The sequence below is a fragment of the Fistularia commersonii genome, chromosome 34, assembly GCF_037954325.1.
Source record: "Fistularia commersonii isolate RoL2024-O1a breed Wild chromosome 34, RoL_Fcom_v1.0, whole genome shotgun sequence".
Lineage (NCBI taxonomy): Eukaryota > Metazoa > Chordata > Actinopteri > Syngnathiformes > Fistulariidae > Fistularia > Fistularia commersonii.
Window position 1 is genome coordinate 3,033,875 of NC_141317.1, and position 56,824 is coordinate 3,090,698.

The 56,824-nt window shown below is 43.7% G+C and overlaps 2 protein-coding genes and 1 long non-coding RNA gene across 4 annotated transcripts; 2 read left to right on the forward strand and 1 right to left on the reverse strand.

Annotated features, from left to right (window-relative positions):
- Window positions 1-15,536: 15,536 nt before the first annotated feature.
- LOC147214212 (uncharacterized) lies at window positions 15,537-26,773 on the forward strand. The gene is made up of 7 exons (XR_015104382.1): window positions 15,537-15,674; window positions 17,661-17,716; window positions 18,544-19,199; window positions 21,652-21,737; window positions 24,066-24,208; window positions 24,283-24,351; window positions 26,738-26,773. It is a non-coding gene; the product is annotated as an uncharacterized LOC147214212 (long non-coding RNA).
- Window positions 26,774-33,931: 7,158 nt separating this feature from the next.
- Window positions 33,932-41,450, forward strand: perm1a (PPARGC1 and ESRR induced regulator, muscle 1a). Of its 2 annotated transcripts, none has more exons than XM_086141968.1 (4): window positions 33,932-34,016; window positions 34,305-37,746; window positions 40,016-40,132; window positions 40,377-41,450. In XM_086141968.1, the coding sequence occupies exons 2-4, from the start codon at window positions 34,329-34,331 to the stop codon at window positions 40,496-40,498; spliced, it is 3,657 nt and encodes a 1,218-aa protein (XP_085998094.1). In that variant the 5' UTR covers window positions 33,932-34,016; window positions 34,305-34,328; the 3' UTR covers window positions 40,499-41,450. The 2 variants fall into 2 exon arrangements, with proteins under 2 accessions (XP_085998094.1, XP_085998095.1); XM_086141969.1 differs by lacking the exon at window positions 33,932-34,016 and having other exon boundaries at window positions 34,341-34,414; window positions 34,650-37,746.
- An 877-nt stretch (window positions 41,451-42,327) lies between these two features.
- Window positions 42,328-55,806, reverse strand: plekhn1 (pleckstrin homology domain containing N1). The gene is made up of 16 exons (XM_086141726.1): window positions 55,618-55,806; window positions 53,802-53,892; window positions 53,546-53,707; window positions 52,512-52,592; window positions 51,989-52,079; window positions 49,826-49,959; window positions 49,264-49,413; window positions 48,152-48,232; window positions 47,984-48,059; window positions 47,577-47,722; window positions 47,207-47,359; window positions 46,401-46,637; window positions 45,754-45,909; window positions 45,248-45,490; window positions 44,975-45,032; window positions 42,328-43,159 (listed from the first exon to the last, which is right to left on the reverse strand). The coding sequence occupies exons 1-16, from the start codon at window positions 55,689-55,691 to the stop codon at window positions 42,975-42,977; spliced, it is 2,118 nt and encodes a 705-aa protein (XP_085997852.1). The 5' UTR covers window positions 55,692-55,806; the 3' UTR covers window positions 42,328-42,974.
- Window positions 55,807-56,824: the final 1,018 nt, after the last annotated feature.

Here is a 56,824-nt window from a genome sequence, read left to right on the forward strand (position 1 = left end):
GCGTACGAAACCGCTCTTGGTTTTCCTTTTTCTTTTTTTTTTTCTTCCAATGAGCTGAAATAGTTCTTTTCAATAAAGTCGACAAGTAAAACCGGGCAGGATCACTGTTTAATTACATGAGAATTAACTGCTGCCGTATTAATCCTTTCTCATGGAGCCCAATGACAGAGGCCATTAAAAAGAGTGAAAGGGAGGCTGGATGGCGTACTGTCTGGCGGTCTGGTGTCTACACACACTGCGTCTTGTCCACTGGTGGCTGTGGAAGATTCATTAAGCTCCACATTCAGCACCCTGCGTGTGACTGACAGGTCCCTACAGCCAGTGTCAGCCCTCTATCTAAAGACCCGCGGATCATCCCGCTCCTCTAATGCCCATCTGGCTGCCTGAATCTAACAAGGGGTGTCCTCCATGTATATGAGAGAGTATAAAGAGAGGAGGAGATGGAGGAAAAAGTTAAAGACTTGAAGATCCCCTCAGATTCTCCGTGGTCTGCGGGCTCCAATTATTCAGAGCTTATCTTTTCAGGTTGGCTGATCTCCAAATGAATAAAGTGCGGGCCATATTACTGACGGCCGGGTGCACCTCTAAAGAGGCTGGAGGAGGATCAGGGCTGTGGGTTATGGTGTCAATCCGGTCCTGACCCCCGGGGTTAGGGAGGTGACGTTATGTAGTGACAGCACCTAAGCGTCTCCTTGTAGCACCTCCATTTAGGTCTGGCCGGGATAAATGGAAAAGGGCAATCGCATTAGAGGAGTTGTCTTTTCTTTTTAAATAAAATAGAATGAGAGGAATAAACCCACAATGAGTGACTCTTAACTCTAACGTCTGCTACTAAATGATGGCTGGAAAAGGTACGAGTCAGAGGTTGGGGCGACGGGCACCCCGTCACCTGCCGCCATCTATCACTTCAACCAGCAGACAACGTGGTTTACTGCAGCGACAACTGAACATTTTGAAACGCCCATGTTTACAGATCTGCAATGCCATCGGACATTTTTCAGTTCGCGATATCGATTTGCGGCTCTTCGCGCCAAGTAAATAATATGGAATATATAGCGGTGCTTCATTTATGTCTGTAAAGCGTACTGCCATCAAGTTTAGCTTCACAGCAAAGTCAGCATTTTCAAATCTTAGGCTTCTGAGATCCTGACGGCAATGTATTTCTATTTTTTTTCTACCCCTCTCGTGTTTTCAAAAAAATCTGGCAAAATTTGACAAACCTCTCGGTGAAATAAACTCCACTTCAACGCCACTGCAAAATACAACCTGCACCCCCCCCCCGCGATACAAAAAGTATATTTCGGGGTTCCCGAGTTTAAACCAGCCATTCATTCAGCGAGATGGGTCCCACTCTGCACTTGGCACCGAGTCGGGGGCACAATGGGAGACTGGTGGTCCTTCACTTCACGGGGTCCCTTCCATCCCTGAGGATCCACATCTCTCAGATCTTCCGACAAGTGTTGCCGATGCGTCTCTTTTCTTCTGTCTTCATGGTGATGGCCGGGAGATTCTCATGCCACCGCACAATGCCTAAACAAGCGGGTATGTCTAATTCAATTAAGTGCACAAGCCTGTGCCAAGTGGGCCCTGGTCCCGCGTGACAGGGATAATGATCGGGCAGAGAGGAGGAGGAGGACGCCCCTTATTCTGAAGTTTATACAATTCTTTGCATATTGTATTCCGGGCTAAAACGTCTTCACTATTACCCCTTTCATTTCGTGGCGAATGAATCATTTTACATTCCCACACGAGGGTGCGAATTGCCTTAATGAGGGCCGCTGAGAATTATGAGTAGCCCGACCTTTAAATTCCCGACAATTCAGTGCCTCTTGAGGTTACAAAATCTGAATTCTTTCCCACTGCCGGGGGGGACAATGAGGGATACAGGCGACATACCGGAGCGGGGGAACCCGAAAAACCGATTGTCCTTACACCTGATGTATTTTTTTTCTCTTTTGAATAACTCTCACTTGAGAACACGTGCGTAAATAATCCCCAATTTAATGCGCGATGTTTTGTCGTTACTGCGTTTGCAGATCCGGGTTTTGAAATCGTCAGACGGCATCGTTCCGTTGGAGAGGACGTCGAATCGAGTTTCCGTCATTCTAGATGATCGGATGACGGACGCCATGTTTTTGTATTTATAACTGTGCGAAACAAATGATAAAACGCGACGTATGTTATATTGGGATATTTCCTGAAAAATGATCAGATGGAGTTCTTGTGTGACTGGAGTCGTGGACAGCTTTGTGACACGTACTTATCCCGTGTCAGAGTAAAAAGCTGCTAAATAGCACCGCGGTCACGGTTGACAAGACGTCCGACATTGTTCGAGAAAACCTGCTTTACTGCGTTTTCAACACTTCTGACTTCAGCTGTGAAGCATCTGAAACGCAAGAGCCTTTAGTTTCACTGAAGTTTCCAAAGCTCTCCTGCTGTTCCTCTGGGGACCCTCATCCCTAACCGGCACAAAAAAGCCCCTCAAACATTTGACTTTCTCACAGAAACAGCTTGCTAAATGGTATTTCTGTAATGGACTCCTGCTAGGGTTCATATGTGTTGTATAGCCACATTGCACAAAGTTGAGTCAACACAATTACCATGAGAATGCTCCCGTAGAAAGGCCCGAAAAGGCTTTTTTGGAATCCAAAATCTGAAACTATAGAATTCTTTGTTTTCCCGAGAAAAAAAGATGAAAATCAAAGACATCGATGGCCATTTTTTTCTATCGGAAAAGTGCTGCCGTGTGAATGTCTTATTTACATGCCAAAGGGAAGGGCCGTGGTTTTAAAAGGATGGGAAAGCAGGGGCCTCCTTATGGAGGTGCTGGTCGCAGAGGCCGCGGCCACTCCGGCAGCCTCCCTGCCAGGCAGCGGTTAACAAGGCCTCGGCTGAATTAAAGAATGGCAATGAGTTTTTAATTGGTGACACATTATATTTATCAAGCTGACAGCAGAGTGACTGCTCAGCGGCCTCTCTTGTTTTGTCCTTGTGTTCGCATTACTTCCCCCTAGGCGCCCCTGCATGATACCCCCTGTCGGCTGAGGTCCCTCACGTGTGAAGAAAGAAGAAAAACATAATAATCGAGCATCAAGTTGAATGATAACACTGAATTATTCATTAGGGTCCCTTAAAGTGTTGGATAAATCACCCCCTCCTCTTTTTTTTTTTTTTTTTTTTCCCCCAACAAAAGCCCGTCTTTTGTCACTCAGCCCAATCGCCGCGATTTAAAGCTTAGCATAAAGACAAATATTTTTCAGCCCCTCTATCCAGTCGTGAAAGAAGGTGCGCAGCCGGCGCGGAAAACTTATTAACAAGTGTTTAATATTTGTATGGGAGGGTTCGGTCGCCACTTCAATGCACGCTGTTTATGTGTGGCCCTCCCATACACATGGAGACACTTCATAATGGCACTCGATGTCGCTAATGTGACCATATCTTATGAATAAATTAAGCGTGTCCGTAAATATCGGTTGCTCTACTGCTGAATGATACATTTTAAATACCGGTTACTCCATGGGTGGATGAAAATTGTGTTTTTGGTGCGATATATTCTTTTAAAAAACAGAATTGCATAACGCTTACCGAGGGCCGAGTTTGACTGAAGCACGAGGACGAGAATAAGCAACATGAATTTGTCCCGTCTTGAAACGTAGACACCCAGTTAACTTGCAATTAAAGATGCCAGAAGTAGCGACAAGGTGTCGCGGATTTAAACTTTTGTCGCCGCTTCTTCTGAAATAACATTTTGTTCCAACCGGTTTTGGAAGCAGGTCTTTGTTGTCCTCGGGGGCGTCGCTGAAGCGAAGGGGGGGGGGTGGGTTAAGAGCAACGCTCTTCAAACCGCTCATGAAAGAAAGGGGAGCGGGCAAAGGAGGTCTAATGAAATATTTAAGATTTAGGCTAAAAAGGAACCCTGAAAAAGTTTGCCACAAAGGAGTCTGCCGATAGTCTCCATTGTCTCAGGATGAAGCGGAAGCGGAGGCCAAGCGGCTACAGATGTGAGGAGGGACCATATTGAGCTGGGATGTGTAGGCTCTGCTCACAGCTGTGTGGCTGCCGTCCCACCCCGGCCACCAGCCCCCAGCCTTTGTGAGCCTTTTGTGTGGCCCACAGAGCCGCGATTTTACACCGAGCTGATTGCACAGCGACCGCTTTGTGTCGCCAACAAGAAGGCCCCGCCTCTTCTTGACCGTCGACGCTCATTCCCCTTCGCGGTCACCCAGACGCACACGCACAGACTCCCGCATTCAAGCCGTGGGCCTCGTCTTAAATTCTGTTTCGAGCGTTTTATTAACCGAGAAGGTGACGAGTCCTCTTCCCGCGAGCCGATGCGAAATACGTCGGTCGTTCGGCGGCGGCGGGGGGGAGGGGAGGGTTCCCCGGCTCCTCGTCCGGGATCTGCCATCCCGGCCTTAACCGCTTTTGATTAATGGAGGGCCCATTCTAGGTAACATATGCCATTTTCAGGGCTCAATAAGGGGACCGCATTTGCTGATGTTTTTTGAATAATGATGTCACAAGGTCAGTGGGCAGTTCAGACACAGAATGAGTGAAACAAAGGAGGAAATGGGGCTTTTCTATTTGTAAAAGAGCAGTGAATGCTACTCCTGGTGGGAACGTGTTTAAGTCACTGGTTATGTGTTTGGAAGCGCTAAGAGATGAGTAAAGTGCATTTTGAGGCAAATTTCACTTTGAAATTTTCAGAAAGATGTAAACTAGAAAGTATCCAAACTTGCTTTGTTTCCCCCGTTTCTTTTATCTTAAGGACTTTGCATGACATGAATCCAAGCCATGAACTTCGAATGAATTCTGATCCCTAAAATTTGAGAAAACCTTCCTAAATGTACAACTATTCCCCCCAAATTCTCCTCATATATGTCAGCACTCCCAGGCGAGTTCAGGCTTGAGCTCAGCAAACACCGACCTAAACACGCGGCTCAGCCCGTCCGAGCCCGTAAACTAGCGATAATCTAGTTAATGCGACCTCAATGTCCTCCTGTTTGTCCAAATTAGCAAATTTTTTTTTTTTTTTGGTCATAACAGCAGTAGGTATACGGCTTTACATGATTTATTTATTCATGTTTACATTCGCACAGCATGTTCACACTGTACGTCTAGGTGACACAAGGTCCAAATCGAGGAATGTAAAGATGAATACGGCTCGTTCCAGAGATTTAATATCTTGAACCATGGAGATTCTTAAAAAAAATCTATTCATTTTTAACGTTACTTTTTTTCATGCATCATTTCTTATTTATCAATTAATTGATTAATTACTTAATTCATGGGCTTACTCATCTAATTATGTATGCATGTAGTCTTTTATTTTTGCCTTGTCCAGTGCTCTTGAACATTTGTGAGTAAAATAGTGCAGTAATGATGAAACTGACTTTGGCTCAAATGAGTATGTTGTTTTGCATATCCCGGAATTATGGCAAGGACCGACTCCAACGGGACCCCTAATAAGCTCTAATAGGTCCGAGGCCGTCGGATCAAGTGGGGCAACACCGAGCGCTCGATCCAAACCAGACGCATGGCAAGCTAACCCGCTAGTTTCTAATTTCCTAACCGAGGTTTTGCTCGCTGCGCTTTCCAGGGACTTGTGTCTCTGCTCTTTACAAAGACCTGTCACGTTTAATGGCCCGTTGGGTGAGTGGGCTGCTGCAGCGCTCTCGGGAAGAGAGCCCCCTGAAGAAAGGCTCATGGTCAGCTAATGCAGCTTAATATTCTTTAAAAAGGTTCGGGGGACAATTAAGAGAGTGTTTCCCATGGTTCTCCCCCCAGCGGTGCGTGGCTGCCTGTGCAGCAGCTCATCTGTTTGATGGACTCTGAATGCATCTTATTGATGGGGGTCAGAGATTAGAGGGAGCCGTGTGAGGAGAAGAGAGTGAAAAGAGGGTCTCGCTCTGTGGCCTCAATGCTCAGCGTACCACACCCACGTACATGAACACACACACACACACACACACAAAATCTCAACACCGAAACAGCGCTTCTTCAATTTGTGTGAATGGAATTCATGTGGTTCAGTGAATGACTGGGTGCTGGACGGCGTGCAAACGTAACGCACAGACAGAAGTCACGGTTTTGCGTCGTCGTTCGTTCGCTTTTAAAACAGTTGGCGAGATTTCCCGATTTCCTCGAGGACCCCGACTCCGTACAGAATTCCAAAACTTCCCGAGCTGACGCGCAGATGAGGCGCCGCCTCTTGGCCCGTGTCCATCGGCACATGTGACTTTGGTCGTCCTGCCGGTGAAGGAGTGTTTCGGAACGCGTCCGCCGTGCAGATGGCTCATGTGTGAATGTGACGGGTCGCGACCCCGACAACAGACGCGAGAGCCGAAGCGACGCTTGGCCGTGTTCTGCAGAGAAAGCCGCGACTCTAGAAAAACCGCGGGGGCAAAATAAGGGCGAGGCCATGACGTGCCGCGCCATTGCAGTACAAAGTGTATTTCCGCAAGCATTTCATCCGATTTGTTGCGGAAGTGCTCAAAAATAGCACATTTAAAATATCTTGGAGTATTGCGGCAGGAAAGCGGTCAGACAGGAAAACACAACAACCTCTTTCATGTCGTCCGAAACTTTTTTCGCGTTGCGTAGCTCACTTCCTCAATTTGTGCGAAGAGGGAATGATTTGGCAAAGCCACAAAAATGGATCGGAACCCTATAACGTGACCGGTAGTTTCTCGAAGGGCTGAAATAATTCAATTTTTAGTTTTCTTTGCTTCTGTACCATTATATAAGTATCTTAAAGAGCGCCCCGGAACCCGGGGGATTCTTCGCTTTTGGGTAGTCCACCAACTGTTGCAGTGACATTGCTGTGGCAATTAGAGGAGTGTTTTGGGTCAAGAAGAGAGCAAGGGGTTTTGTTTGCCTCCATCTCATGATTGAATGGCCATGTATGCGAGCAAGAAAGAAAAGAAGCCAATTAAGTGTAGGGTGGTTTGATTTTTTTGTGCCGTGTTGCAATTAGGCCCAGACTCAAACAATGCGCTCAAGTACCTTTTGAGTTGTTTTGTTGTCGGGCCATATCATTAGGGCCAAAACGATCCACCTTAGATATGTTGAGAGATGATGTGAAGAAAAACTAGCGTGGGCAAGCTTTGGGGCCCCGTAACACACTCTCAGGTTCACACACAACCACATTAGGGGACTTCTTCAGTCCTGCCAATCAAACGATCGAACAATGACGAACGTGTTTCACATTTGGACGATCAGAGAAGATTAATGGCCTCTTCCGTTGCGGACGCTCACCCGGGACTTTTTATACCTAAACAAATGAGAGTAATTATTTTGGCTCCCTGTACATTTCAAAGACACTTCAGTATTTCAGTTCCTTTTGATGATGTCGATGATGAATCTTACCCAGCGCTGTTTCATTCACAACCAAATCTTGTCTGTTTAAGCATTCTTCAACACGAAAATGAAAGTCTGCAGTTTCCCTACCAAAATCAAAATATCTGTAATGAAAATATGTAATTATTGTTTTTGTCTCTTTGTTTGTTTACATCAGGGGTGGGCAAACTACGGCCCGCGGGCCACATCCGGCCCGTTGGTCTTTTTAATACGGCCCGCCAAAGATTGGTACAGAATTCATACTTGATGTGAATGATTGAATGATTGGGTCAATGAATGTGGGAGCACAAACAGGAGATTATTTCATTTCTAGAGCTACTTCGGAACACTTGAGAATTTTCCTGAGCTGAATGACACAGATTGGCTTTGTGATTCAGCCTTTACTGTGGACATACTGGCACATGAATGAGCTGGATGTGAAGCTACGAGGGAAATAACGCTTTGTGCATGAAATGCAAGCAAACGTTAGAGCCTTCAAAACCAAGCTGGTTTTATTTTCAAAGCAAATGTTAGACAAACGTCAGACGAGTCCAATATGTGCTGTTAACGAATGCATTTTTTTTTATATGTATCGTATCTCGTGCTGACCCGGCCCATTTGTGTCAAACTTTAAAAGTCAATGTGGCCCCTGAGCCAAAAAGTTTGCCCACCCCTGGTTTACATTTTCATATCTTTAATTATTTCATCGCTTTTTCGACAGCCTGCAGACTTGTAGTGCCCCAAATTGCCGATCATACTTTCGCCTCGACTGCAGTTTCAAGCAAAGCATTAAACCAAGTGGCCTGAACCATCACAGACAAAACAGGAACTGTTGGAATGCATATCTGACAATTAATCAGATACCATGACCTCCATAAACTCCCCCACCCTCACACACTCGATCACACCCACGCACACATGCTGACACACTCCCTGAGTCTGGGAAATCTAGAGTCTGGCAGCTGCCGTCAGAGAGCGGCAGTCGGGAAGGGCGAGCGCAGGGGGCATGAGAAGGACGTGAGTGTGCCGTGTTAATAACTCACAAGTGTCCGGGACCGGTGGCCGCTCCGTTATTAATGTGCCATCGCAAGGATGCATTCCTGGTGTAATGGGCGGCAGCTGGACCCAGATTTCCGGGAGGACAGCTGAGAACAAGCAGACAGGGGCACGCGTGGGGAACACCCACCGTTATCACCCCCCTGTGAGCCCAACCTGCTGCCTCACTCCCTGCTGCTCCCTCCCGATGAGGAAATAATTTTAGATCGTCTGCTTATAGGAGCCGGGGAAAACGAAGCGCACAGTTGATCACTTGGAGACAAAATTGGTTGTTTGAGATAATGCAGCTTGCACATGCAATTGGTTAAATTAGTATTCCAAAAGTCAATTCCATAAGTGTTCTGACAGCTGGAGCTAAATGCAGCCAAATACGTCGCTAACAAAAGCAAAACAAAACGAGACACTCAAAATTCAACCTTTTGCATATATTTGCATTCCATAATTTAACATTCTGCACTTTAAGTGCCAAAACATTTTTATTGTTGTTTTACGGTTGTAAAAAATGTAAATGTAAATTAAATCAAAAAAATGTAAATTACCCCCCATGAAATAAAACCCCCCACGAAAAAAACAAACAAAAAACAACAACAACAAAAAAAAAAAAACGAAGAAATGAATGTATGTATGTATATGGTTTTGAGATGGCTAGAGTGGTATTTTTGGTAGAGTGGTCACTTCTGACTTCTGGTACTTTGGATCTTTGGTGACTGAATTGCACCTTTTTAAGTCGCTTTGGATAAAAGCGTCTGCCATATGACTGCAATGTAATGTAACGTAAATGTTCACGCACCATAGCTTTTTATACAACACCATCGGATCTCCTTGGCACCAAAGCAGCCTCTCTGACCTGTGACAGAGGTTATTGTATTGTATTGCAATGCATCATACTGTGACACAAGTTTATTGCACATAGCTATAATTCAGTTCTCAGAAGAAATTTGTGAAGACCCTGAGTCTAACACTGCATTAACAATAGGTTGGCTTAAAACACAAACAAAAAACAACAACAATATTGCAGAGAAATATAAAGTAATCTGCAGATGAAGTCAAATAACACATGAAGACCCACAACAATGCACAGGGCTACTCCATAACAAAACTAATGAACCATAATAAAACAAACACCCTTTATTGTCTGTCTTCCTGAAGACAGTTGTCTTGTGTTTTTAGGGTGAGTTTGGAAATGCCCACCGCGGTTAAAGTGACTGCAAGGATTTTTTTTTTTTTTTTTTTTTTTTTTTTTTTTTTTCAAAAGCACCTTCATTCAGTGCGAATGTGTACACGGGGAGAGAGGGCTGACACAGAGACCTCAGCCTTGGCCGACGACCAGCGGCGGCGGCAGCACCAGCGTTGGCAGAACACTGTGAGAAACAGGGGGGCGACACCCAAATGTCATCACAGCTGCAAAACTGCTGAGCATAAAAGCCAAATTATAGAAAAATGTGCCCCGAGGCGTCCCGACAATGAAAACAGACTCGTGTTAGAGAGGCTGCTGCCGGAGGAGTGCGGTGGAAGTTTGGGGATTTACTTTGAGCGAGGCAGCTCAGCTGCTGGCAGATATCAGGGTGCACGTGTGGGTGGCTTTGTGGGAAGCCATACTGGGTTGGCCTTATTATTATTATCATATTATGTGCCATAATATTGCTCATCAAGCCGATGCCCAATAAATGGCCTTGTCTCACCGTACGAGGGGTGGGGCCGGAAGACATGGACTACTTTATGTTGACACTTATCCCAATTATAAGAATGCTTAAGTCAGAGAGCTTCCATAGCATTTTTCATGAAAAGTTTTAATGAAAGCAGTTTCTTATTTCTCAATTTCTTCTGTGTATTTGGATTAATTAATTGTACTTTTCTCATGGATATGATGGTGGTCTTCCATGTAAAAGGTAACGTGCTGAGATGAAATCACATTCTAATTGTCTGTACTCGCTAATGTGAAACAATTCTGTCCTAAATTAAATGATAACATTACAATTCTATCCGTTTAAAAAAAATTTAAAGTGCTGATAATTTTTTTTTCCAAATACTCTTAATACACAAGTAGTTATACATCATGTTTAAGTATAAAGTCTTCTGTCAGACAACAATCATGGCTTTGGCGTTTACTTTATCATGCATTTTGCAAATAAAATCCTCTGAAGGGTTACTGACATTATATTCATTCAGTTCCCTGGAAATTTGTCGGTGCAGTCAGTGATGCAATCTCACTTGACGCATGACCTTACTCTAAGAGGATGTTTACTTTCCAGGCGGGAAAACTATTGTATCCCCTGCTTCAGAAGCCTCAGACCATGACGGAATGTAGATTAAATGAGATGAAGTGTTTTACTCCTTGGAAAGCGTATTGATGTGGTGTTTAGCTAGGACACATTTACAGTTATCATCTTGAGTTGGTGCTAATTTGGTGCTTGTATATCTATCGGAAATACATCAACTTATTTAGCAGTAACGCAGGCAACTCCGTCAACAAGTCATTAATAACTTTATCGATATGGATGCTGTGTTTGAAAACAATGAATGAAAAAAAGCTTTGTTTTAAACTGAAAATTTGGTCCAGAACGAGGTGATTGTTCATAGAGATTTATAAGAGGGGAAATAGCCAATAACCCAAGACAATCCTTTCAGGCTTCAAATTAGAGTGAGGCAAAAAAGGTGTATACTCTGTCTGCGATTATGACTCGAGGACCTGCATGCATATTCAAAGTCTCATGATAAAAAACACAGTTGTAGTTGAAATACGTCGGTTCACTCAGTGATTTTTCGCACGCAATATTCACGTTATATATTGAGAAGTGATTATCTCAATATCACCAGATGCACATTATAATTTGGAAGACGAAAAAGTGGAGGAAAATAATGATGGATGCTTGAGTACCATGATGAGAAGCATCATATATAAGTGCATGGGCAGTTTTATTTTCCTTTAACTGTAATTCTAATTGGAATTCCTATTTAGATTGCATTCATGCTTCAATATGAAACTGAACCAGGTTGCCGGCAGGTATTGTTTTGATATTTTACACAATATACGACCACTAAAACGGTTCACTGTATCTCTTTCAGGTCTACCAACATATAATTCGCCAGGAAGAATCCCAGACAAATCCATCTGCTTGAACTCAAACTGCATTTACTGCATGTTCTCAAGAAGTGGATCGCACGAATGGCAAAACTCCTCATTCGCTTCATCGTCCTCTGAACTACTTCTGGTTCAGTCAAAGTTACCGGAGAATGATTCAAGGTTATGCCAGCTCCCGCTGGTTGTGTTTAAAAAGAGAGCAGTGAGCATGAGGTGAGGACACTGATCCCTGAACGGGGTTCGCGGATTCCCAAAAATTCAAATTTCCCTCATCCGATCGGTTGATTCATCAATTATCTATACCACTCGTCCTGCACTTGGACGTGAGGCGAGGCTCTCCCTGGACCGGTCTCCAGTTGATAATGGTGCCACATATAGAGACGTACGACCATTCACTCTCTCATTCACATGCGTGGGGGATTTTGGGTCTCCAATGCATCTCCTGCATGTTTTTGGATGGTGGGAGGAAAGCGGAGAAGCCTGAGGAATAACATGCAGACAGATAGAGAGCATACAAACTCAACACAGAAATACCTCCAGTCAGAATCAAACCAAGGATGAGCTCAATTCTGAATATGGACGTCCTCAAGAAACAAGCTGTTCTCCATAATTTGCGTATAGTAGTGCGAAATAGGATTGTTGAATTCTGATGCATCTGCAACAAGAAAATGATCCCTTCAACGCCATCATTTTGCAATCATTATGCAATGAACCAAAGTTATCTACAAGAACAGACTCAAGCACAGCTGTCACAATCATACCGTCTGCCTCCTGACGTAGAAGGTCAAATGATTTCCACTGTAGGAACTGACTGTAAGTAATGACTGGAATCTTCCACCGCAGAGGAAATGACAAGGATACTGGACCTGATCCCTCACAGGATTCCCAACCACAATCGCTGCTTAATGTCTCACATCAGATGAGCTTTCACCCCTCTACTCACACACACACACACACACACACACACACACACACACACATGCGCACATTACTGACAATAGCAAATCTGGATTTAGTTCATTGTGCATTGCTACAGCAGCTTAAAACCTTTATATTGGGGTTTCAAACTCAGTTCTTCACCGGTTAAATACAGCATTGCGGTTGCCCTTAAAGGAGCTCTAATAAATATAAGACTTGTATCTCATTGTTATCATGTTACATAATTGCCCCTGTATTAGTTTAATTATTAATAGTATTCACGATAACACTATGGGCCAAACTTTGAAAGCAAAATTGTGGAAAAATGAAAAACAGTCAAGTGCAAAACCTGTGTATCATGATAGTATATCATTATACAGTATGGGAAGCATTTAAGGATGGGTCATGTGCAGCCACTTCATTAATAAAGCATTAAAGTGTACTGTGCAAACAATATTCTTGGCAGTCTATGACGGGCTGCATTAAATGAGGCGCCACGCAGGATTCGACCCTCGGGGCGTTCAGTTTAAAACATTTGCATTAAATGTTGGATCTGTTGTCGATGACGAAAACAAAGAGTATCTGAAAGAAAGGAATGCGCTGCAAAAACAAGTTTCAAATCAAGCCGGTTGTCGGTTGTTTTTTTATTTTCTATTTTTGAATAGAGGTATCGTGCACGCATAATCCTGTAGAGCAAAAATAATAACAGTCCGTATGTATTTTCATACACACAGGTGTGTGTCTGTTGGTGAATGCGAGTGTATAATAGTAACACAGCGCAGGTTGGTGTTTATTTGTGCACGCCAGGGAACCTGGGAAAGATTGCGAGTGGCAGTAGCCATCCGGGGGCTACGAAGGAGGTAGATTTTGGTGGGTTGGGGGGTGTTAGCGATGTGAGCTTAAGAAGGCGGATGAAGAGAAGGGGTGTGCAGAGAGTGAGAGAGGGCCTATGCTTGTGCCTTTCAAGGTGTGTTATTTGTTCAAGGCTGTCCAAACATTTACAGAGTGCTGGCAGCCCAGGAATGCAGAGGCAGGGCTGAGGTGGAGAGCAGCAGCCGTGGGAAACCGCTGCTCTCCTCAACCTCTGCAGACTCGTTCCCCCTCGGGCAGAGTGTCAACACAGACAGTGCCAGAGATGTGTGGGCCTGATAGTGACAGGTTCCGTCAGCAGGCACGCGCACACACCCAAAACCCAGCACACACACACCCATGTGCGCACACACGCGCACACACACGGCTCTGGCTATCAGGCACACAGCCGGGCTCATTGCCTCGCTTGCATACCGACACACATTAACAGAAAGAGGTAGAAGTTGGAGGCACCCGCCTATCGAGCAAACACACACACCGACTTACACACAAGCGCATGGCGAGTCGCGGATGAATAAAATATCATTAATATTTTAGGGTAGCGGCAGTATATACAAAGGAACTCTCAACCTCTCAGCCTCTGTCTCCAGAATTACAATAGCATGGTGTTTTTTCACTGTTACCTTTCATAAAACTCTCATTTAATACTTGAAGCCCATCCATCGATGATTGCGCAACAGAGAGAAAGATATCTTTTTTTTAATTTCACAGTCGAAAAAGTGTCATCTTTTTCAAATTCTTTTTTTTTTTTTTCATTTTTTGCTGTTGATTTCTTGCATTGATTTATGCAAACTATTGCTGAATTGTCCTTATTATCTATATATATATTTATTTATATATTATTTATGATATTATAATTAGTTGATTCAGTTCGGGAAATTCTTGCAATTATCTTATTATTTATTACAAATTCATCAATTATTTCTTCTACTGGGATCACTCATTTAGATATCTAATCATGTCATGAATTGTAAATAGGGGCAAGTGACAATTCAGTAAAAGAGAAATGAGACAATACGTGGTAAAACACTCATATGTTTTGTTTTTTTTTTTCTGTCTGTCTGTCTTAGCAATGTGACAGTAAGTACTCCAGGTGTGGATCTGCCCTCGCCACGCATGAGAACGTTCCCTCATCGACAGCCGCACCAGGAAGTCAGTTGTCACCGTGCTCTGTTGTCCTGTGATAAGCACGAACTTCAGGAAGCAGCCCAAAAGTTCATGACAATCCCAGGTGCAGAGCAAGTTCATGCTTTTCTTGGTATACCTGTTCTCCGCTCTAAAACAAACACCGGCCCGAAATGAGATAATGCATGACTGACTTGTTGAACCTCCCGGTGACCTGACGTAGGTTTGTAAAAGGGTGAAATGAACAAATATAACTTTTTGCATCGATACCGCAAATCCATTTGATACAGATGCAAGCAGAATGAAGGCTTCCTCTGTCTGAGCCAGATGCTTTCGATGATCCAGATATTTCGAAATGAAATTCAATTGAAACACTGAAGCCTTTTTTTTTTTTCCGGTGAAAAAGATAAACAAAGTGCTTTTCTTTGGTGTTCCTGTCATTGAATGTAGCATTGTGTGCAGAATGATGGATGGACGAGTAACACCTGGAGCTTATTCATGGTCAAGTTGATAAATGAATGTCAAAAATGATTATCCAAGGTTAGCAGAGGTTTATAGATGTATTACCTTAATAATTTTGGGGAATAAAATACGGAGCAAAAATTTTAATGTGTAATTTCAGTTAAAGCTGAAATAATAAAATATGGCTTTTGATCAGCAAATACAGGACGGAATGCCAAGTGAAAAAAGGCATCATTTCTCCCTGAAATTATAAAAAAAAAAAAAAGGAAAAGGAAAAGTGTGAGAACCAACATCATTTGAATGAAGTGTCTCATTTGACTATGTTTGGCAAAATATTGGTGTTTGTGTACACCCCTATTCAGGTCGCCGGAGCGGCCGCGAAACAAAGGGATGAAGGTGAGGCGAACACACACACACACACACACACATAAACACAGGGTGCTCAACGATGCAAACGCATTTGCAATACTTCGAGAGTGGGAAGTTTTGACAAAGCTGAGTGAAACCTGTTCATCACCCTCCTCTGTGAGCGTGTCTTTGTCTTCAGATCTGGCACACACACACACACACACACACACACACACACGCTTACAAGCTCCCTCTGCCCTGCAGCCTCATACACCTGCCCGGGCCGCCGCAGGAGTGTCGCGTTTCAGCGATGAGGCAATATTTGACCAATGGAGTGTGGTGAGAACGGTTAGGGAGCGTGGTGGGAACTCTCCTCCCCTCTTTCCTCTCCCTACCTGGGAACCGGCACGGCCTCAGGGAGGGGCTTGTCAGCCGCCGTCTGAATGAACACCAAACAAAAAACTCTCTCCGACAGGTGAGTTACACGAGTCAATGTTGGTTTTTCTGTAGTCTACCTCCCCTTCCCCGCCCTCGGGTCCCCCGTCATCATTTTTTTTTCATTCATGGCTGGCACGCCGCTTTGCATTTTGGCAGGATTTGAAAAAAAAAAGGGGGACACACAGAGAGAAACAAAACAGTCAAAGTGTGGGAACTTTTCCTTGTTCCTTTTTTCTTCATCCAAGAGCTTTTATCAGTCTTAACTCTGCTTACACAGGTATTTGTGCACCTGTGGTGCCGGATTAGTGGATCAGCCTCTTGATTGTGCGCGCTGCGAGTTATTTTTCAAACAAAGTTTCTGCCTGAAACCTTATTTAATCCTGCCGAAAAACGGTTTAAGAACTTTTCAATGGCCGATTGAATCCATCCGTGTTTTTTTTTTTTTTCGCTGTTTTGTTTGACAGAAAAAATACACGCTGAATTCTTTTCCCTGACCGATAGCGATTTGAAGGCCCGCTGCCGATCGTGTTTAGTGTCAGTCCAGGTTTTAGAAATGCCTCTTGGTAATTAACAGTGAATAGTGAATAAATCCAACAGTGCCTCCCACAGTACAGAGAGGAGTAATGCCCTAATATTGCATAATATTGCTTCGTGAATATGAACTACATTTGGAGAAGTGGTTTATTCCATGACTTTTTGCTGTAATCCAAGTAGAAGCGATTGTCTTGACCGATCGGATCTTCGCCGTTGCCCTTTTAAAATCCTCTGAGAAATTAATGAACGCGCACCGTGACCTCGTACATGTTAATTTTTAATTCGAATGAATATTCCATGACCCAATGTTTTCCATCATAGCTGTTAGAACTCAGCGGCACAATCAATACTATAACTTCAATAGAAGATATAATCGATATCGTTGACCTCGGTCGGCGCCGAATCGGATGATCGGGGGATTAAAACTTCATATTTTCTTCTCTCAGAGGTTCAACCCGGCCTTGTCAACCAAGACGGATAATAACAAAAGTGTGGGCATAAATCGAGTCGTGGCCCCCTGAATTTGGTGAATTTCAGACTCGACCTGCAAAATCCCAAGGCCTCAAAACGCAACCTGAACTGTAGATTTTCGGACTTCTTTTGAGAGCCACTCACTCTGCTCTTTATGGGGCTGAGACTTTTAAAAAAAAGTTAATATATGGTACTCAGCTGTTCTTTGGGACAAAACTGATGAATAAAGAGCAGCATTCATTGACAAAATCTAAAAGACTGAAAAAGGTCTTGGAAATACGGGCCGACGACCGTGACCCCGAAACTCTTCCGGATCTGTCAGACCAACGAGCAGAGAAATAGCAAAACATAACTTTGCAACTGTTCAACATGATGCCGTTAATAGAAAGACCTCAAAATCAAAATTAGTCTTAGTATCTTCCAGTATTTCTGCTCGCCAAATTGATGCGGTTTGAACACAACGCTACTTTTGATCTCCCGTCGAAGCTGCGCTTGCGTCAGCCGATTACGTGTCATTTGTGTCGGCTTATTGACAACAACTTGATGATGTCACAAGTCGATCAATTGACCGGTAAAATCCGAGAAATATGTCTCTTAATCCCCCCCACAATCTCTTAAGATTGGAGCCGATCGTTGTCGCTGGACCCTCGGAGCTCGCCATCCCGATAGACAACTGAGCGCGTCGGTCTTATTCATGCAACGGCGAGCAACCGCTGATGGCGGCACAGACACCTCGCGATGAAAGAATCTTCCCTCCTTTTTTTTTTTTTAACTGCGGCCCCCGGAGAGTCGCCCCATCAGCCAGACTGCCCAATAAAACACAAGCAAAAAGGCTGACATTGCACTTGGTTTAACTCTGCGTGCCCCTCGCTCTGCCTCCTACTTAGGCCATTGTGATCCATGGGGACTTGGCTTTGTTGGGCGGTCCATGTTGTCCATAAACCAAAAACTCCAGACAACAATACGCGGGCAGCTGTTTCCTGGGCATACATTGTTTTTTTTTGTGTCTTACAAGCAGGTGCTTTCTCATGATCTCATGTTTTTGGGCGGGTGAGAAACAGTATGAATTTCCAGGTGAGTAAAATCAATCTCCTCTCCTTCGCCTTTGTTTTCCACTAAATACAGTCAATGTCTGGAGGTGGCTTCATGTTCTCAAAACGTCATGGAGACTCGATGGGATGGATAATTAACGGAGCCCAAAAAAATAAGCAAGATCCATGTTACAATTATAAGCATAAGTGTATGTTTCCTGACTCTGGTGTTGACCTACTTATCCTGGCAGTAAAAATGACTCAAGATAAATTCATCATTAGTATTACTAATTACTTAATATTACTATTTACCAAGCAAACAAGAATTGAATAATTCTCGAAGGTCTTTGGAGAGAAATAAATATCATTAAAACCCATTTAAAAACAGTTTTAATTACACGTTTATGTATACATATATTACAGTTGAGCAAGCAAGGATTAACCTCTTCACGAGCTCTGCAAAATATACATTTTGTGCAACCTTTAGAGGATCATTTGAGGTGACGCGTCGGGTTTTATTGTAGCTTGTTCAATTCCCGGAGGCAGCGATCACAGTGGGCCACGACTTCATCACGCACAATTTTTTGGCTTTTGCCAAAAAAAAGGAAAAAAAAACTCCTGATCACCTGATCATCATTATATGAAAACAACTGAGTTGTTCTTTCTCATAAAGACAAGGGTTTTCATGAAGGCATTGCAGTTCATTTGTCCTCTTGTAACTCCCTTTAACTGTAGATCCATAAATATAATACCCCTGGTTTGGTCTTGGGTTCAAATATGGTCAATATATTCTCTCAAAGTCTGATGGCTATTTTTCTTGACCTGTGCAACACTTCTTTTTCTTTTGTTTTATGTTTTTTTTTTCCGCAGGGAGAAGGATGTGTTTGTTTGCTGTCCTGCCGGAGGAGGCTGGCAGCAGTTGGTGATCACAATGTGCAAATATGTTCATGAAAAATGCTACACAGAAGACATGTTTGTTTTGTTTTGTCACATATAGTGAACACATTTGACCCTTTTTAACGCTACTGGCACAAGCCTCCTCTGTTTTTTTTTTCATGGAGGGTTTGGGGGGGCCTCATAACTGCCTATCCATTGAATTTAAAATTTGATTCATCACTTAAGTTTAGCTATGTTGGATTGACCGACTACACCTTACATAAAGTTCATGACCGTTTCTTTTTTTGTCAGTATAGATCGCCGATATCAGCCCCACATCAACAGCTGGTAAAAATGGAGTCAAAACCTGCTTCAGTTTGAGTCAGCGTCTGCAGCAAAAAAGCTGTTACTCCCTTCATTCACATACGCAAATGAGCGTCAGGCCATGCCAGCAAATAAAATGATCATGCATTGAATGTCTAGATTCAAAACATCCAGTGCATAATTCCTTCATCGCCCGTTATTTCTTATTCATTCTAGATTCGAAAAGAACGGTTGATGAATTCCAGTGATGTTGGGCCGCTTCCAAAACAGCACGGAACCGAAAACAACCGACCGGACAGAAACACCGCCGAGCTTCAACTTGGACCGTAAGGATCTGCCAAGTGAGGTTGCAAAACGAAGCTTCTGGAGTAGCAACAGCAAAAACACCTGCGGCTAATATAAGCAACTCCCATGATAATATTAACAAAAGTAAGAACACGGAGATAGGGATGTCCAGTCACACCTCCAGGATCAGGATTAGGGTTGATCCAAACATATTTTAACCCACCAATAATAAATACCAACCTCGGTATTTTGACCAGGGTCCAGCTTTATGCACGAAAATGTTTCCGCGGACCGGTTAGAAGCACGGGGGTTCAAATAATAAAAAACTTTTGTCACTTCACAGTATTTAATCTGAATACAGCAATTACACTATATTACGCAATTACAATAACAAATGATAAATGAAGTTTTGTGGGTTACGTAGCTTCATTAGCTAGCCATTCACTGCAAATAATGCATAGCAGGCACGGAGCTTGTGTATCACTTAATTTCGGTGAGAATCTTGATATTTTCTTTCAAATGCATTTCTTCCTCCCAAAAAAGCTCTCGGGTAACTTTTGTGTCTGACTCGTTTTTTTCAAGGGCTACCTGGTGGTGGCTGATGTGTGAAATGGCGCGACGGAGTTAAATGCGTCAGCAATGCAAAGGCAGAAATAGTTGTTTTTCAAAATAAGACTCCGAGGGTCTGATGAAAAAAAACTATCATTTGCACCACGAAATATTTTCTTTGTGGCCTGGTACCAAATGATGCACGGACCGGGGGGTTTGGTACCCTTGCTGTAAACAAAGTACACGATCCGGTTGTAATCCTCACATGCACTGCTGAGTAACAGTTTTATCTATCAGTGACTCTTTACATTAAAATACTATTCCAATTACACTCCCGTAACCTGACATACTCCGTGACGGCACCTCCAAGTAACAACGATGTTTAAAACAATGTTTGTAAGTTCCACATCATTGCAAGTGCAACTGCTGCCTACTGTGTCTGAGATAATATCTAAGTATCTGTTTGCTTACTTGCATGATTAGATAACATCTTACTAATACTGTGAGATGAATGTGCTGAATTATGCATTTTTACCAAAGTAATCTGTGTAGTCTAACAGTTAGTTTTGTAACTCACTTACTCACTGGTAATACAACCTTGCCTCGTGAAGACAAAGTTAGGAAATGTGGGATTTAATTCTCCTTTTTTAAAAAAAAATGGATTAAAAGTTTCCTTATTATCCACCCACACAGCAGGGCTGTGTAATTTCACCCGTGCTTGACACAGCCCTGAACCCATCATACATATTTTACAAGTACTTGGATGAGACAGTAGTGAATTTCCTGCACTCCACCCACGCCACTTTGTGTGCTTTTGAGAAAGACTCAACAGCAATTGAGCAGTGGCACATGGACTATTTCCTGGATTTAAATCTGAAAGAGACTACTTGCAATAGAAATCAACAGGGGTTAAAATGGTCAACAAATTTTAAAGAAGTCACAAACTGCAAGGAGCTTAACTTTAGGGAGCGTTTGCTAGATAGTCGAAGGTAGACTGAAACAAATGAATGAAAAAAATAAAGCGGATAAAATGACTTTCACACAGCTAGAAGCCATTAGCAAAACATCCCGTGTTAAAGTCTTCCCTCTCTTAGCTCCAAATTCAGATGTGGTGGTGACCCGATGTTGTCCTGCAGCCATCTCACCGTGATGAATGATTTATGATGTACAATTTATTCAAAATCAATAGGTCTTTAGTCCAAAGAAAGGGTGAAAGTCGATTATTCAACAACAAAGATCTGTGTCAGCATGTACAGCTCGGAGTGAGAAACAGATAAGCCGGGGTGTGGGTGGGGGGTGCTTGGAAGATTTTTTTGCAAAGGTGAAGGAGTTTGATCCGTTTGGAGGAAGAATGGAAATCAAAATATACGCGTATTCAAGGGAATTTCATATTATGAGCTTGATAAGACGTCACTGTTTGCCGTCTGCCATCTCATATAGATTCTGCATCGATGCATGGTGTGATTTGAAGATATGCATGTCTAGCTATGCTGTGAGACTACGTAGGATATAAAAAGTATAAATCAGATTTGAGATAGTTGAGATAGTGACTATATGAGGAATTAAGAATATTTCTGAGTACTTCTACCACGACCGAGAATCATCAGGGTCTGAGTGAACCTTAGACTACACAATGAGGGATATGCGTCAGTCACTTTGCAGCAGTGTGTGATTTGCACACATGCATTGTTTACAGTTTTACATCATTCTAAATAATCCATTAGCACTGACATATAACCAAACACACTAGGGTAATTAAAGTATTGAGTTATCTTGGCTTAATGTTGTCTTGTTGGTGACAAGTGCACAGAGACACAAAGCCATTGTCAAAAAAAAAAAAAAAAAAAGGAAAAACTGGTTCTAGTTAAAATGCAGCCTTTTACAATATTCACAATTGTGTGTAAAAGAGTTGCAACATCAGCCCTTTATGTTTCTTTTCCTCAGTATTTCCATGTTCCCTCCCTGTCTGCCCGTCGAGGAAGTGACTCCGTGCTGCAGTACAAAAGCCCGCCACCTAATAAAGTCTAAGGGTAAGAAAGCCGGGAGGACCGGAGCAGAAAGAGGAAAAGGATGTTAAAAAAAACAGTCGAGGAGAACGGTTTTACAGCTCCGTGTTAATTGAGGTGATTTTAAAAAGAATCCCGTATTCCTGGAGGACTGAAAGAGGCAGGACAGAGCTGAGAGCAAAGAGGAAGAGGGACGTACCACTGTAAAACAGCTGCCGCTCACTGGGAACCAGTGAACAAAGACAGAGGTGAAATTTGCAAACGGAAAGGTCTTTACCTTATAAATCATACCCCAAAGTGCGGGAACCTCTTACAAGATGAAATGAAACATTTTTGCATTTGCTTTTTTGAAAAAAAAAAAAAGGGAAAAACAAAGCATTCCCTCATTGGTGTATTTCTTCGATTTCAGATCTTGTTTTGATCCACTCATCGGAGCGCATCCGAGAAGTTTTTTTTTCTCTTTATCTGTCTTTCTCGGTCTGCGGTCTCTCTTCAGCCCGACGTCTCAATCAATTTTTTTCGTCCGAGCCGAGCTTCTATCCGCGCGCTTTGTCCCGCGAGCCTCCCGCTGGAAGCTGAGTCCGAAGACAAAGCCCTGTTTACACTAATGGCCCGCTAGGCTTTTTTTTTTTTTTTTTTTTTTTTCCCCCTGCAGAAACCAGTAGCAGTTGGTGAAAGTCAATAGAATTTAACATTTTGACATTTTTCCCGGAGCTATCAAAACAAATATTGAACCGGCACCCCTGCGGCGCGGCTGTCTTTAGTGTAAAACCTTGGCGTACAAATCAAGCCGGCGCAGCGATAACCGCAGGCATCCAGCGGAAGGGTGAGGACAACAATAGGCGGCCCAGGATGGGGCTCTCCCACGGGGAAGGCAGAGTGACCACTGTCCCTGGTCTCAAGCTGGCCCGATGTATGAAAGAGCCCATGCTATCCCACACACTTTAATGATTCCATCTGAGAGGGGCAATTGTGTCTGTACTCCAGATCCTGCTGGTGTGTGAGGTGGCCAAGTAGAAGGGACAGTGGGGGCGGTCATATGTGCTGAACAACCCCATAGCGGGCCAGTACTTCTCAAAGGCTGGATTACAATCAATTAGAGCCTAATGAGTGGGAAGCTGGACTTGTAACCTGTTGCAGCAGGGTAGTTGTTTAGAAAGCTCCCAGTTGGCAGACACATCAATAACCTCTGAAATAGCTGCGGACTGAAAGCAAGACGCAGCAGGAAGTGTGTGAGTCTTGCTCCGCGCCCTTCTCTCCAACTTACTGTGTTGTGTTGTGTTGCAAGCGTTACCAAAAATATATGAAAAATTATAGAAATTATTCAAATTGTGCTTTTTGCTCAATTTTTTTTTTTTTTTTTTCTGGTTACGGTTCATAGCAGCTATGGGAAACTTCCAGGCTCATAAGTAGAACATTGACAAACATGGAAATAGACGGATCCTTTTCTTTTTTTTTGCGAACGTGTGTGTGAGGTAGCGCACGTGTGTGTGTGTGTGTGCTTTGACTGTTAAAGAAGGAAGCGATCTCGACCCCGAGGAAGGGCAGCGTGTGAGCATGTGTCGCGGCCCGGCGGGAGGCCGTGTCCTCGGGCGGCCCGTACCTGGGTTGCCTTTCTCCGCGTGCACAAAGTTGCACGGCGTCGCACGGCAGGGGGAAAAAGGGGAGGGTCATATAAGAGAAGGTGAAACAGCAGGAGCAAAAGCAACAATCTGGCCCGAGGTGAGGTCAGGAAGGAGGTTAGTGGTGGGGCAAGTGAAAGCAGAGACCTTCTGAGCAGCTCTGACAGGCTTCAGCCTGTTTTTAATTACTGAAGGATTCAAGTAGACAAACTGCAGTAACTCCGCCACCTGTGCTGCGACGATTTCTCTCAGGGCGTGGCTGAAACGGGGTTTAAAAAGAAAAAAAAAAAAAAAAAAAATCCAGCGGATTATTCCAAGCACCAATTACCCCTTGCTTTACGTAGATCGTGCGTCTGTATTGTGTTCACGGTGTCAATTCCTGCAAAACAGTTCAAAAAGCTGAAAAATCAACTGCAGTACAGAAATGTTTTTTCCAGCTATGGATGGATACCAATGTCCTCTGTTCCAATAATCTCCATGCAAACAGAGGACAGTACAGTCTGCTCAGCAGAAGTTAAACCTATTACTGATTGTTTTAATGCGGACCCTCAAAGTAGTGCAACAGATCGGAAACAAAATATCAACCGCTTCGTCGGATAATCGGATATATAGCGCGCTTTCTTTTGAACGAGTTGTACGAAAGCGTAGAAATACCATTTACACGCCCCGCCTTGCAAACGCATCACTGACTGCATTTCTTTTACTCCGTAACACATTTTCTACTTTCCAGTGTCGTCCCGATGACTTCGGCCATCTCGATCTCGCAAGAAACCGTGTCGTCGTCTGGCCTTTTCGCGAGAAGAAAAGGCCTTCTGTGTTACTCGGATCGCGCACCGCCTGCCAGTTTTAAATCGCGATCCTCGTGTCAGGCCGGTGAGTCATTTTTACACCACACATCAAATCGATAAATGTTAGAATACAAGATCTTGCGCTCTCTTATTCTATAGTGTATTCCTGTCTCCTTCTCATGAGGCCGGTCCGTCCAGACATTGTTCCCGCTATCAGCCTTCTATCAGGTAAGTCTTTCAAGCTCGCGCTATAGTTGGGTAACTGTGGGAAGTGCAGAACAAATGTCAAGAACGGACTCTTGACCTTTGGAAAAAGACCTTGCTGCTTTAAATCTACATCTCCACATGCGTGCCTTCTCTGTTTCTGATCATTGTGAGAGCGCTCACAAGCCCGAGAGGATCTCTGGTAATATATGACGCTGTTAGTTTCCACATGGCGAGCTGTCGGGTACCGCCGGTTACCACTGTGCTTAAACACATTTAATCAAGCGGAGCCTACTGTGAGAGCCCGAGCCCCCGCCGGGCTCCCCACCTGCCCGAAACAAGCCGTTCTCCTCAGCAACCTCAAAGCAACGGCGAGTATTTTAGTAATATTACGAGCCAGGCAGCCGCCTCTACTATAATGTACCAACGTGACAGCACCAACCTCCCATTGCACCGATGCCCCCCTTCTAAGGTTATATTACAACACAGCGGGAGCTCTGAGGGGAAAGAGTGATTGTTTTGAGGTTCCTGGCATTTTCCCATGCTGCAGTGGGGGTCGGCTCTCTCACAGCACGCCACGCCATTCGTAGTTTGATTAAAAATGGGGATGCGACGCGCACCGAGCGGCCTCAAGCGTACGACCTTTTGCCGGTCACCTCTCTCGGCGCCGCCGTAGTTCATCTGTGTGAAAAGTGTCAGTGGTATAACACCAAACAGCCTGATAGAATGATGAAATTATTTTCTGTTTTGAAATGAAGCTTGAACGGCAAGAAAAAAAATTGGAAAAATAATCTTTCTGTGGAACTCACGGAGACAATCCTTGCATATAAGATTCCTGAGGAAGCAGGGACGTGGAAACGTTTTTCCACGGTTACAACATCATTACCGACCACCGGGGTTTACAAATATAACAAGATCAGGAGCGCAAATTAAGAACGGGAGAGTGACGACGTCACACTCACCGGCGTGGTAGACTCGTCTTCCGAAAATGAGTCCCGTCTCTCGAACCTTCTTCGGCCTCACGGCAAAAAATCGCCGTTTCCTTCACTGAGAACAGAAGGGACGTACACATAGCTTTTCATGAGCCACATTTAAAGATTTTATTAAGGATTTTCAGTGTGTATATCATAGCCTTCAGGTGTTTCATTCTGGACAGTTTGATTTTTTTACATTTTTTTTTTTTTAATTTTTTGATCCTGCTTTGTCATATTTAATTCTGTTTTTCAGTCAACTCTCCCAACTCGCAGTTATCGCAGCCAGTCCGTTCATTGTTTTCCCCTCGTTGGTGAATTCGTCTAAGCACTTCCTGCTACCGGCGTTCGCAGCGAATCCGCTCACTGCCTGTTCTCATTTTACACACCTGTCTGGTTGAGTGTGTATCGCGGTTCTGTTTTCTGTCACAGTCAGTGTTTGATCTGTGGTTCGGTGAGCTGCGACCGCCTGCTGAGTTTCTGCTTCGAATTTCCGAGTTTGTCAAAGTTTCAATATACAACTTGTAAATTTTCGCTCCTTTTTGAACATACGTGCCGTGTACTGTAACAACAAGGAAATCTGTAACTCTATTGAAACGTGCCGGCGTGTCTCGGCTGCATGAATAGCCTTGACCGCACGTATTGTGCCCATTGAGAGATGGCGGCCGATGGTTTTCCGGGCGTAATAAGTATTTCGCCCTTTGAAGGTTTCGGGGCTCGACGGCATCTGTAATTCCAACCCCTGACCGATCGCTTTTGTCGTGTCTCATTAACCGGCCGGACCATTTGGGCCAATTCTACTTATTACCCTTTCTGTTATGGCAACTAGCAAGTAAATAAGCTTCAACTTGCCTCTTGTTACCTAAGCTCCCTATTTAGCCTCTGGCATCGCACAAGTGAAGAGTCTCTTTCCGTGGAGAGCCGCACTCTCCGAGACCCGGGCGAGCACTTGTCAGGGAGCCGCCGTATTGTTGCATGAATGGCGCGGCCTCGATGCAAATTCTTCCACACTCTGAGGCGGCAAAGGCCAGCATTGACTGGTTGTGTTAATTTAGCTGCCTTTCAGTCCTACTTGATCCACAGTCTCCGGGACCTCAATGGCTAAAGAGTTAAAAACATCTGAAGTGTCAGCGCAAGAATGTGCCATTCAGCCTCGGAGCAACGCGTCATTGACAAACAACCAGCTGTAGTTAAACAAACCCGGGAGGTAGAAGCTGCAGTTCACCTCCCTTTCGAGGCCTCCGTTGTCAGCGATTGATAAACTGGTGCACCGGGCGGCTTCGGGGGCGAGTTGTTTTAACACGGTGGGTGATCTGGAGTAACAGGAAGCAAACAAGCTTACAGAGGGAAGCGGGTGTGTGGCTGTTGAACCACAAACGGGGCATCGAGTGCATTTTTTTTTTCTCTCTTTTTCTCTCAAACGCATCGTACCCTCTCAGTCATTCTGCCCGGTGACGAACGTATGAGACTCACACCGAGGTTACGCAGGGGACATCCCATACCCTTGGCGGCACAACACCCACATTCACCAGCCGGTTGACTCACATCAAGAGGGCAACTCGGGCACGGAACAGGAAGTCGGGCATTTCACCCTGCTCAGCCACTCATATAGGTATGTACTTCAGGGTTGCCCTATTTGGCAGTGATTTACAGACTGGTTTTGACAGTGTTGCAGCACGCCTTTCCTCACTGGGAAAGAAGTGTTTATAGGCCCTTTGCCTTTTACCGACAATACCGGCTCCTCCGCGTGCTCTCGCCGTGGCTATCAAAATGATTGAAGTGTCACCGCAACTCGTGTTGTTTTAATGAAAGGTGAACTATGGACGCCGTCCGACTGGCTCCGGGATTATTCGGGTTAGAGAAGGACAGCGGGTGCATCTGAGGGGATTTTCCCCCGGGGGATAAACGTATGGAGGCGACGTAATCGTCTTCCGAACCGAATATTCCCGGTTTTATTCCCGGCTCCTCCTAGCGTGTTGTTGTCGAGCAAGACACCGAACCCCTGGCTGTTCCCCCGGCGTGCCTCCTGCTCAGGGTTCATCCATGGCAGAGAACAATGATGAATAAAGGATAAATGATGACCATTCAAGACTTTTGTTGTCATCACACAGAGTGCGACGAAATTCAGAGAGAGCGGCTCTCAGGTTCCGACACAAACAACCTTAAAAAGCGGGACAACAGTACAACAATACATGGCTTCAATTAACCATTTTTTAGACTTTTAGGATGCATCAAATCAGTAAAACATTTAAATTTAACGCTAGCTGGCATGTACCGTACCACATCTATCTATGTATGTGTGTGTGTGTGTGTGTTCATGTCTGTGTGTGTCTCATGAGGACAAGAGTGCTGTCGGAAATTGAATCCAGGCCCAGATTCTGTCTCTGGGGGAAGAGAAGGAGACGATGAGTCAGAGAAAGAAACTTGTGATCTGCACCGTGACGTCGCACCAGTGCTTCTCCACAGCTGCCGTCGGTGGCGTTGTCAGTTCAGACACCACTCCCTCCACTAAAACACCCTTTTAAAATGTTTAAAATAAAAACAACTCAAATTGGCCGGATGGTGAAATCATCTCTCAACAAAACTGTGTTATACTGTGTTAATATAAGGGGGTTGTGTATTACAAAACCAAAATAGACATCTGTCTTTAGTACTATGGCACGCTTAAGACTGAAAATCTATTCGCTTTAATTGATCTTATTCCTTTTTTTTTTTATGTCAACAAGTAGGCTGCAGCTCTGAAAACCTAAGCGGTTCCTACTTCTTTCAACAACAAGTCCGATGTCGGTCCAAGTACCTTTTTCACAGCGGTTATTAACCCCAACCCCTACATTTCGGAGGGTACATACCAGACCTTTGCCAGCTTCCATCTGTGAGCTGCAGTAAGGAATGAGGGGTCAAAGGTCAGTCTCATGCTCTGTGACGTGCCGGAGGAAGTGGTGACAACGCGGGAGTCTGTGAGTCATGAGCGGCGGAGGGACAGCTGTGTTTCCCGGCATCGCTCCGCTCGGCTCCGGAGACAAGCCGGTGACGAGCGCCGGCGCCGGGTCGTGATTGGCCGAACCTCTTCCTATTGTTCGTCCCGTCACTGATAACCCGGATGACCCGGGCCAGAGGAAGGAAGGCCATCGCTTGGTTTGCGGTCGTGAGATTGTCAGTTCTTTGTTCTCCGATAACTTATTAAACCACCGCGTCCACCTGGGGAAGAATGATGTCTCACACGGCTCACCGTATGGTTAACCCAGAGTAAACACACGGACGTCTGTGAGTGGGAGGAAAACAAGAACGGGAGGACGTTTGACAAGGAGTGTGAAGGTTTTCAGTCACGTAAACCTGCGTTGTTGAAAGAAATGAGCGATAAATCTCACAACTGGGAGTTCGATAAATACAACCAAAATAATGGAAAAAATGTCAACACTGTTTCTGCCTGCAAAACTTCTCCGTAGATTATTAAAAATGTTCTCCCCCTTTATCCTCAGTATTCATCAGCCTGACTTTTATTTCTATTTTACTTGTATTTAATTACTTTGTTCAAGTCCGCCGTCTTTTAAGTTTAAATCAACGGAATAGAGCATCGCGTCTTTTCGGAAATCATTGCCCGGACGACGACCAAGCTTCCTTTCTTCGCCCGGACATGTCCTCTTTTCGCGTCCTGGGGGCGGGGTTAAAGTATTAAATCCGGTTTTCATTGTTCTTCACCCGGCGAGTCTTGTGCTTTGCACAGAATATTACGGTACTTGCGCATTACCGCACTGTTTGAGTAATGCAATTTTGAAGGCGCTGCTTGCAAAAACATTCATAGTCATCCGTTCAGCAAATTAAAACCTGTTTAGTTCAGCTCTACAGCAAAACATGGCTGAAAAATGGACAAAATATTTTTGTCTGGTCTGGGGAGGCTTTTTTATATCATTCAAAATTATATAGAAAAGATAGGGGATATATTTTGTGAAAGAGGGATTTTGTACAGTTATTATGAATAACATTATCTTATATATTTTGTTGTTTTTCTCCCAGGAAAACTTAAAAAGAAGCTATGATCTTTTTTTTTTTGTATTATTTCATTCCAGACATTTTTAAATTTTAGTTATATCTGTCACAACATCTATACCTGTTGTGAAACTTGTTAAATAGATATTTTGTTAAAACAATAGCATATGCTAAATAACCTGCTCAGAATCTTACTTATAAAGAGACATTATTTCATAACTTGCTATCCATACAGAGGAGCCATACTCAAAATGTAATAAAGTAATATGTAACTTTGATTACGAATCTTTGAGTAAACTTTGAGTTTCCTTATAGTATCACAAGGTAGAAACAAGGGTTTTTGGAAATCAAAATATGCTGCCCATAATTTACAGATACTTGTTTTTCAGTTGACAGTGCTTTGGCCTCCATGAAAGTCTCTCCTGAAATACTCGGGGGCTTATTTAATGCAAGAAAACCATTATTTAAAAAAAAAGAAATGATATTGATGACTCTCCCTTTTCTTATTTTTCCCACTGAAAGCATCTCAAGAGAAACTATGTAGTCCAATTGAAAGTTTTCTAGAAGAGGAAAAGGAATCAGAAGCAGCTACGAGAAGAGCTGTTTTTTGAATATATATACATATATCGAGTCATAAGTGCCCTTTTAAATGAGAACAAACGTTAGATCTGTTCGATTCCATTTAACAAACACTGTCAACCGTGGCCAAAGATACTGCAGCGCGACACGAATGGTGCGAACAGCGTTAAATATCTTTTACCGTTCCAACCAGCTGATGTGGCCTGCAGTGCTGAATTTGCAAAAGACAGACAGAATCTGGAGTCAGTCGGGGTCGCCACACACCTCAGGCACAGACAGAGACGTGTGACACAATGTCACACATCCGCCTGCTCGTAATGTGTAGGTCTCACTCAACCGCCTTGAACAATCGCCTAAGCTGTTTAACTTCACGAGAATTAGTGGTGAAAATGAGCTAAATTGTTGTATGCGTGAGGAATCAGGCGGCCCCGCGGCTGGAAAATAAAGAAGAATTCCACTCTGTCTGGACGTCTGCGAGACCAGCTGATGTGAAACGATGCAGTTGTGTGTTTTGACGGTAAAGTGTAAGGAAGCACGCACCTAAAGGGTCTCATTTTTCTTTCATATGCAGCAAAGGATGATTCTATGTAATAAAAGAATCTTTTATCCAGCGCTAAGTTTTACTACTCTGTTGCCCTCAGCGAGTTCGCTTTAGTTTAAAAAAAATGATAAAATGTAGGGTCTCTGAATTGTTACACAACTCATTGTCAAAAGGAATATAGCAGCTGTGTACACAACATACACAACCGCTATGTTTAGATAGCCCCAAACGAAGCATGTAGTTTTAAAATAACTTGATGCAATACGTTTCAAAATATAATTGCAGTAAACATAATCAACACCTCAGTAATAAATATCCAGTAGTTTCTATTGGTCCTAATGATTTTTGCAGTATATCACAATTGTCTTGCTTGTGTTTTTGTGTAACAGTAGGAACTTTGTGTTTCAGTGTAACTGTTTTAAAAGTTGCTGGAATTCTGACTGTCGGTCATACCTTTTAGTTTGCGCTTTTTCTTCCTTTTGCTTGTGGTCAAAGTTTTTTCAGAGGTCAAAACACACCAACGTGATGTGCGTTTTTGCAATAAAACAGTGTTTTGTTGTAGAAGAAGACACAGGCGGAAGTAAAATTAGGTCCGTGTTGACTCATCGTTGTCAATATTTGTCTTTCATAGTAAGGCTTTTGTTAACTTGTTAAATTAAACTACAGAAAATTCTGCAATATGCATTATGGAAATATGACAGTTTATAAATATGCAGTGTCATGGGGTGGGAGTTTATTTAATCAATGGATATCCTCTCGTTTTCTATCTGATTGGATCAGTTCTCAGGTTGATTAGCGCCATCTAGTGGTCATATGTGGTACTGCATGGAGTCCAACAGTTGGGGATTATGTTTGTGCTTACCAAGATCGAGCTTCAAATGTTATGATCACACCTCGCCATGATATGTTGGTATTGTCATGAGGTGATAAATGCAGGGTATAGTCTGGAGATGATGTTAAAGTTTAGATTTTGCAATGTCGACTTGCCGGTGGATTTTGACACGATCCCCAAAGAGCATAGTGCTGTGTTGTCGGTGACATTTGAGGTGCGAACAATAAGGCTTTGTTAGAAGGCCCGATCAAATCGCACCATTGTATAGACGCCTGAAGGCTTCGCACCACAGAGGAACCAGAAGGGCGGCAGACAAATTCGAATCGTGTAATGCGACCAGAACCGTTCCCGTATCAGTCGAATACCAATTTCAAGGTACCCGAGTGAAACCCTCAAATCCTGTTCTGTTGTAGATCACATGTACTGTATTTCAAAAGGTTATGGAAGGAAAGAAATGTGACAATCAAACCATTTTAATTAAAAAATTATTCATATGTTTATGCAGCCTGTATCATGATTGTCGGTTTACACCTCCGGCAGGATTGCGTATTCAGACAGCAGGAGCTTTTCAAAGGTTTCTTTTTTTCCTATTGCTTTTTTGTACAAAAAATACTTTGCACCACTATTTGTTGCTCGGGATGCCACTGACCATGGATACCTGCTTGGTAACAAGACCAAAGAGAAACGCATCACTGTTTACAGCTTATGGCATTGAGATGCCGCTGAATGCGACCGTTCATTGGTTTTGTTTGATTTACATTGAATCGCCAGGACTGACACGGTAAACAACTGGGGCGGGACCCTGTCACATTAGCCGCCGTAAAGCAGGCAAACAGATCTCGATCTTAAATCCAAGAACTGACTCACGAGAGCCTAATCCTGTTGATGGAAACAGAATCCCACCCGCGTCAAAACGGCACACTGCCCCAGGTGCGGCGGCCACACAAGCCCTGGCCTGTCCGCCTTTATCACGGCTGATGAATTGAGAGGGCCCTCTTGGGCACGTAGCCCGGGCTGTGGTTTGGCTAATTAGAGGGCCTGTTGTCTCATAAATATCTATAGTGATGAAAATCAGGCAAATACAGTCTGTGCTTTCTGCTTGTGAAAGTGTAAGATGCTAATTCCGAATGCGGGGCGACGTGACAAACATAAAAAAAGAGCCGTCGTTGCAAAGGTGAGGCTTTTCCAATTCCATCATTTAAGGTTCTCAGTACTTATTTGGATCACTTGTTGTTTTTTTTTTTTAAAGCACTGCCAATGAGCAGCGGAACCCCATTGTCGTGAATCAATACACTTTACCGCAATTAAGGCACATTAGGCATCTGTTAAGTACAGGTTAACAGTTGATAATGAGATCAGGATTGATAGGTTATCTCTTTATCTTTTAGTGTCGGTGACATTGTGACAGCAAGGATGGACCCGTAATCACATTGTCCTCAGTGATCGCTGTAAACAAAGGGTCAAGCTTCAGATAAGATGCGCCTGTTGGTAGATTTCAGATTACAGCAGATGGACTGAGCTAAACAGTCCCAACTCTGTTTTCAGTGCTCAAAATTGAAATGGAGTGATTAAGGAAATGTGTATATTGGTGTCAACAGTAGCTTTAACCTGGAAAAACAGATTAAAACAAAAGAAGATGCTTAACGCAAGCGAGGCGTCGTTGTTAAAGTCTCAAAGCGTGGAAATATTTTTGATCTCTCTTGGAAATTGAAGCATTCATTAAAAGATTTTAACTAAAATGATCACCAAATGAGCATTTAGTGCTATTTTGTAATTGTAGGTGTCAGAATCAGAATCAGAAAAAAACTTTATTGACAATTGGGGATCAAATTATGAACATTAATAAATAAATGAGTGATTTTATATATATATACATATATATATATAATATAGGTATCATGAATATTGTACAGAATTGTGCAAATTGTACCATTGGTGAGAGAAGGCCTGCAGCCTGCAGGAGAATTTTTCACTGATGGAGTTTTTAATGTAAAGTCACAACCAGTGTGTGTGCTTTTTCTATTTTTATTTTTTTAAACAGTCTTCCTAGAAATCAGACTTCCCAGAATATCATGTTGCTTTTCAAACAAAGTTCTTTTTTGGTGTTTCCTTTCTGTCTGGCTTAACACGAGTCACAAGACTCGTCGTTGCACCTCCAGCTTGTCCCCTACGGCCTTCCATTCTGCACTTCTAGTCTGACAAGATTGTACAGGAAAGATTCTGTGTCGCGACCCCCTCCTTCCTCTCCCCCTGACCCCGACCCATGACATCACCGCTTGTGAGGTATCAGCTGACTCACCTCCCGTGACACCCACGTCGCCGGAATCAAGAGCAGCTGATCGGAGCGCTAACGTGACGAAAGCTCGGTTTGACCTCTGCTACTTAGCGACTGAATACAATATGTTTAAAAAAATCCCAACAACAACAACATATCATGCCGCTTGCGCCAGGTTCGCATACACATTTATCAAATATATAAATCGAATCAAACCGGGATAGCGTTTTGAAATTATGTTTGCATGCTGAGTGTTGCTCGGGAGGTCTATTTAAAGTTCTGAAATATTATGCCTCTGTTGGAGATGGCTGCTGTGAGAGCACTGTGTTATACGTGATCAGAAGCGCCACGCTATATTTATCAAATCATGGGGTTCGCCGTGTCGCACGCTCATGCACAAGCACACCCACCGTGAGACGTACAGCATGGAGTTTGTCCAGGCGCTATTCCCTGAGATCTACATCTCCTGAGGGAGGAGGGCAGGCCGTAAACGTGCGTGCATGTGTAAGTACATCAGCAAATATTAAACGTGTTATTTCATTTTAAGCAGTCCGACTTTTATAACTTTAGGTACAGCTCTTTATAATATCGCTTTGTTTTCCGAGATTTGAGCAATAAAACCGTGCGTGAACGTCTGAAACAAACAGTCCGTCAAGCTACTTCGTGACCGTTCAAGGTTTAAATTGCACGCGTTCATTTATAAAAATAACAGTTTGCGACTTTGTGAATCGACAGATGCGTGTCGACTGCGACGACGTTTCAAACCGGATCACGTTGTGATTGATTTTGCAGGATTGTGCACATCCTCTGGTGAAAATGGAAGACTTTGAGGTCAGCCTGGACATCTCTGACCGTGACTGGGAATGCTTTTTTGCAGAGTGCGAGGAATGCAACCTGCTTCCTCCGTCATTGGCGGGCTTGGATGACTCCGGGATGAGCGACATTGACGACGCGGGTTCCGGTCTTGTTAAAAGCGCACAAAAATGTGAACCGACGGCGGGCTTTTCGGAGGCCGGCCTCTCCGCCGACGCCAACCCGGACTGTGTGGCCTCACCTGTGGATTGTCACCTCAACAAATACGGCGTCGGCGGAATGGAAAGCGTCCTTTCGGGCAGCGAGGAGGATATACATCTGCAGTCCGTCAATATGTTCTTTGAGAGAATGAAGAGTCTTTCAGGGGTGGTAACTCAGCCGAGTCCGGCGAAAGCAGGAAAAAACAGAGAGGTGAAGCAGGAGGAGAAGCTGTGCGGTGACGGGCCGCCGACCAACAGCGGCTCTTTGCCAGAATCCATCCCAAAGGTAAACAACCTGCCGGCGAAGGGCAAAACGGCAGGTGGCGGAGAGGCCGCGATACCTGTCGACGCCGTCGCCCACGCAAACACAATGAACGCCGGGTCTGGTTCCAATATTTTTCACCAGCCGCAGGAAGCCGGCGCCGCGGACCTCCTGAATGACATATTGTCTTACACTGAAGCGGAGCTATTCATCAGAGAGGAAACCTGCGCAGAAACGGGTGTAAATGCAGCAACACCGCAGGGTCAGTGTAACGGCAGGACCGCCTTCTCGGAAATGTGCACCTCTCTCCGTGATGCTGTCCGGGAAGACTTGTCTTCCAGCCAGTCCTCTCTTAGTAAGGACAGCCACTCTGATTCGCTGGGAAGCCAGGAGACGTTAAAAGACGTCCAACGGAAAGAAGACCAGAAGTCCCGCTCGGAGACAAAAAGTCCGAACAAAGAGACGACTCGGGAAGTGTCTTCCGTCAAAAGGAGAAGGAAAAAGAGGAGACAACACGGCGGCGAGCCGGTCGACGGCGGCTGCGCACGTGAGGGGCGGGCGCGCGTGAAACCCGATGACTCGGAGGAGGAACGGCACGCAGGTGAAGGTGTGAAGTTAACCGATCCACAGAAGCGAGTAATATCCCCTTCAAGCGATCTCCCCGTCACGATAACCGAAGAGAACGCAGAGGTAAAGTTCTCTAACGCCGTCCCCCCTCGTGGTGTTTCACATCGAGACCTCGCCGGGAGGACGGTCGGACCAGAACCGGGAAGCGCAGCCTCGATGGTGAACGGCGACGCACAGAAAGCGGCCGGAACAAACGATTATTCTGAAGGGTCGGATCCAACGGCTGAAGCGCCCGACGCCGAAAGACAGACTCCTGACGCGGAGGCTTTCCAGAAGCCTAAAGGGCTTCATCGCTCCATCGTGAGCTCAGAAAAGGAACAAATTGAAAATGGCTGTCCGGCAGAGGTCGACTGGAAACCTGGCGGCGTCCCACAAAGTACAAACCAGGATGGGAAAGTATCCGTCGCTAAGTCCGCCCTGGCTTTCCAGGCTGGCAGAGAGGAAGGTTCGCCGTGTCCTAGAGACCCTGAGCCGCAGCGCCAGCTGGAAACGGGTTGTCACATTGTCAACCACGATAACGCTATAAAAAACAACAGAGACCCCCCACGGTCTGAGGAGATTCCCGCTCAAACGACCGATTTCTCCGGTTCGTCTCCCGGAGAAAGCGATTTGTTTATCAATTCTTTGGAGAGGGAAACAGAGCGTTCTCTGGAAACTTCTAAATTAGATGTTTTGGCAGAAATAGCACAAGAAAAGAGTCAGGACCCCTTATTATCCGGTGAAAATGACACAGAGGGCCAAAACAAAGAAAAATATTCAGATCTCTCTACAGACGGCGACTCGCTGTTGAATTCTTCCGATTTTACGCCCGCGTCCTCCTGCTGTACTTTGTACACGGGATCTTTCCGGTCACTCTCGAACGAAAATAGCTCTTGTTCGTCTTTCGGTCGAAAATATTCCACGGGTAACGAAGAGACGGCGACGCCCGAGTCCGCAAAGCACGAGGAAGGCGACGCCGGATCCGGACCTCAAAGCCCGACTCGATCGCCTGACGCCACGAGATCCGAACCCGAGACGGCGATCGGAGACGGGGAGGTCATGGGCGTGTCCAGAGGTGTTGAACGGGAGCCCGGGACAAAAACGGATTCACAACATCCCGTGTTCGCCATGTCTTCTTTTTGGAGTGAGATGGAGAGGCTGACCATAAATGACATTCTGGGCTTACGGATGGCGAGTAAAGGAGACGCCGCCTTCTCCCTCACACCTCTGAAGGAGGAGGCCGAGGTGGTTTCTGAGAAAGATTCAGGCTCAATTTCTCTAAAGGATGACCCGAAACCTGTGGCGACCAGAGAGGACGCGTTGAAAGAGTTACGCTCTGAAGAATCAAACCCAGATACAGTTCTGTCACTGGATTACACTCCTTCACCCGGTGTCACCTGGAGGCGAGGGCCTGTGATCATGAGCGGAGGAGTTGATGTTTACCCGCAGACGATGTTCCCGTCCTCCGTGGGCGATGTGAGGCTCCCGGCGCAGACCGGAAATCCCCAACAGTGCTTCGGGAAGATCTCAAAAAATATAAGCGTGCACAATCTGCAAGCCCTTGAATCGGAGTGTTTCGGCTTCTCGCGGCCGAACCAAGCCGTGCAAACCTTAGATGAAGGAGACCCGGAGTGTTTACGCGACATGGCGTCGAAGCGAGACGCGTCTTCGACAAACAGCTACAGAATCTCATTCACGGATATATTTCGGTTCCTTTTCGGCGGGAAGCAATCGACTCCCAGCGCGTCGGCCGTGGATAACGTGCCAGTCGGCGCCGGCGGAAACTCCGTCCCCGAAACATACGATCACTTCTTTTCCGAGTTTGACACTGATAGCTTCTTCTACACCGCGGAAGATCAAAACGAGTTGGTTCCAATCTTTTCCTGCTCCCGCTCGAGGAATATGCAGTTTCCCGAGGTGTACGAGTGTTTCTTCGCGTCCTCTTCTTCTGACGATTCCTCTGAAGAAGAGGATGACGAGAGATCTGGACCCCTGAAAGTGGAAACCAGGTTCAGCCGAAAGGCAAACAAGAGTCCCGTCACCACGGACATCTACGATAACTTCTTCACCGATGGCGACGTCGTGCAGGATTTCTTTTGGAAAGCTACGTTCTCCTTCAGGAACGTCAAACTAAGTCAATCGACGGCAGACAAGGGGACATCGAGCCCGTTGTCCCTTGTGCCCAGGAGCCGGAGAACTAGATACCTTGAAAGGGCGATTTATCCACCGAGTACTTTGGGAAGTCCAGACGTGATGTTTCCTGATCTGCACCATCTAGAGGGAAGAGTCTACAGACAGCTGATGCAGCAGTCTGTGACATCTGAGGACTTCCAGTCAACTATTCCCAACCCAAGTAAGTCCAGTGAATAGTTAAAAAAAAAGTTTTTTTTCGTCATCATGAAGTAAGTGGAGATGCTGAAGATCAACCAAAAGAAAACCAAGATAAAAAAATGTTTCATGTTCATCAATTTACCGCTTTAGGTCCTTGGTTTGAGGCTCTTTCTGTCTGGACTTTGCATGTCCTCTGCCAGGTTCTCCGGTTTCCTCCCAATGCCCCAAAACATGCAGGAGGCTATTTGGTGACCCTGAATTGGCCAGATGTGTGAGAGAGCGAAAAGTTGTAGATATAGCGGTATAGATAATGAATGAGTGAATGACAATTCACCACTTTATTTACATATCGTGTATTGAATAGAGCTGAAAAGACGATCAACAAAAAAAAAGCTGTGGTTAGTATAAGAATAGTGGTGTTGAATCATTCTGATGGCGATCACTACGATATGCAGGACTGTCTCAGAAAATTAGAAAAGTGTGATAAAGTTCTTTATCTTCAGTAATGCAATTACAATAACAAAAATGCCATAGATTCTGGATTCATTACAAATCAGCCGAAATATCGCAAGCCTTTTATTATTTTAATATAGCTGATTATGGCTTACATCTTAAGAAAACTCAAAAATCCTATCTCAAAAGATTAGAATATCATGAAAAAGTAATTTTTGTTTTTTTAATTGCATCACAGAAGATAGAGACCTTCATCACACTATTCAAATTTTCTTAGACAGTCCTGTAAAGACATCCCCACCATATAACATTTGAACAGACATTTACTCATAATGGAACATGGTGGATAACTTGGACAAATATAAAGAAACTAATTCAGAACAAAAATTAAAAGGAATACTCGGAAATAAAACATATTTTTTTGAAGTGACGATCAGATAACGTTAGCAATGAAACAACTGTGTTCAAACTCGACTCATTGAGTCATTTTTCTACTGCCTTGGGGTTAAGGGCGGGTCGAATGAACATAACAGCATTTATTTCTGTCAGGCTTATCCTGCACTCGAAGTCGTAGGAGTCCATCCCAGCGGTCACCGGGTGACAGGAGGGGTTCGCGGTGAATCGGTCGCCGGTCCACGGCAGGGCCGCATCTAGAGACATACAACTATTCGGTCTCTCATTCGCGTATCTGGACAATTTTAAGGGGTGTCTGTTTGACATACGGCATGTTTTTGGACCGTGGGAGGATATCAGGGATCTCAGGGAAAAACAAAAAACCCTCAGACGCGGGGAAAAGATGTAAACTCCAAACCTTTTTGCCGTCCTCGTTTTATTTAGTGCTATTTAATTCTTTTAAACAAGCTGGCACACACATCGCTTTGGCCCTTCAACGTAGATACATCCATAGGATCAGACCTGGGCATTTTAAGGGCCACATCCGGCCAGTTTCTCTTTTTTATTTCATTTTTTTTTTTTTTTTTAATTTTATTCTAAGAGACATTTTCAATGAATTTTGAATTTAGAAACTCCTTATTTTTTCCTTTTGTTTAATTTTGTACGGATGATTACATACAAAATAATGTCGGCACGTTTATACGATCATGAATGATTTAAAAGTTGAAATAAAATGACGAAACATTTAAACTGCAATTTTCATTTTGTTCGGTTTACTTGATACCTTGTTGGCTCACGCACAAAAATTAAATAAGAAATGTGGCCTGCCAGCCCAAATAGTTGCCTGTCCCTGCATCAGATCTACTTGGAATATTTCCAAAAAGACACATTTTTTTTTCCTATAAATGCATGCATCCAAACAAATACATGAGACCTCTTTAGAAACTCTTTTCATGAAGGTGAACAGATATATTATTGGATGTGGTATTTAGTCAGTCAGCTGTTACATTCATGACCAGGACGGTTTCTCTCAGCTGTCAGGAGACACCGCTGCACTACAGGCGCATCGTAATAAAAGCCAAGAGGAATGGCTGTACGTGATAACTTGACTTCACTCAATGAGTGTCCTCTCTAAGCCGCCGGTGGCGCGCCGTGCACTTCTCTGCATAAATCTCAACTACAGAATCATCTCCATAACTCACTCGTAACTTGCTAATGTGGCATCTCATTTGCAGCTGGAGTCTCATCTTAAGGGTGACATAAGTCATCTTTTCTGGTTACATTGTGACAGAAAATGAATTTCCAACATTTAGATTAAATATACTGATGCCTCACTGGAATTTGAATGGATGGACGGGATGGATGACCGGTTTCACAACGGAAATACTATAAGCTATAAGATTAAAACAAGATGTTTCGATAATAATCTGTCACTTTCTCTCAAGAGCTGGATTCCTCTTTCCTGCCTCTGAACCAGTCGGATATGTGTCTGGTCTGTATCGCATTCGCCTCCTGGGTGTTGAAGACTGCAAATCCGCAAGTAGGAGACGCCTGGAAAGCCGGTATGTACATCGTTCCTTTTTTTTTAAGACTGCAAGAATATTTGAAAATGTACCGCTCTGCTAAAATATTTTTTGAAAGAAAGATCAATTTTGTCGGACTTGTAAAACACGCCCGCTCCCCCGGTGAAGCGAAGGAGGAGGAAGGTCTTGACCTTCAGGAGGGTGTGATGGTGATCTCAGCGGGAACGATGCTCTGGTTGCAGAGAACGGTAACACCTCGTATCGCATTTGTCTTGTCACACAGTTCTGCTGGCAAATGTAAGTGCGCTGTCGGCGATCAGATACCTGCGGAAGTACGTGAAGGTGGAGGAAACAAGCGTCCCGAAGGATCTGTACCTCACCGCGCCGCCTGACTCTTGCGTCTAAATATATAATGATAGAATTGATCGGTAATTCCATAAACACCTGTTATGAGCCAATGAAAGTCCTTAGATGATTGACACGTGTTTGATTTAGTGGTTTATGTTTCCGCTGAATGCGTCTTATTATGCTTATTGCTGTGTTATTGATCAGTCAGATGAATTTGAAGTACGTGGTATTTGCCTCGATAATTTGGCAATTTTTTTTTTAAATTGAAATACGCAAAACCACTCGTACCGAATTAGCAAAGACCAAAAAGGAGATGAGAGTTTGGAGGATGTGATGTTGGCTGTTTTTTTTGGGTTATTTATGTGGGGTTGTTAAAAATGTATGTGTTTAAGGAGGCTTACAGGATGAGTTGAGTGCTGGAGTTAAGCGATAAAGAGTTTACTTGTTAAGCGAATGATGAATTTAGGATGTCACACTCACACTAAATCTAATGGTATAAAAACAGTGTTTGTATTTACAAAAAGGTTCATTAAAAAAATCACAAGAGGAAATGTGACTGAATGTATATTTATAACGCGGTAGTCAATCAAAAAACCCTGTGACATTGTTCAAATGGAGGTAGTTTTCAAACTGTAATTTTAATAGTAATATTTTAATTATAAGGGCATTATTTTTATTTTCTTTATCCTTTTTTTCATAGTGAGTTTTATTCTGTTTTACAGGTTGTTCTTTAATTAAAATCACAGTAAACGTCTTCCCTTACATGTGAAAGGTGTGCTTTTTAAAGGTATTCTATTTTTCTGTTATTTCCTTTCTTTCTTTGGTAGTTTTTCTTTCCTCTCCTCCTTTGACCTTCTTTGGTTTGACAATGTAATATTTGGCCACTAGAATGCACTGTAACCCCATGTTGAAACCTCGGTCGAAGCATCTTGTTTTCTGCAGTTTCCAAGGGACTTACCACAGCACAAAAAAAAAACACAATATTGATGAAATATGTGTATTAAACCTTACATACAAGTTTGTTTGTTTGTTTGTTTCCCGAGGAATTTATCTCTTTATGTCAAAAATCATATATATATATATATATATATATTTTTAATTTACAGTGAGCTAAAAAAAAAAAGAAGAATTCAAAGTACCACAAAGTAACTTAGGACTTTGAAATGAGGCCCCTGACAAGGGTTTTCTGCAGAAGAGAAAAGTAATGTAAAAATGATTACAACATGATGCAACAGTTTAAAGCTGGACATCCCTTTCAGGTTCAACCAAAGGTGCATCTTCAGAACCCTGGGTTTGCATTTCCTAGTTTGCTATTACTAATTGCTACGGCAAAATTGAGATTCCCAAACAGAGACTGTCTGTGAGCATAGAAGAATCGGGTATTTGGTTCCCTGAGGAGTTCCCAGCTGCTCACCGCCTGATCCTCGTTGAATTTTATTGGCTTACGATTCGAGGAATAAGAAAATCAATATACAGCACTTGCAGATAAACTGCACAAGGAGTTTTATCTTAATTAATCCCTTTTGATTTCAATCGTATATTCATTTTGTAAGTGTGATGTCATAGTAAAAAGAATATCAGGTCATGATAGTTTGCAAGACTTAACCATGAATAGCAGTCCAATATATCTTCATTCCAGTATAGCTGAGAACAATCAATATCTGATAAACAATTATATAACACATTATCGATTGATGAATGAATTTAAGCCAAACATTCGTGACAAGATTTCGACACTATTGCTGGAAGATGTGTTGGCCACATTTAATTTGATCTCAAAATTCCCAATACACCAGGATCAATGATATGTCTGTGTTGTGTTCACAAAGTTATCCCATCCATGTAGTTTTTGGAGTGCAACAAAGATACAGTACACATGTGAAAAAATCTTTACAGATTTATTTATTTTAAATATAAATAAACACCTCAAATACTTGGTGAAAAAGAAGCCACAACGGTGTCGGCGTCCAGCAGTTGTGATAGCAGTTAGCACCATTAACGCAATCGGTTAAAACACAATGTACTTTTGTCAAGGACGTAGCACAGAGGATGAACAAAACATTTATTTGATATGTACATCCGCCACAGAAGCAGGCGCGACTGGAATGGTTTTCATAGCTTTAAGAGGGAACAAAATCCGAAATACAACAACAGATAAACAGGTCTTAAATAATGAAAAAAAAAAAAAAAAAATTTATTTATTTTTTTTTTTTTTGCAATAACACAACACTTTACAAAAATAATATTTAAACTACACAGAATGTACACTCCGCTACAGCCTCTGTTGAATGCTACATATCAAAAACAGATAAGTGGACGCTGTTGACACTTTCTGCTGGTTTGTCCTCATACCTGCGTTCAACATTCCTCAGCTTGACTAACCAGCATTGATCGTCGCACTCCACTGGATTTTGTGGATCCTACTGTACACAGTGGGGGGGTGCACGGGCTGCGCCGCTTGGTTTTTATTATCCCTATGATAGAGATCTCTTGTTTGCACACGTCCAGACGAGTGCCGGGCTATTGTTTGGTTTTATGACCATCTCTGCTGGGTTGCCATGGCACCAAGGCCTCTGGCCCCAAAGTCTAATCCTGTCCAGTGTGTCGAAATTCCAGACGTTGGCTGAATCATTCCTGTATCGCAGCCGTTCCCCCAAATGTTGTCATAGTCCATTTCCTGATCATCTGGTTCTGTGGGTTCAAGGTACGAAAGATGATCTGCGGGAAAGAGAGAAGATTCCCAGGCCTTTAGTTTATATCTGTTAATTACAAAACCTTACACACATGAAACTAAACCATCTACTTAGAATTTGGCCTCGTTCCCGTCTTTTTTAATACACCTGTATTGAAATCGTTTATTACCGCTCCTTCTGATCTTGTGTCAAAGATCACATATCAAATGCTGCAAAGTTACAGCATATATGCAATGTAAAGACCGGTCTATTTCATTTTCAGATATAGAAAAGGCATTTAAATCTAAGAGACAGTAGCCATGGCCAGTTGTGTGCTGTCAATCACTGCAGTAGTAAGTGTGGAACCAAACAGCCTCCAAAACGCCAATCCGTGCAAATGCCATTTGTTAAGTTCATTTTTATATCTGGATTTTCCGGCCTGTCATTTTTGTAGCTGTGAGTCCTCCATCTTAACGGACCAAAGGGATATATAAACCGTGCCGTGTTTAATTTAAGAAACAATGGAGTGTGAGCAATGTTGTGTGTCCTTGGTGACATTTAAGCAAAGAGGCTGACAGTATTGACTTTCACAACTCCCTCACACAAGTATCATTTTGCAAAAACAGTGGCATAGACAAAACCTGTATTTTGTTTGTCTGGATTCAAAATACGTATTATAGGGACGCAAGAGTAATTTGCAGCCATAATTGATAGTTGTACCTCACCGAAAGAAGCACCATGCGTACAGTATGTCATAGGATTTTAATTTATTTTTCGACCGCATATGTCACATCGGTTTGTTTATTTGCTCGCTCCCGACTATTTTTTTGTTTATCTGCACCTGTAATATAAATATTTCCGTGGGTGTGTGAGGGGGCAGCGAGTGTATGGGTCACTGAGGTGCTTTAGGGCACGTAAAGGGTCCTTCACAAACAGGAGGGTTGTCAAGAGATGCTCTGCGGCGCATCTGCTGACATAACGTGTTTGAGTGCCTCTATTGCCAAGTCAGCAAAAGAGGTGAGAAGATGTGTAAAATGACACAGTACATGAAAAAGGTGTGAGTGTAAGTTATTGAAATGCATGTCGGGAACCGAATGGTTTAAAACTGGAGTCATTTTACTGACTCGTGAGTCATGATTCCCCATCTATCAGCTGGTTTGCAAACTAGCTGGGTAACAGCGAGTTAAGAGACTAGACAACATATCATCATTGTTCAACTGCTATTCTAACTGCATTTGTGTGAATATATCAAGTCGGTCACTTTTAACTGTGGGAAGGGCAACATCTCCGCTTCTAGTTTCATCTGATCTCCTCCCTTACCTCCCTGCTATGAATTTCTCACAAAATGAACGACTCACTCAGTAACTCAGCGAACGAATCCCTGCACGTCTTGGACAGACTCGGTGACTCAAATTCCTCAAAATTATGATTCTCTTTCTCGAGTGACTCATATATTATTGAGTCTGTAAAAAGAATTGAGTTTCCCATCACGACTGTGGGCGCAGTGTCCAATATTTGTTGTTTCGGTTGTTTTAATATTAAAAAAAATCACCTGTAACCTGCCGGGATGGGATTGAAGTGTGCGTTCAGAGTATTGTCAGCTTCAGGTTACTCCAGTGACTTGAAAAGCATGCATGTTATGTTTATATAAGTAACCCGGTGAACATGATCATCACGTGTCACAGTAATCACACAACCCTGGAGTATGCACACATATGATTGTGTTCCTGCTTTTCCAAGTTAAAAACAGTATTCCCAAGTTTTTTTTTGGACAGTATTCCCAAGTTATGCATGCCAGGATACTTCCTGTGTGTGCAACAGCTGCAATAGCAAAGGAGTACGTCGCGGGTTGTCTTCTTACCTGGCGAGTAACTGTATGTGAGTTGTGATGTTTGCAGCACGGTGCCGGACCGATGCGTCTGGTTAAAAAAAAAAAGAAAACAAAAGAAAGCGATTTCCTGAATGAGCAATAATAAACATTTTGATGGTGGAGGAAGATCTGTTTCATCTGATCAAATATCACCTGCAGCACAAAAATAAACTAGCAGCATGCTCCCTTGCCACCGTGTCGTCTTGTACTAGTGCATTCCAGAAACAGGAGTGTCCCGGGAGAGGAGCAACTCCTTGCTCTCACCTGCTCCTGCCCTTTGCCCGGCAAAGGCAACAGCTTTAGCCGCGACACGGCCTCGGCCCTCTGCTCCGTTTGTCTTTGCGGCATCTCCATCTCCGGGCCCAAAGCCTGTCCCTGAGAGGTGGGCAGAACCAGGCTTCTCCTGCAACGCTTGCCAAAGGGCGGCGTGCAGAGCTGGAAGGACGAGGGTAGGAGGCGAGGGCCGTGTCCTTGGTGGAACTGATCGGTGGAATCTCGCCAGCTCTCCTGTCGATGTAGCGGAGCAACCGACCCATGAACGACGCATTGATAACTTTGCGGCGTAATACATTATATATCGGCGTGTCCAAATACTTATTACACAGTACGACTTTTAACAGACAAAATTGGCAACATGTTTAGCAATCAGCTGAATATGGTCAAACAGGGTCGTTCATTCATTATTTCTAACCGGGCGTGTTTCTGTGATCGCTGCTTGACTTATTCATTGTAAATTGAATCAGAGGATCCAGTGTCTTCGTTCCACTTACCGCTGGCCTGGCCTCATCCAGGGAGTAGATTTCAGGATCGCATGGCTCGTCGTACAGAGGCGATAATGGTTGTCGGGGAGCGCACATGTCTGAGTGGCGCTGAGGGACGCTCAGAGAGTAGCTGAGGGACGTCTGAGGTGTACTCCAACTGTTTGACTGACAGCGGCAGATATAAGAAGATGCAGGGGTTAGATAAACTGCCGTGCGATGTGAAAAATCTGTCGTGTTTCTCCTCCTCCTCTTATTTTCAAGTCTCCTGTCTGTCATTTCCTCTCAGACACCAACAAGTGTCACAAGGCAAGGGTATAAGCTCCGCTTAGTTTTAGGATTTAGGATCCGCTTACGATGCGGAGGTTTGTTGGGTTGAACTATAGTCGCCATATTCAAAGGGGGATGTCTCCATTTATATTTTAAGGTTTTTGGATGTCTAAATTAGCATGTGTCTATCGCTCACATGACAGATTTCATTCATAGAACCATCGATGCTTTTCACCTCAGGTCTGCTGATATTGCAACTAGTATCGCTTAAAGTACCATCATCTGTCTGTCAACGCCTGTCAGTTTTATTCTCTTTGCATAAAATGTAAAACAAGTAAGACATCTCAAAGGACGTGTTCGGTCACCGAGACGCGGGATTTGAGTAATACCTTGACAAGCGGGGCTCTCTGCAGCCGCTGGGGACTGTTGCCGTGCAGAGCGGAGTAGGGCGTGCTGTAGATCTGAGACAACGCGGAGCTCTCTGCAGACTGGAGGTAGGAGCTGCGCTGGGGGGAGGAGTAGTGAAGTGACAGAGATCGAAGGTCAGGCTTGGTGTGGGAGGACACGCTGTTGGTCCTGCTTCCCAGGCGGGCAGTCTCAGCTGAGGACGGACGGCTGGAGCTATACTGCGGAGACAACAGTCGCGTACGAGACGATTATTACATAGATTTCTACAACATTTGTTTTGTCTTTTTCTCATCTGCGCTTCTGCATCGTTCCATGTCTTTGATATTTAAGAGGCTCCGGCAATTGATTTGGACAAGTGGACGAAAGTGGAGGTTAAAAAGGCCAGCATTATCTCTGGGCCCTGAACCTTTTCCAATTAAAGCTAATTGGACGGGTCAACCCACGCAACTCTCATCCCAGGGGAGTACCACTGGAAGTCCTGATAATGCCGAGCGCTTCAGTGTCTCTCTGAGTTTGTGAAGTTAATAAGGACATTTTTCACTGAAGAATCTGCATCCTGGCATATCTGTGCACATTTTTGTTTTATGATTAAATGTTTTGCTGAGGTTTGTTTTTGTTTAGGGTGAGATTTATCTTGAGAGCCTTGAGCCTTTGAGATGCAACAGGAGTAGCTTGATCCGCATTTCATATTTAACTCTGTCAAACAGAGGTGTTGCTGCTACGCTCCACCAAAACATACTGTAGATGTGTGTGTATATGTGTGTGTGCGCAACAAACTGCAACTTACACAGAGTGGTTCAGCATATCCTGGGGATGCAGGGCTGTCTTCATGTAAGGGTAACTGGAGATTATGGAGGCCACGTGCGTTTAGTGACTGGTTTAACTTGACAGACTCAAACCGTGTTTGGCTGTTCCCGCTCCACCTGTCAAACTGGGGAGCCTGCAAAGCAAAACACCAATATGCAAAACTGCCGAGCCTGTTGGGGTTGCTGATTTAGCGAATGTGTTTAATTTGTCGTCATTCGTGTTCCTACTAGAAAAGCGCATCGTTTGTTTCACTTGTCACTTTTACCAACAATCCATTTCACGCCACGCGGCGATTTCTCACTCGACCAGCTGCTGTGAATATTGGTTAAAAAAATTCCGGTACGGCTCACCTCTCTGTGTGTTGGCGTGTAGATGATGTCATACACGGGTGGGGGGGGACTGAGAACAGGCACGTCAGCAGCTTTAAAATGCTGGATCCAGTCACAGAACTCTGCTCTGTCCAGACAGGATACTACTATGGGGTTGATCAGCTTCCCTAGAAATGGAAAGGGGGGGAGACAAAGCGTGTCATTCGGTCCAGTCACTCGGTGGAATGTGCTTTGGTCAGATCGCCATTCACTGGGGATAAAACCGGCTTATTCATGGAGGGTTATACTTTGTGACGGTAGCGGATTCATGGAAAAGTCCACTTAGCGTAAGCATGCATAAGAATGTACACTCATTAAAATGTCTTCGACATGTCTTGGGAAATGTCACCACGCCACAGAGGCCGCTGCCCCCTCATTCATTCGCTTACCCTCGATCATGAAGGTGTTTGGCTTTACGTCTTGGCAGGGCGTGGTCACGGTTATCATATTGAGAGGAAGTTTCCCCTGTAATCACAATGACGCATTAGCACAACAGTCTGATTTAGGATAAACAAACACCGGAGTGTGACGCAATAAAGTTAAACAAGGTCACGGACCTTATAGAAGAGCCCGTCGTTCTCCTCTGATAGGATGATAAGTGTGGCCGGGTACATCACCAGGAGTCTCTCACTTTGGTCCTGTAGACGCGAGTAGGTTGTTTGTTTCACTCGTGCATTCATCAGCGAAACATTTGAATAGTAATCATGTTAAGATGATTATGTCTCTATAAAGGCATAAAAGCAGCTGACTTTTTATTTATGATTTTACAGACTGTTAAAATACTAAAGAAGGATGAAGTAAATCAAATAGGAAGTACGATAGGAAAATATCAAATGTAGGCAATACTACAGGACCGTCTCAGAAAATTAGAATTTAGTGATAAAGTTCTTTATCTTCTGTGATGCAATTGAAAAAACAAAAATGACATTTTCATGATAATCTAATATTATGAGATAGGATTTTTGAGTTTTCTTAAGATTTAAGCCATAATTAAAACAATAAAAGGCTTGCAATATTTCAGTTGATTTGTGATGAATCCAGAATGTGTGACATTTTTGTTTTTGACATTGCATTACAGAAGATAAAGAACTTTATCACAATATTCAAATTTTCTTAGACAGTGCTATAAATTGGTTGTAAAGGTAACATTGGTTTGATTCATGAATGCCTCATAGAGAGCCCAATTCCCTTTAAGGTCTATAAAAAAAATAGTTGGTGGGGCATTTAAAGGTGTGGCGGACTGAGTTAATATTTCTTTTTCTTTTTAAAGGGTGTGTCCATAGAGACAGCTGACATTCCAGCTGTGAGGTGAGTCGAGTCACTGCGTGAGCCCGGCGAATGCCTCCCATACACCCAGCCCAACATTTCACACAATTCAACCGTGCTGCCGCAACTTCCCACATGGGACTAATTACAAATATGTTTGCAAGTTGCAGCACGGGCAACTTTTTTTTATTGTTTTTTCCTAGCTGTGTTGCTATTATTTATTTGGTAAGCACTGGAGGTTTTGATTCTGTGTTGCCACCTTGATAACGAAATAGCTTTTTTTTCATTATTAAGCAGGAAATATAGCTTATGCTGTCAAATAGAGACCAGCTTCAAATTCGACTCATATCAGAGTACCAAATTTGAATTTTATGCGATATGACAGAGATGACGGATGTGCTACCTGACAAGGCAGATGCTGCAGCTGGACTTTTGTAACAAAGACGATTTGTCCCAAGCTGTCCCGCTGAGAGCCCTCCCACTCATAGATGGGCTCTCTGTTGATCGAGTTCCTCAGTTCCTCTCTGCCCTCGGGACTCTTCTGCTGGTTCACCTAGAATCGACACGCGGAGCGCGATAGATGTGGTCAAACGTCATCGGCAAAGTCAATGTGGAAAATATCTCCGCCGCCCTTTGAATATCAGTCAGTGTTATTGCTCATCCATGCAACAATAGTTCAGTTAAGACGCATCTACAAGCTTATATGTCGAATCAGAGTCTCGTGCCGTTAAGCCTGCGCAGATGTGAGGGCTAGTTTGATGTAGAGCGCTATGCGGTCAAGGCCGCTCCCTAGTATCCAGCCCTCAAGGAAAGCCAGCAATGACCTACTTGACTCATCAGAAGTACATGCTCACACACATCCTGTTGTTAAAAAAAAGTTGACAAAGTAACATCCTGAAATCATTGCGTTGCGATACCAGTTTGAATGTGCTCTAATAAAAACTCAACGCGGATAATGAATTTACCTTTACTCGGGTGTAGTTTTCGGGAGCGATTGCCGTGCCTCCATTCATTTCGATGTTTTCTTTAAGGAGGCCGAACCACAGGTCCATTTCTTCTTGGCTTGCACAGTAGACGATGATGGGGTTAAGGCTGACACCTGCACATTGCAAAGGTAAAAAGGTCAACATGGCAAAGCATCACTATATATACACCTATACATATATATATATATATATATATATATACATACATTATATTTTTTTTTGCACGCTTTCTGACATGTAAGTGAATTATTAATGGAATTCACACACTGTTTCCTTTCCCACAAGTTGAAAACATAAAAGAAGTACAAGAAATGATAGCACGTGTTCAAGAAAGGAGATTATTTACATAATGCGTAAGTGTTCCAACAAAACAAACTACTGCACAATTTTATGCATTAGGCGTCTAAAATCATACTTGACTCTTCTCTGCCATAACCAGCCCAGCCGGGAGGAACAAACGGGATTTGGAAAGAAAGAAAAGAGATATCTTCCCCGGTCGGTCCGGCACGTACCAGACAGGAAGAGCTAAAATTGTCTTTTTTATTTCAGCCCCATGTCTTTTTTAGTATTTTTGTTGGCAATGACAGCATTCTGACTGCTCATAAAGACACACTCTAGACTGGTCTTTTTCTTTATGCCAGCCCTTAATTGTACACTTGAACCTTGAGAGTTTTTTTTTTCCATCACTGAGGCAACAAAGATGATGTGAAAGCTCTCAGGACCAAAACTCATACTGACTTTATCTCATTCCGTCCGACTTTACAGTGTTAATTATCTGTTGTTAAAAGTAATTTCTGTTCATTAGCTAACTTTCACAGTTCTTATAATCCATACCATGTGAGGCTTCCCGGAATTTTTTGCAAGGCTCGCACGCGGAATCATCTTCGTCACTCCCTAACTCACCGAAACCACTAAGTGCTGGAGGTGATTCATATTTTTCAGAGCAGCCCGCGCCGGGCGAAGGTCTCCCAGATGAAAAACATCTACTTCGGATTTCTCACTTGACTCAGAATTTTGTCACGCCTGCTCCATATGTTTCCTGGTAGTGATGCCGCTCGCACATTAAACAAAGGTGGAAATAGCCCAATTGCAGTGGCCCAAAAAAACAAGCTCTGTCAAGGAAACCTCCAAGCGAACAGGAGAGGTGTCAAATCTCAAAGATATAAATGAAATATAGAACCTTGCACTAAACACGCCAGGAAGCAAACTTTGATACAGCGGATTTATCTGTCATTCTGACATTTCACATTAACCCCTTCACTTCACATTGTATTGTTCCTCGAGAGAGAGACCGAAGCCACTTAATTCTTTTGCATGAAAGGAAATCGAGTTGCAAAATTGCCTCTGTCCAAAGTTCAAAAGTGCAGTAGTATTATTACCGGGCATTAACCTGCGTTCTTTTGGAATGTGCCATAGATTATAAGCAGTGACAGGGCTAAGAGCGGTTGCGGGGCCTTTCTCCGCGACAGCTGGACTGACTGAAGTGCACCTGTCGTCTCAGAAGCAGGCTCTTTCATGCTGCTTCGGCCCCCCTGACCAAGGGTAAAGAGGGCCTAACTCTAGTTAGTCTTGGGGTTGAGTGGAGGTGAAGTGGGTCGCGGCACCTTTTGAATCACTGGAATGTGAGAACAGGAAATGCCGCAGCTTGAAAATAGCATGTGGTTTCTTTCGGGGTTTTTTTTTTTTTTAATGAGGTGAATTTTGACTTTGATTGACCATCGATGAGAAGGTAAAACATCGTAAAACACCAGCAAAACCCTGACCGTTGCGATGCGATAAATAAGACCAGGAGAAATGCGCCTCCGCTTTAGCTCATCCCTCTTGGTGTCAGCCAAGAGTGACCATATATATATAGTTACAGTAAATAATGAAAAAAAATCCCACATATATATATATATATATGCAATATATATATATATACATGCAAATTTTCATATACATATACATACATTCATACCCGCCTACATACATACATACAAACATACATACATACATACATATATACATGCATACATACATACATACACACACACACATATATATACATATACATATACATATACATATACATATACATATACACATACATATACATATACATATACACACAATTCATTATTTTAAAAAATATCTTTTTTTTACCATTTATTTGGAAGGCGAATTCCTCTGGTTGGCTGTGGTTACAGTTCTGTTGCAGGTTGCAGATGGTGAGTTCTTTCAGAGGAAGAGTTCCCTGCACACAAAACAAGGGAACAAAGAAAAAAAAAATCAGTCATGGGTTTGCAGGTAAATTATATTTCCACATTTATAGAAATAGATCACGCTGAGAGCGGCCTGATGGTGATTTAATGTCTCGCTTACATTTACGGTTATCTATATTCTGACTAATACTGCAGAGACAGGTGCCTGTTCTGTCTCTTTTTGAGATTACCCCTCGCCAGACACCGAGCCGTGATGATTAATGGCGGCTCATGCTTACGAGACAGGTAAAGGAATGTCATCCTTGAAAAACATCGGTTGAAGCGGCGTGCATATTGAAAAACTGGGATGACATAATAAAGAAGTTTGCCTCGAAGCAGACATCAAAAGCAAAAATAATCATTGATCTGAAGCCAGGAATGTTGTTGATAATATTTCCTTGTTTTAAAAAAAATTAAAAACTCACCTGATAAGTCAGTCCGGTGGTGTTATTTGAAACAAAATGTAGGTGTGTCTGGAAGAGGTCAAGGTAGCAGTCATGTATGCTCTGCAGAAATAGAGAGTGGGCAAAGTTGTTGCATAAACAATTCCTGTAACTGAGAAAACTATATAAATTAGCAATCCCTCGATATTTGTGATGGCAGAGTTAAAGCTGAAAACCAGTTTGGAGAATTTATACTCTGGTTAGGCCCCACCTTGTGTGCGAAGAGACACCGCTGGCTGGTGTACTATAGTTTACCGTCATGTCATAATTCTTTTCTAATATGTTCTCAACTTGGAGAAACTTTACGGTTCTATCCTCCGATGGAGTCATTCATATATACTGATACATCTGATTAAGAAATCACCCAATGTTTTTTGTTTCATTACAGAAACCGTCCGGGTCTCTCCAGAAATCACAGACCGTGACGCTTACGACATCCAGTATCAACACCTATTCAAACCCGTTTCCTTTCTTTTACGGCAAAGAGATTTGTAATAATGAACTTTTTCTTCTTTCCCTGTCGTGACCTCACTGAACATGCCATTCCCTCCATCAATCTTTTCCTCCGACAGAGACGTTGTGTCACAGCTCTGAGACATCTAACTTCTCACAGTCCGGAGCCGTTGCTTCCCCTATCAGTCCCAGGGATCAAAAGAGCTCTCTACCCCGAGGTTTTTCTCCGAGAGATGTTACACAATCGCGGCGGAGGAAGAGCGTGTCCAAACACAGGCTGTGGTGTACTTTGCGGAAAACTGATTGGATTATTCATATCCAGCCCCCCTCCGTCAGCGCCAGGAGTTTCAGTGTGTACGGTGGATATAGAGCGACATCCTGTTCCTTTCCACCTGTTCCGTTGGTTCTGACGCTCATCGGCTCACATGGGTGGCTCGATGTGTCACGGTCCGGTTGGTCATCGTTTAAACCCGCATTATCCTCAGGCACTTTTTTTGTTTTCATCTTACTAACAGCACAGTTTAGCAGCACATGGCATGAAAAGTTTATTTTATGACACCCACCTGGCAGTGGTTGAAGCGGAAGCGGACCTTGGAGCTATGAATCATCCTTCCGTAATTCTTAACATTGATGCTGCTCTTCTTCCAGCCGCTTGCTGGGTCATAGGGAAATGGAGGGTCCCATTTTATGTTCTCTATTGTTTGCAAGTCTTTGGAAGACATTTCCTGCAACAGCCCAAAATATTGTTTCAATGTAAACAATAAACAACTTTGTGTAGGAGACCGGTTTTGCTTGATGATAGAGATCGATGTGTCCTACCTTCCTGGGTGTGACGGTGCAGAGGATATTGATGATGCTGTTTGACTTCTCCTGTCCCTCTTGAGGGTTTTTCTTGCGAAACAAGCGGCTGCTGCTCAAGAGAGGAGAGCCATGTGTCACAACTCACTCCAATATTGACCACCTACCGCATGTTTTCTTCTGAAACACTATATCAACAAGGAACATTTCCTGTTTACGGGCGTTCACCGTCTCTCCTGACATCCACTGATGTCAGGATAATGCCAAATAATGCCATTTTTTTTAACTTGTTTCGAACCGCGCTGAAACGGAGCGACAGGACCTTCCTTTTGTCCAAATCGCACATGAAGTCCAAACGCTGTTGCATCTTCAAAAAAAATAAAAGACCCTGAATCATTGTTTGTTTCTCATATCATAAAACTGAAACAGTTCTTTCCTTTGTTTTGACTCAGTCAGTGCCAGGCATTTACAAGATAACAACAATGAGGTCTTGTAATTCTGATAAAGAGGACGCGCATTAGAAAATCAGTATTCAATGTTCCTCTTTGTTTGCTGTGACCCTCATCTGTTACCCTTAGTGTCACAGCTTTATGAGGAAGCACCCACAGTGCAGTGATAAGGCCCTGGGACCGCTTTAACAATCTCTGTGTATAGTTTATCTGTTTATCTGCACATATGTGTTCCAGGGTCCTTCGTGCCACAACGCAGGGCTTTGTGTTCACGGTGGGAATCTGTCTAATCGGGACGTCCGTGGTCAACGTCGATCATTATTGCGGTCAACGACGCTTTTCACAATCGTGTCGGAACACCGGGAAGAGCCATTAAAAACCCCCGGAACCCTGATGCAATTTGCACTGATGCAATCTGCAGCTGCAAAGAGAAAGAATGTAGATAATAGACGGGTAACTGATTTCCACAGCACGTTCCCCAGCCACTACTGTGGCATTCAAGCTCGTCGCACCTCTTCTCTGCGGGGAATACCTGAGCCGACTCACAAAGAGTTTGTGGGGAACACTAGAAACAGGAACACTGACGGTATTGTTCATCCCTAACCTTGAACCCGGCCTGGATGATATATCAGAATTCAAACTCGAGCCGTTAGCTTTTGGAAAAAAAGCTTTTCGGTTCCCCCTCCCTGCGGAGGCGGTCGGGAGCGGACGGCGGTGACCCGGCACGTTTGACGAAAGCGCGACCTGAATCATCGCACGGCGCCGGGCGCAAGATTGGAGCGAAAGCTAATGTAAATCAGATGTGGGGATCTAGCGGAGTACCACGTGGAACATGCCCGGGCACATAATCCCAGCGGATGAGTAGATAGAAAGATAGAAAATACAGACTAACGATTTCATTTCAGATCCAGTCATGTTCACAGCATTTGGATCAGATTATGACCGGTTCACTATCCGTACATCTGTAGTAACAAATCCCCGAAACATCAGTGGAATACTTTATCTGCAGTCGGGATCGTGCGCGGGGTCAGGTCCCAAATTTTTGCAGGGTAGCAGCAACTGGCAGATCATCTTCTCTCAGACGCAAAAGAGGAGGCAAATAGTATCTGGATCATTGACACCGTCGGCCACTCTGGCACCACCGGGACACCAGCCTGGGACTATCCCGTATTACTACGCGATCCTGACCTTGGCTTCCAAAAATTCACCGCCTCTCTTTAACCCCGCTTCTCAAACCCTGAGAAATACCGAGAATTCCTTCCAGCTGAAACACTATAGTCTAAAATAACAAACGGCAGTCAAGGGCATGACATGCGACAAGTATGGAGCAAACTCAACCACACAAATTCGGTCACAATATCTGTACGTATCTGTTGGTTTATTCTCACCTGTTCCTCCGTATGAAACTTTTGCTGGAGAATCTGAAATTGTGCTGGGGGACACATGACATGCTGCTCCCCATGGTGCTGCGCTGTGTCGGGCTTTCAGCCGCTCTGTAGAAACAACCGAAGTCCCTCTGTGATGATAAGTGTAATCCAAGAGGGCAGCGCAGTCCCAGCTGAAGTCAGACTGTTACTGAGGAGTTGCAGGCAGGGTAAGGGTTGAAGAGTCAGAGCAGTGAGTGTGTTTACATAAAAGGGGCGGAGTATGTGTGTGTGTGTGTGTGTGTGCTTGCATGTGTGTGTGTGTGTGTGTGTGTGATAAATAATCAGCAGGGCTCGCACCTTCTGTGAATGGCCTCTGTCTGTTAAATCAATCCTAACAACAGAGACAGGAGGTCTGGGGAGACGTGTGCCTTTTCACACCTTCCAGTGGCCAAATGGAGCCCATTGTGGGTCACCGCTGAAAAGAGTGGCTACTAAACACACTGCACGGTGTGTGTCAATCAGAGGGAGAGATGGGAACCTTCAGCGGCATGCCCAGACATGAAAAATGCTTGGAGGCTTTTATTATTGGCCCACATGCTCTAAACACATCTGTGTCATTTTGAAACTTATGTCTTTGAGAAGTGTTACATTAGAGTTTCCCTGGATCATTTTTAAGGTGGATTTTAAAGACACACCCACACTGCAAATATGAGCGTTAAAAACGAATCAATATTGGTGATATCTCACTATTACCAATAAGTGATGAATGTGGGATCTCCTGCGTCATGTTCCTCCCCCGGCACACTCAGAGGTCAGCCTATGATGGGAAGGAAGTTAAGTCAAACATGACACTTGTGTATTCAAAGGCTTTTATTTTCATAAGAGGTGTATGCAAAATGATATCAGTTTTGCATGAAAGGAGCGCCCTTCAAAATGACGAATGGGACTTTGAACAAATGAAAACCAAAGCTGTGTTTTAATTGGCATGTTCAGCTTTTTGTAAAGCAGAATGCTATGCGGTATTCGTTTCGCTTAACAATGACGTCATGTGAATCTCCCTACTAAATCACACGCCCCATTTTCCCCGTCTTGTAAAATCTGTCATAAATTGTGTTAATTTTGTTTAAGCACCCATGACTCTCACTTATCCGGGGATTGACTCTTCTTTAAAAATTAGTGAGCATCAAACACTCATTATCATCATTTGTTTTCTTCAAACTGAGCTATT

Excerpts from the sequence above, each read along its gene's own strand:
- perm1a (XM_086141968.1), top strand. The coding sequence starts at position 34,329 with ATGGAAGACTTTGAGGTCAGCCTGGACATCTCTGACCGTGACTGGGAA. Across the intron at positions 37,747-40,015 it reads GTCAACTATTCCCAACCCAA|AGCTGGATTCCTCTTTCCTG; the intron begins GTAAGTCCAGTG and ends CTTTCTCTCAAG. Across the intron at positions 40,133-40,376 it reads AGGAGACGCCTGGAAAGCCG|TTCTGCTGGCAAATGTAAGT; the intron begins GTATGTACATCG and ends CTTGTCACACAG.
- plekhn1 (XM_086141726.1), bottom strand. The coding sequence starts at position 55,691 with ATGGGGAGCAGCATGTCATGTGTCCCCCAGCACAATTTCAGATTCTCC. Across the intron at positions 48,233-49,263 it reads TGCAGCATCTGCCTTGTCAG|GACCAAAGTGAGAGACTCCT; the intron begins GTAGCACATCCG and ends TCGCGTCTACAG. Across the intron at positions 45,033-45,247 it reads CGGGCAAAGGGCAGGAGCAG|ACGCATCGGTCCGGCACCGT; the intron begins GTGAGAGCAAGG and ends TTTTTTAACCAG.